The following is a 72089-nucleotide window of genomic DNA, read 5'->3' as shown; positions in this document are numbered from 1 at the left end:
TTAAATTTCTTGCTCTCTATTTTTTGAAGGTAACAAAACAAAGCACAGACTATACATTTCTATTGAATATGTTTGTTTTTGTATTGTTACTGCTCAGTCCAAATGCTGCTTCTTTCTACAGCTGTTTTTGAAAAGGAAAAAAAAAGCAAAGATTTAATTCCTCAAAAGGCAATGGCTTTAATTTCATCTTCCTTACCAGAGAAGAATGTTTGAAGTGAAAGACTGCTGGTAGTCCTCAGGTTTATAGTCTCTTTCAGAAGCCCTAGGAGACATGGCTTTATTTTGCTTTGCTTACTCAGGTGAGTAAACTCTGTCATATGCTCTTGGCAGGACCCACCAGTGGTCAGCAAATGGTTAAGATATTGTGAGAAATGGTATGGCTGAAGTCCCAGCACACTGAAATCCACCCCCCCAATGGCAGGCTTTTGCTTTAATGTTAGCTTTACCTTAAAATCATTATCTAAAGGGTGAGAAAAAACCTCTTCAACTTGTAAAGCAAAAGGATTGGTTGGAAATGAAATCCAAGCCCCTTCGGTAGGCCTGATTCAGTTGCTCTGGTTCATCAAGTGAAAACAAGCCATTTGCCATCTGGTAATTACCTTGGGGACAGAGGTGTAAATCCCTGTTCCTTAATCTTCCCCTCTTTAAGAAAACATTTTCTCCTAGGTGGTCCAGATGGCGAGGGGCCTTCAGACAATGCATAGAGGTGACCAGTGATGGGTTGCTCCAGCGTAGCAGGAGGTCCTTGGGGTGAGAAGGCAGAAGGAGAGGGAGAGAGAGGGAGGGAGGGATGGAGGGAGAGCTCTCCTTTGCAAACAGATTGTCAGATGGCTGACAAGTGCCACGGAAGTCAGCGTGAGAAAGCTCTTTGTGCGATCCCACAGCAGCCCTGCATGAAGCACCCCTATCCCTAGGCTGGTGGAGACAGTTGTCAAAGATGAGACTAGGTACAGGCAGAAGCAAACAACATGGTTGTTCTTCCTCTCTTTCTCTCTATTATTTATTTATGCATCCAAAGTATGGGTTGGAATGCCTCTTTCCACTCATACTGATTAAATGACAGCCATGTCGATCCTTACCCTCCTAGTTCAAAGAGAGTTGCCTTGTTTTCTTTAGAAATCTAAGCTGAAGGGAAGAGAACTCAACCAGGCATCTGAGCTGGCCCTCACAAGAAAGAAGAAACAACATTATTTTAGAGGCTGTTTAGTAATGATACCTTCAGTGCTTCCCTTCAAGACAGAGACTCCTCCTCTTGTGACTTTTAAAGTAGCCAGAAGCTAAATTAGGCCACTTGAAGAGGAAGGCTTCTGCTTCTCAGATTCTGACCTGGTTGCTCACTTAGTCCTTGGCAGATGTCAAAGAGCTTAGTATAGGTTTTAAGCCTCCTTTTAATGGCAGCTTACCCTGGGGTGAAGGGCTGTACCAAGGGGCTGCTGCCTGCTCCACTACTGCCCTGGCTAGTGGAGTACTTCATTAGCTCTGATAAAGAACTGAGGAAGCAAGTGGAGCAGGAAACACTTTTTTTTCTTATGCTCATATCCCTTGTACAGTCATGGCTTTAATTCCCAAATCCCGTGTTTTCCAACCTGGTGACAGTCACTATGCATGCATCAAAGATGGAGCATTGGCATGAACTAACAGCTGAACTAACAGGGAGGCAGATAAAAGTATTCTGGAGAGCTGCAGCTGTCAGATAGGAAATCAAAGGTCCTTGACTTCACCAGAGTATGGATCAGTCATTGCAAATGACCTAGCTTTCAGATAATTCCCCTCTTCTAAAGGGCCTGCAATTGAAAAGAAGTGATCATATAACCTGCACCCACAGACAACCTTTGGATAACCTCCACGCCTTCAGAGCTGCTGCACCAAATCACAGATGGAAGCGACAAGGCACCTCAGGGCCATGAGAGTTCAATGGGAGCTACAAACAGGAACTGGGAAAAAGAGCGAGAAAAGAGAGGGAAGACAGGGCTGAGGAGTAAATTGCTCCTCCCATTTACCCCAGATGGACATAACGCACATGATGCAGAAGAACAGGTTTTCTTACAGACATTAGACTAGTTAAAAAAGTTGGCCTGAAAGGAGAATTTAGACCCAGGGATATTTATGCAGCTTTGATGTCCCAAAAGGAAGAAGACAGAGGGGTAATACTTGTGCCTCACACTCATTGCTCTTTCTCCACAAGTTCAGGTGCCTAGAAAGACAACCAAGGAAAGTAAAATGCATTTCATCCTCTTGTAGGGATCTTGGCAAAGGCCTCTTCTACCTTGATTGGTTCATGCCTTTCTAGCAGTTTTGCAATGGGAGTACACACCAAAGGTTGGCCAAATGGTATGTTTTTGGAGCATTTGAATGAACTTCTTCAACCGGTTGTGAAATGTCCCTTTCATGTGCTGATAAGAATTTTCTTGCGTGTTCCCCACAAAAATGTCAGAGCCATTCACAAAACCTGGTCATGAAAGTGCCACACAGGAGACTGTGCCTATGGTGGAAAAGTCCATTGGTTTCAACAGAACAATCCACAACATCCTGGAAAAATTATTAATTGACATGATTGAAAAGAAGAATTAAAAATTGGCTAGTCTAGCCATTCAAGCTGAATTAGAAGTTGTTGTTGTTATTTGCTAGTGTTTTTAAAATTAAATTAACAGTATGCAAAGTTTTTAAAGCAATTCTATCCAGCCTGAGTTGACATTGACCCTAGAATCATCTAAAAACAAAAGCTGTTTTATGAGATGTAGACACTGGAAGGCATATTTAAAATTGTGCTTTCAACTTCCTGATTTTGCAATGTTTCCCCTTTTCCTTTAAATTTGAGCAATTTTATGTAATACCTAAGGCCTTTTGTTGTGTTTTGGGTTAGTTTTGTTTTGTTTGCCTGTTTTCTTGGTTTTGGTTTTTTGTTTTTTTTCCCTTTGCTGTGATGTACCTGGAAGGAGTGGAATATTCCCAACCTGTATTAATTAAGATGGATTGTACCTTTGTTAAAATCAGTACTTAAAAGTACCAAAGGAACTAAATTTTCTAAACCTAATTATATTTTCTAAATATTTTTTCTTTTAAAGAAAATTTCTTCACTGTTTGTGTAATGCTAAAGATTGAGTAATCTCCATTAAAATTACTTAGAAGCACTGCTATACTTCTGGTTAGGCACTGAACATCTGAGTTTGGATGAACTAAGCCCTTAAGTGATACTCTTGCTATTGACTAAGATGTGTAAATGACTGAATTTTGACTGCATTTTTTAAATCTCCTTGCTGTTCCCATATCTTTTTAGATTTGGGTTTTTAAAAATAAATATATGGAGTATGGCAAGTATGGAGTATGTACGAAAAACTCCTGTTTTTTCCCTTCTTCAAAAACCTGTAAAAAAATTTAGGCTATTGCTGGAATTAATATTAAACAATAAAGGGTTAAAAAAGGCTAATCAGAAAATGCTGAAAGAAACTGTTAGAATTACTGAGACATTTTTCCAATTGTTTTTGCCAAAAAAATTTTAGCTGAGTTTAGCTGCAAACCCCTGTGCTTCAATACTTGGCAAGTATGTTAGATGTCTTTAAAATTTGCCATAAATTCTCTGTTGACATGACTGCCTATTACAATAGCATGCCAAAATGGATTTTCTCCACAGAAAATCAGCCACTAATTTGGTCTCAAACACTAAGTCTCATTCTTCTCTCACAGTGTCTTTGGTTTTGACCTCTTCCGGCATGGTTATTGGTGTAACACTGGACACACAGTGGGTTTACAGAAGGTGAATTTTAAACCATGGTGTCAGGAGAACTCCAGTTTCTCCAATGGGAAGATTTTATTTCCCCACTCAAGGCTGTAAAGCTCTGATATATTGTATTGTTATTATTCTACTCAATTCGACCTACTTTCCATGTGCTGTTTGAGGGCACAACTTTCTCTTCTGCAGTTTCTTACAGAACTCATACATAAGAATTTTAGGTCAGATATATTCTCCCTAACCTCAACATCCAGAATGTGATGATTATTAGCGAAGCTGATGCAATTTCATGAAGACTTTCAAACTTCAAGTACAAAAAACTTTCTGTTGATATTTTATAAACCCTCCAACCTGATTTCCAGCAGTCACCTCTGAACTCAGTGTTCATGGATCGAGACTTCTTCCCATTCAGTTTAGTCACTTTATGAAGCCCATACCTTTGGAAGTATGGCATACATGCATTTGAGAAGGCATACATGCATTTAGGAAACACTGAAGATGCGTTACAGACAGTTAGTAATGCCATGCTTATCACGTGGTTTGTGAACAATCCTAATTTTGCTACATGATTTTGGAAATTATTTATCCCTCTTAAAGGATCACACAGACTGAACTGAAAGGAGGGAACATGATCTTAACCTGAAGGCTTGTTAAACTGCACTGCGGTTATAAATTTTGTGGAATTCCTTTGTATTTACAGTAACTGTCAAAACAGATTTAATCCTTTAAGGCTTCAAGATGTACATTTCTTGGCTTGTGTGCTGGGATATTTTCATACTGGAAAATGATGTATATTTTCCATATACACTGTGGGCTTCTTAAAAGAATGGGTAAAATCTGCTTTTTTGGGGGATACTGTAAAGACTGAGAAGCAAGGAAAAAGAATGGGAATTCAGTGGTATGATAGATTCTTGCCCCAGACATTGGGATATGGATTGAAACAAATGTGGGCACTGAGAGTTAACAACTAAGTGCATGTGAGGCTTTCCCTGAGCTCAGAAGATTTTCTACTTTCCCTACACATAGCTACAGCAGACTGACAAAATCAGTGTGGGGATGACTGCATGGCTTTAAGAATGCTCATACCCATACAGCTTGTTATGGGACTTGTTTGTGGTAGCAAATGCCCAGGCATCTTCTAGAGCTCAGAAGAAGTGGAACAAGCCTCATACAAAAATTGAAATGTAGAAGGAAAATGTTATTGTGGTAAAAGGAAGCGGCAGGTTTTTAGCATTGCTACTAGTTATGGATTAAGAACTACAGGACTGATTATATGTTAAATATCTTTTACATTGCAAGGAAACATAGAAAGGATTTGCAAGGAGAGCAGGTTTTCACTGAAATGAAAATAAGCACAAATGTGCAACTATTTCTGTTGATTTCATTGTGAAGATGATGCCAGATCTTGTGGGAGTCAGTGGGACTTTTGCCATTGACTCTATACAGTGTAGATTCAGGATATACAGTACATTTGCATTATAAATCCAGGCTGTTTTAATTAGAAATGAGTTTAAATGCTGGTGCTTAAGTCTGCATTGCAAATTTCCAAAAGTCTCATATTGTCTGAAGCTGAGATTTTGGTTTAGGCCCACCTCCAGAGCAGGGAGAATCTGATTAGCTGTAGAGTCTGTCTGAGATCTTGGTCAGCGATATTTTCATATTTTTGTGGTTCAAATTATGTGTGCTATAATATGAAAGCAATACTTTTCACTCATTAATCTTATTTCAGAAAATGGGAATCACATGACAAGTAGAAAACCAAAGTATGAAAATGAAGACAGGAATTATGGTAAGCTAGCCAGTGTGAAAAGTTTTATTGGACCAAGAAATACAATCAGAAAAAGAAGGTTCTTGATGAAAATTTTCACAGGCGTTTTGTTCTTGTTGAATCTGTTTTTTTAATCAGAGATCTCTGTAAGTTAGCAGTCTAAGAAACTTAGTAAAATATTAGCTATTATGCAAATAGCTAATACTAAGAAACAGAACATTTTGGTTCTAAAATCTTTTTTAAAAAAAGCACATGCATACATAAACAAACTTCTTAAACTGTTGTTGATAAATTGTTCTATTGAAGATTACTATTACGTGGAGTTTTTTTAGGGTTTTCACAACTGAAGTAGAATACTTTCTATTAAAGGACTTAAAAGCTGTGTAACTGAAACTGTACCTCTACTTAGCAGCCATAACTTGATTTTAAAGGATTTTGCTGGCAATGAAAGGATTAAAAATAACATGGAACATGTTCTGCCACCACCATTGGTGATGGAAGCAGCTGCTGCAGTAGAGAAAGTAAGTTCCTGACTATTCTTTTATGTAATTATTTTCATAGTTTATCCTCCCCACTTCTCATGACCAGCAGTTTGGAGTTTCCCCCATTCAAAGGATGCATTTTAGCAGTCATGGATAGATCCAGGAAGTTTGAAGCGGTTTTTTTTGAGGATCTACTTAGTACTTTTAGGCTCCACAGTGCTCTTTGAAAGGAATCCCACACTGTGCTTGTGCTCAAGGTACAAGTTGCTTTCTTTGGGTTTGTTTTAAACCTGGTGCTTGCGGGATTCCTTAGGCACCCTGAAGTGATTGCACTGTGAGAAATAAGCAGTATTTTCTTCCTCTTAGATACTATAGACCCTTATTCATAGTCTATATTCTAGTCTGCTGTCAGACAAGTGTTAGCTCAGAATCCAGCACTTCTGTGATGCTTGAGAAGACAGAAGCTCCACATATCTGCTGGGGAATGGGGCTGTGATGGAAGTCTGATGCCCAAGTTGCACAGCCCGTGTGGAATGAAACTAGTAGGTGTGCACAGGGATTTGCTTTGGGAAATTTGGGAGTTTATTGCCATTTTTCTAGGTATAATATGCAGCTATGAAAAAGCCAAGCTTAGGAAAATGGGCCTAAACTAACACATTGAGAATGAGCATACTGATAGGTTTTGTGTTGTTTTGTAATGACAGTAAAAGCTGTGTTTTTGAATGGTGGATGTTGCCTTTCTTTGATATCCATTTCATTACTGTATGCTCTTGTCTTTGGTTGTGAACAGTAAAAAAATCACTAAATCTACTAAGAAAATAAAGGAAGGAGCCACTGTTTTTGAGGTTCCCGAAGGTTGAGAGAAAACAACTTTTTGTGATGTAGTAGGTGGAAAGCCTGGGTAGGAACTGATATACTGCACTCCTTGAGAAATGATGGAGAACAAAGAAAGCCTTAGATGGAAGGAGGACCTGTGAGCACGTGTATGTGCACTCGTGTGTCTGTAAAGCAAACCTCCGAGCTCCAGGGTGATTTATTTATTTGCAGACACTGCTCATTAGGAGAGCCTCCTGAGATGCCCATCTCATCTTCTTGGGGGTCTCCACCCTGCTTGTAAAATGAAGAATGATGCATAAGGCTGTAAAATGAGGAAATAAATTTCTTTGCAAAACAAAGCCTAGCCAGGGTGCCTCATTGCAAGACATGCTTCTGGCACAATCACAAGGACTGTAGTCACCAGGAACATGGACAATTCATCAGGAAATAGAAGGAATCTTGAAGTGCTAGGATGCAGTAGTATGTAACATTTGCTCAACAAGCAGTTGAAGTATAACAATGATGACTTTCCTATGGAAAAAGAAATCTTAAATTCTGTGTGTTCTGTCACTTGATGAATCAATGGTCAAAGTGAATTTAAGTTTCAGGGATGCACATATTAACACACATGTACAGCTGTATTCAAGCTAAAAACTTGTATGTTAATCTTTGCTGTATTGTAGCAATGGGGTATTGTTGTTGTGAGTTCCATGAGAAAAATCTATGAATTTTAGAATTTGATTTTACTGATCCAAACATCTGGGTAGAGTGATCAATCATCAGATTTAATAATCACATTTCTGTTTTTAAAGTATAATTGCCAAACTCACTTTTACGATGCTGGGCAGCTTTGCCTTGCAAAATTAAGGCTATCCTCATCCCTTAGGATAAACAAGCACTTACAACACTTTATAAAGCCTGTGCCATGAAATACTGCCAAACATCAAAATTGGGCCCCAAATTTTTGTCTTGCAAGGGAAACTGCATTCAAGTAAAATTTGCAAAATTCAAGTATAACATGCAAAAAGATTGCAGCAAATATCTTTTGGATTTTATGAGTCTGAAATCCCATTACTCCACAAGGTAGACTATTGCAGTGATGTGTTTATATAAAAATATGCAGTTTTTCTTTCACAAGGATGCTTACTACATTTTTTTTCAGTGATTTCTTTCAAAAAAGTTCAGCAGTTATGAATATCTGGCCTGAAGTATTCTCCATGTAACAGCTGTATTTTGCAGTACTACAGACTGGCTCCAGGGAAACCACTGTGGTCTCTTCGTTCCCAAGGCTTTAAGGCTCTATTGATATGATAGACCATAATGATTTGGAATGAGGATAATGGTCTGTCACTAAATAGCCTGGTATTATGCATACACCATAATACAGTTACTATGATTTTTAAGACATATTCCTGGAAGCCTCATTCATTTGTATAATAATAATAACTCACCCCATCATAATTTCTGTGTAAAAAGAGTAGGATTATGCTTTGGGAATGCAAACAGGAATTGCATTGGTGCAGATTGGAGATGCAGAACATCAGGAAGCAGAAGCTGCATGAATCTTAATGGTGGCCTATGCATTTTATTCTGAGCATACCTCTGTGTTCTTAACAGCCCGCTTCTGTAGCCCCCCAGAAATTCAGATTATGCATAAATAAGGGCAGGGTGCAAGCCAAAAAGAGTTGCCAGAGCTTCTTTTCCTCTCAACTTCCCTTCACCCTGGAGAAAAAGGTCTCTAAAGCAATTTTAATCTTATCTTACTCATAGTTCTATTGCTTTTCTTTGGCTTTTATACTTTCACTGAACATAAGAAGGAACTTACTTAATTCCAGGCGACTTTTCCCAAGCTTTTTCTTAGAGAAGTCAGAAACAAAAGTGTATGTGGCAGATAGTAGGATTTAACCACCGTAGAAGGAAGGTTAATATTCTTAGAACAAGCAGAAGCTCTAGGGCATTATGTTTCCTTTGTAACATCCATGTGTATTTCTGATATATTTTTGAGAGTGATCTCATGGCTCATTGACACTAGTAGTTTTCTGATTTTAGTTTTTAAGGATGCTTTCCTCCATAAGATGAGAAATGTCTGTTGATGTACTACAAGGGTGCTTTACAGAGAGGGTATAAAGCTATAGTAGAGATGTTAGGAAAAAGGAAGCTTCAGCCATTCTTTTCTCTGTTCAAAGAAAGAATGAACAGGAGGTCTGACTTGTTTAGGGAAAAAAGAAAGGAAAGAGAATTCAAAATAGAAAATAATTGTAGTTGTGAACGAAATAAGGATTTTGGCAGGAGCTATAATCAGAAGGCAAGTTTACTATCAAGCACTAGCAAGGGAACCTTTCTTACTTTCCTAATCCCACTAGCTCTTACTTCCTTCTAAGGTCAGAAAGAAGCAGTGTTTGTAGAATCTTGATGCTGAGTTTCCATAAACAGAAAGAATAAATAATTATTTTCAACCTACATAAATTATCGTATAGGAAGAAACAAATCTAGATAATAGGGCATGATGTGCAAATGAGAGCTCAGCATTTAAGTGTGCCTTGTCTGCAACCCTCTGCCCAGCACTGGGTGAAAATATGGCTGTTTCTGCCCCCAGTAGAGATCTGTATAGAAAAGAGGTCAACCTCACATCTCAGCTCTTAACAGGCTCTTAGACGTGCAAACACTCTTAAGGACTAGAAAGCTAAACTCACCACACTCAGCTACAGTTCAGCCAGAGAGAATGGTACTCCATGTGATTTATGTGACATTGTGTGTGGTGAGTGTGTTAATGTATTTTTTCACTCCGTATTTATTGCCTGGCTAGACTTCCCTTGTTCTTACCATGTGCTCTTCTCTGACAGATCAGGAAAGTCATAATAAGCAACTGCTCCTTTTCTACAAACACTCTTTCATTTGGAGCCTTGCAAGGTCAATCTTCCCTCTATTTCTCTTCCCATGAAACAATGACATGGAAGAGGTGAGACTGAGACAGTCAGAAATTGTGGCCCATTTTAAAGATGATGGAACATAGTGTGCAATGTTCATCCTCTTTGAAAGAAAACTCTCATTTGTTTTCCACAGACAATATTTCTTCAGCGGAAAATGGATGTAAAACAAAAGCTCTTGCTGTGTTAGGCTAAGTTGTTTCTCTGTGGAGAAGCAGCTAATGGAAGCAGAGAAGTGCAAAAAAAATCAGGACAGCTGAGCCTTCAGCTACACAGCCACAGTCAATGGAATCAACAGAAAAGGATAAGGCTAAAGAATGACAAACTTTGCTAAACTGATCATCCTGATACTTCATATGGTAAAGGCTGGGCCTTGGATTGTGTATTATGGATTTAAGCTTGATCTCCTATGATAGAATTTGACACTAAATTTTCTTCTGAAACTATCTTGAAATATTTGTCTGTGACTAAATTGTGCTTAAGCTGAAACAGGAACTGCTGTGCAGTGGCAGCTTACTGCCGTAGTGGCAGTGCAGGCCAAAAACAAAGATGCAGTACACCCACTCAGTGCAATCAGTCAGACTGAATAGACACTATGGATAAATACAAATCCATTCTTCTATATGCATGGAAATCTGCTCCCATGTACGTGTTATTTCCTCCCCAAAGCCCCAGTGCCCCATCTTACCTATCATTTGATCCTGCCAATGTAAGGTGCCTTTGTGAGGTGGAGGCAGTACTTTATTGCCTGTAATCACCACATTTGAAATACATTGTGAGGACACATGTTACATTTAGGAACAGCAGCAGAGAACGCATCAAGGCCTGTGGGTCACAGTTGCTGTTTCTTTGGGTGTACATTCATCACCAAGAAAGAACCCCGTGGGCAGGTTTTTTCTTAGTATGAAAGTATGTAGACTTTGGTGTGTATTCGTAAGTGAAGTGTCCAAGTGTCCAAGTGTCACCAACTGTAGTGGTTTGGTCCAAAATACTCATTACTGTTTACCTTCTGTGAGATGAGAATTAGGAGAAACGCAAAGCAGGCACCAAACTTGAAAGAATATAAAGAAGTTTATTAACAGACCTAAAAGAAGGAAAAAAAAGTCATACCACACCTTCAGAACACTTCTCCTCCCCCCACCTTTCTCCCTTCTCCCAGTGACAATGTAAAAAGACAACCCTTGAGATGTTCAGTCTGTTTATCACTTCCATAATAACCTTGTTCAGTCCATTTAGGAAGAGGAGTCTCTCTTACCCATGCTATGAACACGTTATCACAACGAGCCAGCCGCCCAGGTTGGTTCTCTGCTTGCATGTGAGTCCCATCCCACGACTTGCAGCTTTTCCCACGACTGCTTTTGAGGGTCCACTCTTGAAGTTTTTTGGGGTACAACTTTAAGGTTGAGCCATTCAGAAACAAAAGTTCTCTTCACCCATCTCTGGGAGCATTTCATCTCTAAGAACAGAGGCCCTTCTCCTTCCCTGGGAGCAAAGGGTCTTCCTCATCTTCATCTTTAGGATTATCTCTGGGAGCATCTCTAGGAACTGAGGTTTTCTCCTTTTCCATTTGGAGCAAAAGTCCTCATCACTTCCATCTCTCCCTGTTCAAACTTCTCATGAAATTACAGCTGTGTCAGCATCTGCCTAGCTCAGCACAGGTGCTTTTGCTCACAAGTTGAACGCTCCACCCCCCATGCTTTCATGAAATTACAATGGGTACTCTGATATATCATAGCTTTACAACAGAATTTCAGCTTTAAGCATCTCCTCTTTCTTTTCCCTCAGGTTTTCAGCTCTTCCTAGCACTAAAAGGGTTAATCTCACCTCGGCCTTGCAGCTGGAATGTGGCTTATCGCTGTTGGTCACACGATCTGTGCCGGACAGCAGGGCAGCTTCAGCTGAATCTTGGCTGCACTGGAGAGGGGGAGCCGCCCGTCTGCCCACAGCAGGGATGTGGGGGGGGTTCCGCAGGTGGAACAGGGCCCATCAGCTCCAGGATGGCCATGGCCTGGCCTGGCCTGGCCCGAGCAGGGCCTGGGCCGGGCCTGCTGGCTCCCGCACGGGGCCCGCAGCCACCTGTCCCAGCACCAGAAATGAGACAGAGAGCTCTGCCTAGGGTTTCCTATTCTTAAGTGTGGATCACAGAGGCAGTCATAACTTTAAGTGGCTTAAAGAATTGTCCACATTCAAATTGGCCAGCTGATAGGTTCTGTCAGGTCGGGTCACAGAGGAAGCTGTAAGCACCCCTTTGCAAGAACATCACTTCTGGGACTATGCTTGCTAACCCGTGACATTCTGGTATAGGAGACTGAAAGCAGGAGTCAGTTGCTTCTTCTAGGGGTTCTAAGCATACCTGAGATGTCCAGGGTAGTTTTGGTGTATGGCTGGTACTCTGGATAGACACCTATCTGTTCATCAGCCCTCTGTGGATGCCTCAGGCCCTCTGGGACAACTCCAGTGGCACCAAATACTTTGGCCTGGACAACTGAGTCATCAACTGACTCAACTCTGTCATTAAACTTCCAAGTACCATTCAGCTGTCTAGCCAGCTGCTAAGGTAAACGGTTCTCTAAATCCATGCAGTTGTTTTAGGCATTCGGTATCATGTAATGTGATCTAAGGCATCCTGATTTTTCTGGCTCTATCTGTTGCTCCAAGCAAGCATGGGTCTCCTATAAACTTTGTGCTGACTATGCAAGCCCATATGAGCCCAGATTTGATGGCAGAAACCCCCAATGTTTAGGCAACCAAACTGATAACTATTTCTCTCTATAATGGAATTGCTGGCTCACAAGTAGGTATTGGTATTCAGCTATCTGGTGTCTTACTCTGCAACTTGCCCAGAGGATCAGTTTTTGAGTCTCATTCTCCCAAGAGATGCTGTTTTTCAATCTGAGGCACATGGTAATCTGTAGATTGGTCCTGGGAGGTCTGCAAAAAATGTCTGTAGTAAAACAGGTATATGTATGCCAGAAAGCTGAGCAGGTATGTGAAATTTTGAAATGCTCTGCATCAACACTGGAGATTCAGCAGGGCTCCACATGTTGAAGTGCTTACAAAACTTGTATGAAATTTCAGATGTCAGAGTGTGTGGGTGTGTGTGCTGTTGCCTTTCCCTAGACAAACTTTTGAAGACAGAGGTTTTGGCAGCATGGAACTGTTTTGCTAGGCTTTACTAACCACAGATAGTTGTAAATGATAACGTAAGAAACACCATACTGTTTAGACCAATGGTCATTCTAGTCTAGTATTTCATCTCCAGCAGGGGCAAAGAAGATGGTTTATTGGGAGAGCATATAAGTTTAGTCCTTTTAATGTCCTGGTTAGACTTTTTATTTTCACTTTATGGACTTGTTTTCTATAAATTTGCCTACTGCCTTTGTGAACTTGAGTTTTTGTATTACAGCCTATACCAAATTGGCTGAAAGTCATTTAACACACTGTAGTCAGCTGACACCTTAACAATCATGTGTGTGGATATTATTTATACTAGTATTTAAAATTCAATTTTCAAGTGTGTCTTCTGACCTCTAGATGGTCACAGACTCAGGGTGCCAGGCACCGTAAGAAGTTGGACTGCCCATAATCTATCTGTTGTGCAAGGATTTGCTGTTTGTCATGTTCCAGGAAAAGAATAACATTTAAGGGGAATGTTATCTTTGTGATAGGGATTACTTTTTTTCCCCATTGATAAAAGGAAGAAAACATGAATGCTTTTATTTTAAAAATATTTGAGTGGAACCTTTGTTAATGTTGTGACACAGTGGTAACTCTGAGTCACAAAGTACTTAGTTGAGATACTATACACTCGCAATTTCTATCAAGTCACTCCTTCTGTTTCAATTTTTGTCTGCACCCATTTTTCATGTTGACTTGACAGGGTCAGGATGTAGTTTTAGAAATGGAGCATTTATCTTGCAGTGATAAAGTTTATGCCTGTAGTGTTACCTTTCAAATATAAGAGAAGTTGGACAAATTGTCTGGGTTGTTTCATGGTTGGTTTGCTGTAGTGCTTACTGGTTGTGAGCACTCCCCATTTATTTCACACAGCTACTGAATTCCAATTCATTAAAGTTATTTAGTCAGCTGTTTATTTCAACAGGACCAGACACCTGCTAAGAGTTATGCATGTGCTCAGATGTTCTTCTGAATCAGTCTTTGCTTGTAGAGCTGTCAGGGACAACCTTTGGGAACTACTGAAAATGACTTATGATTATATCTAAGCCAGATCCTTATGTGTTTATGTACTACACTATGAAAGGCAATTTGTCCTTCCTCTGGCTGTCTGCATCCTTGGTATTCGGTCAAAAAAGTATGTTCAAAGCAGAGTCCTCTCTACCCTCATGTTTTTAAAGTTACCCCTACCTGCTGCATTTTTTGAGTTTTCTTTTCTTTTTCTGTGAGGTCAAGGCTAGCAGAATCTCCCAACATCCAGCCAAAATCCATTGTAAGTTTTGGGAACAAATTGATGTGTTCTTCCTTTTCCTCATTTCAGCTTAATAAAATCTTCCCTTGTGCAAATTCTCAGTGAACGACAATTTGACATTTTCCAGATGATGCAGGGATAAAAACTGGGGATCTGTTCCTTCTTTTTAAGTCAAAATACTCAAGTAAAGCCAGCTGGAAATTTTGCCAGCAGGAGCGGGACTCACACAGATTTCTCTGAGTGAAATGGGCAGTGGGAGGAGGAATGGAACCATGCTCCCAGAGAGGCACCTGAAGGGGCAAATTTGAAAGAGGAGCCTGCTCTTTTAGTCAAAACTCAGAGGTGGTGAGTGTGGTTTCAAAAAGTCTGCAAGCAGCAGAGCGTCTGAAGGGCCTCAGGTATCTTGCTGAACTGGTACCTACGCTGATGTCTTTGAAGGAAGAGCTCGTGATCAACAAAATTCTATGGTATTGAAACATGACTTTTCCAGTGGATTGGCCTCCTGCCTCCACATGTCCATATGGATCTGTGCACAAGGCTCATGGGTGATAACTCAGAGATGAAGCTGATGTATCCATCTTAACTTGAATGGGGCCTTTTCTGTCCTTTTTTTGCAGAGGGTAAAGGATGTGGCCTTATCTTGGGCACTCCCTGACTCCTGTCAGTTGGTGTCACAGCTGAAATGTTATTTCAATCCAATTTCTTTTATCTGAAAGTATTTATGTGAGCAGATAAAGCATTAAGCCTTTATCCTAAAGTGCCCTGCTCCACTTTAGTGCTCCAGATAACATTGACTTGTGCTGGAGCTGCCACTCCGTGGACAGGAAATCAATTCTCTCCCCCATTCCCTGCTTGATCTTTCACGGTGGATAATGGGGATGTGTGTGTGATGCTACTGACAGACCTCAGGATGCAGTCCATTAAGAGGCTAAAGGGAATCTCATCTTCAAACTGTAGGAATCTGCTTTTTCCCCCCTGCTGTAGTTGTATTTATTTGAGGTGGGAGAAGAGTGGGACAGTTCAAACCTATAATTACTGCTTTTCTCTGACTTGAAGTCTCAGTTTAAAAGCCAGCAGGTCTCCTCTCACTCTTCTCACCTCTCATAAAGAGCTTACTCATACAGGCCTGTTAATGTAGCTAAGAGAAAGTACTGTTCAGCATGAGTGAAACTATCAAGAACTGTCTTGAAGTAGAATACATGAGATTTATGCATTTGAAATGCAAAAACCATGAACTGAAATGCAGTCAAGTGCTTTCTAAGACTGACAGGGCCTTTTTTAGGAGGAAGCTGGGAATGAAGGAGTGAAGCTGAGCCTGGAAGAAAGGAAGCAAGGAGAGAGATGCTTTTAGTTTTGCTTTTGTTTCTCATTATCCTACCCTATTTTTAAATTGGCAATGTATCAAACAATTTTTCCCTAAATTGAGTCAAGGGTTTTTTTGATTTTTTTTTAAATTTCTGTTTGTTTTTTTTTTTTTTTTTAATGTGATAATTGGTAAATGATCTCCCTGTCCTTATCTCAAGCCATGAGATTTTTAATCTTTAAATCTCCTCCCTGCCCTGCTGAGGAGGAGGAGTGAGAGAGCAGCTGGGTGGCCCCTGGAAGTCAGCCCTAGCTGAACCACCACAGTCATCCAGGCACTCCTTGAGGTTAGTGCTAGCAATCTCCGTAAGAGTTTCTGGGAAGTTAATTGAGATTTGTGGACTGGGAGATGGGAGGTTAGAGTTAATTGTCATATGCAAAAAAACTTCTGGACACAGAGGTTCTTATGGCTGCACTTAGTTTTTATGAATGTCCCTGATACAGGAAGAAGGACATGACTTGTATAAGCTCTGGTAGAAAAACAGAGAGGAAAACATGCCTCCCTACACACATCTATACATACAGAAGTAGGAACTTTTGGCTTTTAGTTATAACTAGTAATCAAAGAGAAACAATTAAAAATATTATTGTATGCAATCACAAGCTTAAGAATTTTCTTTAAGAACATTGACTCATCTTCCTTAATCACCTGAACGATGCATGTAAGTCCGCCCTTTCAAGTCAGCGGAGAGAAAGGAATACTTCTAGCATTTGATAAATCTGATCAACCTCTTGGAGCAAAAATGAGGCAAATTTTACAGGCTGTATAATGAACGTCTGGAACATGCTGCCATTGGAGGGCACACAGTGTCTGCAAGCAGGGTAAAGGCTTAGATGAGTTAATGAATAAAATGGATGTTACAGGGATTGGTCAGGGTTGTATCTTCCATTGTCCCTAATCCAGTGACCTCGGGCACTGGTAGTGAACAAGAGCAGTGGCCTGCAGAAAATGTCCAGAGCTTTTCCTAGCAGCATACTGTATTACTGCTGCTAAAAGCAAAGCACTGCTCTCTAAAGGACATTTCTTGTACTCCAATACTGCCTGTGGCCCCAGGCATTACTCCATTTCCACCTGGCTCTGGATACTGCTCCCTCTCCTGCTCACCTTCCCAGGTCCAACAGTCCTGTACATGTCACATGGAAAATATAGAGACTGGGACACGAGGACATGTGAGAATTGATGGACAGACCTTATTAAAGAACAGATACTACGTATTTTTTTGTCTTTTACTCCTAGGATACTCTCTGAGGTTGCTCTGCTTGGAGAAACATCAAGATGTTGTTTAAATCAGTTATACAAGAATGATATTTTGTTGTACTGATAACTGGAAAAGTGTTTCCTACCTAACAGCCTTGAATATTGTACTCAGCCTTGAATATCTCAGCCTTGAATTTTTCTTCCAAAGAGTTAATAAGCAGAGCTCTTATTACTAATGCTGTGTAAAGAACAAAGAGCCACTTAAGGGACACTCCTATTTTATGGCCAAAACTGGAATAACTAGAGCTGAACTAAAGAGGTCTATTTGATTCGAGTGGAAATAAACCTGGAATAACCCAGACCACGAAGGCCATACCTGTCAGCCACTGCTCAAAGGTGCTGCAGTGCAGCTGGGCAACTCCTCTTGGTGCTGAAACACAAATTCTGTAGTAAGGACAGGCTACAGGGGTGGTATTTAGCTCACCTATCGTGAAACACCGGCATGTTGGAAGGAGCCATCTGAGCTGGTTGCTTAGATGCCTTTTATAGTCAGTGGGAGAAAGAGGTGCTTCTGAGGTGTGATTTGTCCAAGGTACTTCCCACCTTTCTGCTGGGTTGAGCCTTATGGAGATGGAGAAGTCTCCCTGAGAGGTGCCTGTGGTTTGGCCAGAGAAATCCCTGCTCTGAAGACTGAGTCAACAGTGTGCATTGGATATGACAAAAGTAGGGAGAGGCAAGAGAAAATGGTCATGGAAAATGGCACCAATATTCCTTTCCATATGTTGAAAATTTAATTTTTGAGCCTGCCATTTTTAGGCAGTATTTCCGTTTCAAAATAAACATATATAGAAACAGGTTTATAGAAGGAGTGAAACAGCCTGAAAGGAAAACAATGCTCTAATTTAGGCTGAGCCATTCTTTTCATTTGCCCAAAGCTCACTTTTCTAATTTCATTTCTCCTAATACCAATAAAAGTATTTGGGCTGAGCCACACTGAGGTTTTCGCTTGGGCTTAATCACCACACCAAATGGAAAAAATGCCCAACCTATTACTTGCCTTTAGACATTCATTTTCCTACTCCTGTGGGAAATAGCTGTGATTACAATGGTAATATCTTTTCTGCTATTGCTTCTCCTGTTAAATAGATTGCCTTATTGGGGACCCAATCTGCATGCGATGTCCTTGATGCCTCCTTTTTGCCCTACTTCATGTTTTAATTGTCACACAGGAGCCCCTGCAAGTGCACAACTGAGGGAAAAGGGTGAAGCTCTGCAGGTATTTTTAGGAGTTGAGATCAGCTGATGAGAGCAACTTCTTCCTGGGTTTTCTGTTTCTGCCTGTGGCATGGAAATAGAGATGTAGAGTAACAGCTGTCCATGACTTATTTTGAATCCTGCTGACTTTCAACACAAAAAGCAATATTTTGGTGGTATAAGTAAAATAAAATTTGCCAAAAACTGGTTTTGCTGATGTCATATGAAATTAAACAGAAGAATCCTTCATCTAAAATTTTTAGAGTAAACAAATGTAGCGGGTTCGGTTTGAACTGGGCAGAAACACCAATTTAGTATAGTGGTTCGGTCCAAAATACTCATTACTGTTTTACCTTCTGTGAGATAAGAACCAGGAGAAATGCAAAACAGGCACCAAACTTGAAAGAATATAAAGAAGTTTATTAACAGATCTAAGAGAAGGAAAAAAAAAAAAATCATACCACACCTTCAGAACACTTCTCCTCCCCCCACCTTTCTCCCTTCTCCCAGTGACAATGTAAAAAGACAACCCTTGAGATGTTCAGTCTGTTTATCACTTCCATAATAACCTTGTTCAGTCCATTTAGGAAGAGGAGTCTCTCTTACCCATGCTATGAAAGCATTATCACAATGAGCCAGCCACCCAGGTTGGTTCTCTGCTTGCATGTGAGTCCCATCCCACGACTTGCAGCTTTTCCCACGACTGCTTTTGAGGGTCCACTCTTGAAGTTTTTTGGGGTACAACTTTAAGGTTGAGCCATTCAGAAACAAAAGTTCTCTTCACCCATCTCTGGGAGCATTTCATCTCTAAGAACAGAGGCCCTTCTCCTTCCCTGGGAGCAAAGGGTCTTCCTCATCTTCATCATTAGGACTATCTCTGGGAGCATCTCTAGGAACTGAGGTTTTCTCCTTTTCCATTTGGAGCAAAAGTCCTCATCACTTCCATCTCTCCCTGTTCAAACTTCTCATGAAATTACAGCTGCATCAGCATCTGCCTAGCTCAGCGCAGGTGCTTTAGCTCACAAGTACAAGTTGAATGCTCCACCCCCCATGCCTTCATGAAATTACAATGGGTACTCGGATATATCATAGCTTTACAACAGAATTTCAGTTTTAAGCATCTCCTCTTTCTTTTCCCTCAGGTTTTCAGCTCTTCCTAGCACTAAAAGGGTTAATCTCACCCAGGCCTTGCAGCTGGAATGTGGCTTATCGCTGTTGGTCACACGATCTGTGCCGGACAGCAGGGCAGCTTCAGCTGAATCTTGGCCGCACTGGAGAGGGGGAGCTGAGCCGCTCCGTCTGCCCACAGCAGGGATGTGGGGGGGTTCCGCAGGTGGAACAGGGCCCATCAGCTCCAGGATGGCCGTGGCCTGGCCTGGCCTGGCCTGAGCAGGGCCTGAGCCAGGCCTGCTGGCCCCTGCACGGGGCCCGTAGCCACCTGTCCCAGCACCGGAAACAAGACAGAGCTGTGGGGGGGGTGGGGGGGTTTGTCTATTCTTGAGTGTGGCTTAAAGAATTGTCCATATTCAAACTGGCCAGCCGATAGGTTCTGTCAGGTCAGGTCACAGAGGAAGCTGTAAGCACCCCTTTGCAAGAACATCACTTCTGGGACTATGCTTGCTAACCCATGACAACAAATTAAACCCTGTAACAAACACGGGGTTTATCTTAGGGATGGAAATTTTTTTTACACAGTTTTTTAAAGTAGTGTTTTCTGGAAAACAATTTTTTCATAAATTCCACTTTCTGGAGAAAAAAAAGAAAGTATTTTGGGTTATTTCAAAACCCAGAAATACATTGATTTAGGAATGCTGCTTTGTTGTCTTGTCAGATTTTGTAGCTGAAGTGCGTAGTTTTTCCTTTCTTTTTGAGCTGAGCTCCCCTGCTAGGCTCTCTCTTTCCTCACCACTCCCTGCAAGGTCTGTGGCATTGCCTCCCTGAATCTGAAGAGGGGAGGGGAGAAAGAAGGTCACTGTGAGTGACAAAGGCCATTGTGTATGTAGGAAAATGTGGTATTAAAAAAAATTCATAGGATGAGAATTGAGCTGCATCAAGACTGCTTTTGTAAGTAAAATATTCATTCTTCACCGAAGTATTTAATTTTTTAATCACTATTTCAAAAGTATACATTTTCCCCTTTTTTTCCTATCTCCATTTTTAGGTCATCAGTCACTGACACCACTCAGAAACATATTTTGTAGGAAAAAGGCCATGGCCAACCCACTGCAGTTTATGATGGTCAGCCAGGATTCATCTTAACCCAGAAAAGCCCAAAGAGCATCCTAGTGCTGGATCTTAATTTCTTAGAAACATCAGATGCTTTGCATCAACATGAAATAAGTTCTATGATTCAGATAACTCATTTTTAAAATCCAAGTCTCATTGGGAATTAGTTAAAAATGTGAATTTATCTGCTCTTCATTTATGCTCTATGCTGCAAAATTTTGGTAGTTTTAGGAAGTCTTTGGGAGAGAGGGATAGTTGCGTTCAAGTTAATCTGACTCCTAACTCTAGGTAGAGGGATTGAGGATCAGCTCCTTCATACAGTCCCAGTTGTTCTAAAATTAATAGATGTCAATAGATGTCCGTAGCAAACACTATCATTTCTTCATTGGAAAACTAGTTATATTTGTGGATAACCCAAAGAGGTTTGCCAAGAACTTCTAGGTTTTATATTTTTCTAATTAAGAAAATTAGGGTGTGCTGTTTCTACATGACTGAAATCAAGACCATTCAATACATTATGTACCTACTTTCCTGTTTCTCACTAGTTTGATGATTCTTATAGATGCTTTTGACCGTATTATTCATTATCTACCAGATGCATTTTCAGTATTTTATTACAGTTTGACAGACTAAACAGCAGTTTAAGTACAAGTATATATTTTTCTTGGTCTTTGTTCAGAGTTGCTTTAGCTCTTGTGAAGCACTGATTTCCAGCTGGGAGCCAGAGCAGTTTGAAATGTGTGCAGCAGACAGCTGAGGATACAGTTTAATTAGCCTACTTTGATCTTTTCTGTGGTGGCTGATGATTTACTACAGCTTGCAGCATGGTGAGGCAATTATGTTCATGGTCATTATGACAGCATCCTTTGAGCCAGAGTTATCGTAGAAGTAAGATTAATTATAACGGGATTTTGTGGGGCCCAGAAGCCAAGATAAAGTAATGTCATATTCAGAACACTGCAATAAAGGAGGACTTCATAATCAATGTATTGGGCAAAACTCTGGCCTGGATGAGGTTAATAACAAATCTCTTTGTAACTTTAGAGAGGAATTCACTTGCAGGCTGTGCCAGACATAGAGTAACTTGGGCAATTTTTTGGAAGATCTTAACTATGTCCTCTTGCTTGGGCTGATGCCACTGTCAGCCCAGGATATGGTAGCAGTGCTGTTCTTCAAAGCCTTCAGAATTATATTCTTTCTTATAGAAACACAGAGGAAAATTTTGCAGAATATAGTTAGGTACATGATAACTTGAGCATTTTTCTTTCTTTGACCCTTGTTTTTTACTGACAACACTTCTAGATTATTGTCACTGCTCAGATCCACTGCTGAACCAGGCTTTAGGGGAGGACCTTCCCTGACAGCTGATGTCCTACCCCACCTGCCAGGGACCACCTCTCCATGATCTGGTGCAGCCTCACTGTTTCACAGACATTTCGGGTCCATGAATTCCAGCAGCATTCAGTTTATAGATGGCAGCAAATACAGGGGACACTAATGTCAAACTGCAAGATATCATACAAATTTCAGATGTTGAAGTGCTGAAAAAGTGGAGACTTATCCTCTAAAGTCCAGCTTCAGGGAAGTTACTGAACTGAATGGGCTAGATAAGCAAATAAATAGGACCATTACAGTGGTTTTTCTCTGGATGCTAATATATTTTTTTACATATTCATTAAAAAAACTACTTTTTGAAAGTAATCAAGTACTATAGCTGCTATGGGGAAGGAGAAATGAGCAAGGGACGCTGGAAGTAGGAGCTGGCCAGCAGGCTACTCTGCAGCTCACAGGAAGGTGAGCACTCACCTTTGCCACCCAAGGGAAACAAGAATATGTGATTTAGTGCAATTCCTGGCTTATTTTTTTGTTTTGTTTCATACGGCCTTTCTATAGGTTTCTCCACTAAAACAGGTTGCTGGTGAGTTCCAGACCTTGCCTTGGTGGCTGTGATTTGACCTGCTGTGCTGGTGTCCTCGCTGCGTCAGCATTGATGTGCTAACACAAATCTCAGTGTCCTGCAGCTTTTGCTGCAGTTATACAGTTGGACACAGGTATTTCTGTCCCTGTCCCCACAAGCTCTGCCAGCACCTCTCAGCAGAAGTGTTGGGCATGGCAGGGGGTTGCTCTCCTCCCTCTCACCTGCTGCTTATCAGCTGACAGCTGCCCAAGATGAACCATTGCCTCTTACACTTCGGAAGGGAGCTGCCCTCACTGAACACACTTTTCCCAGGAGCTGTTGTGTTTTGTGGTTTCTCATCAGCATGCTACTCTCTCCTCTTAGTCGCTGATATAAGGTGGCTTAGGGGGGTTTAAGGCCAAAGATGAAAGGGCCGTAAGGAGTGAAATGCAGAAGTCCCACTGCCTCACTGCTTGGGCAGTGGTGTAGCAAGCTTTCCTCTCCCACTGTCTATGCTGGAACAGCTATATTGCAAATTTTTTGGCTTCACCCATTCATACTACTTCATTCAGAACAAGTGAAAATCTCAAAGCATCTGCCTTTGACTGCTTTCAATTAAATGCCTGAGAGGAACCCTTTGTCTTCAACATTTCAGACCACATGAGCAGTCATGGGTTAAAACCTCCCCAGGCAGACAGGAGCTGTGAGAGCCGCCCCAGTCAGTGACCCTTGGATAATGAGGTCACTGGGAGATTTCAGACCCATATGTTTGTCTCTGCCCAGGTGCTTTGAGGATGTGTAGACATGTGTCAAGGATATGTCAAAGCTCATGGACACTTCAGCAAAGCTCAAGCCTTTCCAAAATGACCCACTTGCCAGACACTACCCTCTGTGTGGCAGCTCAGACCAGGCTCCTGAAATGATTTTATTTAAAGCTTGTATCTTTCCTGATCAGTGTGAAAGAGGAATGTTACTGTATTCCTTCTGTGGATCTTGTCCTTTAAAGGATATAACTGAAAACATTTTTATTGCCATTGGAGTTTTCTTACTTTTTTTTCTTGTGGCTTCTGGTAGCTCCTGGTGTCTGTGGCCAACATACATCTTTTCTCATATCAGCTGTTGATACAAATGAGTTGCTGTCGCAGTACAGGGTTATACTGCATTGCTTTGTGGGATTGCCCTCGTGTTTTCTTTGGGTTTTAGTTTTGCCAGACTTTAAAATGAGAGGAGCCCTCTGTGCACAAGGGCAGGCATTCCGATTTTAAGGGTATTAAATACAATTTAAATGAATCCTGTGATGTGGACAAAGGGGCTTAGTGCACTCTGCAAAATTTGCAGGCTGCAAGTGTCAGACTCACCTAAATGTCTCCATCACTTAGGGCTGAGTGCCTAAGTTGACTGGATTTCCAAATGTACCCAAAACCTGACTCCTACTGCTTGTAACACATCTTGTGAAACCAGGCCTACAGTGTTTCAGTTCTTTGAAAGGATTCAAGTCCTGCGCTTCACACAGGAGTGGGAGGGGGGATTAATGCATTGCCCTAAAATTAATGCTTCCTATCAGCTTTTGACTGATATCCAGCCTTAGAGGGGCTGTCTGAGTGCTCAGCATTGATTTTGGGTGTCACTCCGGGGATTGTCCTCTGGCAGTGTGGCGTTGGCCAGGATGGCGAATGGTAACACAAGACAGCTTGCCCAGCCTGGACTCAGGATCTCTCGCAGAAGTGGTGGTTAACTGCGTTTAAAATCCCTCCTCTTTACAAACAGGAAAATCTGAGGGAGCTTTAGCAGGATGTAACTGCAGTTCTACAATGTTAGCTAGTATTTTGCCAGACTTGCCTGGAGGTGGAATATGGACTTCATAAAATCTGTAAACACCCTCTGCTCCTGCTCTGCTCCAGCAACAGCTCTCATTTTTCATGCTCCTTGGAGACAGGGTGGCCCTCAGTGTCCTCCACACACTATTTGAAAGCCAGACATCTCCCTCCTTCTGCTCTCTTTTGCAACTGGTAACTTTTGCAAGAGCCTGGCAGATCCCTACCTTCTGAACCTGCTGCCAAACATTAGTTGGAGGCTGAAACTTCTCATGCAGGTCCCAGTGAGGGAACATGGTCTCACAATATAATGATAATAATTATTCTTCAAATTAGACATTGCACTCTGCAGATTTGCTCATTGCTTTGCCTCTCTGTTGGCTGAGTGCCTAAAATAACAGAGATTGTCTGCAAGGCACTACTACATCTTATTTTAATAACTCACTGCTTTTTTTTTTTTTTCTCCAAAGAAAAATTCTGATGGACCCCCTGGTTTTGACCACATTTTGTAGATCTATTGGATTGTAGAAGAACAAATGAAAAACATTCACAGGAAGGTGTTGTGAGAATGGGTAACTATTACATGCCTGCAAGGTGACAAATTCTGGCTACTGTGTACACATGAAAGGAGCAGGAAAAGAGAGTCTGGAGACCTGTCCAAGAGCAAAAACTGGAACGGAGCCAGGTGGTTTTGCTTGCTGCTTGGGTAGCTCTGCAATGGGAAGAAAATTGTTCCTTCTGGCCCCTGCTTGATGATTTGAATTAGTTTGATTTTTTCAGGTGCCAAATGCTGCTGGAGAGGGGTACAGTTATAAACTGTAGGAGGGATGGGAAGAGAGATACTCCATAAGATGCTTCCAGTCAAGTAGATCTGGTTGAATTTACCATCCATTAGGACAGTGCTTCCAATGTTTTTAAAATTTTTTTATTTAATGGATACTTTTATTTCATGGGGTTCAGTGCTGAAGCAGAGCTAACTCTAACCAGTACCTTGTAGGCACCTGAAAGCTGTAGGCTCCACATTTCTCTTCACAGAAGATTAATGCTATGTCTGAAATGTAAGCAGCCTTTTGGGTACAACATCCCAAAATCTCCCACAGCAGGCACAGCTTACAGAAAATTTGCTAAATCACCTAAATCTTTGTAGATCTTGCATGCAATCACCTTTATGGCAGATCCTCACATCTTCTTTGTCCACACACAATTTGAGAGTTAGCTACAGGCTGTCTGATTATCCCAGAGGATTTTCTGAGATCTTAGGTTATTTTTGTTTTTTGAAAGTGTTCTGTGCAAGTTGTTATTATAGTTTCCAAAGAGGAAAATGCTGTGTAATTACACTGTTTGTCTGTTATTCCTGAAGTCATGAGCTGATTTGATCCAGATAAAATATGAAGAGCTCAGTCATGTTTTTTTCTGCTTGGCAGAAAAGGCTACCTGGGTAGCAAAGTGGCAGGTATGGACTGGGGGGTGTCAGAGCACTGGCAGCAGATGCTGCTTCTGCCTGAAGAGTTGTTGCAGAAGAAAAGGATACGGAGCTGAGATTTAGGGTGGAAATGCAGTCAGTAAGCTCTTGAGCCCATCAGTGAATATGAGCAGGTGAAATTAAGTACCTTAATGCCACCTTTACTCAAAGTAAGTGTAGAAATACCAGAAAGGATGTGATGAGGAAAAGATAAGATAGGGAGAACAACTAACTCTTCTCCTTCTATTTTTATCTCTGCCTTGTGTTATATGATAGCTTCTCTTCTGTAACAGGGCAAATATTTTCCTGCATCTGGTACAGAGATTCTGATTTTTCCAAGAAGATATTATAAAACCAACATAATCTAATGAGTTGTGCAGCCTGGGCCATTTCAGACAATGAACACTTGTCAGTTTAGTTGAGGTGCCAGGGCTGTAACAATCAGTGAATGAATTCCAGCAATGTTTTGGACAGGTTCCTGCTTCCAGTTGGCATTCACTCTCCTTTCTAGTTCTCTGCTTGAACTCTTGCATAGGAGTAAGGCATCAAGCCGTTACTGATTTTTAAAGCTGGTTCCCTTTGGCACCAGTTGCACTTCAGCTGACTTCTACAAACAAACAGAAGGTTTTTCAAAGTTTTGTGGAAATTTGGAAGGAGTCTCCCATTCCTCACTGCCTGTACTTTGAAAATAAATACACCGCTGTATTTTCCTCTACCTAACAATCCATAGTCTTTGCCTCTTCTGGAGCTGACAGTGGTTTTCTACACACGATCCTGGGTGTGGATTTCCTTTCAAACTGTTTTTCCCTTCTACCTGAAGGTATCCCAATTCTGAAACAATCAGAAAGACTTGAGTTGTCAGACTGATTTATTTCTTTGTTGAGATACTAATGAAATGAAACAGGCACAAGCCAAAAGTTTCCATAATCAAGAGATTAATATTAGGCTCTAACATTTTTATTTAGGCTAATAAATAAATAGATATGAAAAAATGCTGCATGGCTCCCAGCAGCTGTGTTTAGGGTTGATGGTTTTGAGTCCTCAGTTCCTAAGAAAAAAGAGTTTTACCTACATACATAGGTCCAGAGGTGTGTGTGCTAAGTGTCTATATTTAAAATCCTGGCCATTGTTTTAGTTCACACCATCTAATAGGTAGGCATATTCCAGCTGCCAGCGTCATGAGTCTGATGCTAAGATCATGCTAAAATCATGGCCTAGAATTGATTAATCCCAGTTCTTTTCCAGTAAGGAAATCAGAAGGTCACTGTCACTTTCAGAGCTTCAGCTTTCTACACAGTTTTCCATAGCACCTTCTTTCAGCTGCCCAAGTGCTGTACAACTTCCTGTAACTATCGTCATAACAACTTTTCATCAGGGTGAAAAAAGCACAGTCTGTCTGCAGTATGAACTAGAAACCTGTTTTACCCCACTCAACAAACAATCCAAATCTACTCAAAACTTTATGGGCTGCCACAATTGCTTCATGGACAGAGCTAATGGGGGGGTTGATATAGCTATAAAGGATTGTGCCGTAGTGCAAACGGGAATCACGTGGCAAAGTTTTTGAAATCATAGAAAAAAAATTAATAAGATTTCTCTGGAAAATATTTGATAGAAGAAAGCTAGAGCATTAATTCAGAAAGGCTGAGATTGTAAGATGCCAGAACAATCTGCTCTGCTGTGAGATTTCCATGGAAGACTTCCAAAACCTATGATCCAATCAGTAACATGTGATTGCCTCCTGCTGAAGACAGAAACTACTGATTCTGGGTCCAGCTTTTCTTTCTGATTTCCAGTAAGTCAGGAAGTGATGTGGGCCAAATGGTCAAGGGCTGAGGAGCTATTTTAATGAGGATCACAAGCTGATGCCAAGCCAACATAGGGATTCCCAAAAAGTGGTGTGCCAGATGGAAATATGCACATCCTGAAGGAGAAGTTACTGCAAATATGTGGTGTCTTTGGAAGATGTAGACTCTTAAGGGAGACTGTGGGTTTTCCATCCTCTGGAGATATTCAGAACTGGACTGGAGAGTTCTCTGAATCCAAATTTGAATTTAGTCCTGCTTTTCAGCCAGGTGCTGGACTAAATGATCTGCAGATATCCCTTCCAAACCCAGCATTTATTATGTTAATCTTCTTTTATTTTGTGTGCATGTATGTGTAATTTCCTGGGTTGTCTAAGTTCTAGCCTTGTCATCTTGGTCAGTAGTAAACTAGGCCACAAAGCCACCTATCAGAAAGTGTCAACAAGTATTCCTCCTTAGTGGGTTTCAGATAAAAGTATGTTAAAATGGGAAGGGGAAGATTGATGGTGTGCTGCGTGTTAGTCCAAAAGAGAGCCTGGAGGTCTAGCCACGGACCCGTCTGCACTACGGCAGGCACACACTCACAAATACAAGCAGGCAGACAGGGTATGCTCCTCACCCAAAAGAGCTTCCCCGTGAGCTGATGTGAGCGCATGCAATGGCAGAAGCAAAGAAGTAAAAGAGAGGGGACTCTGTGTGTGTTCCATGCAGAGGTTTATTCTGGTGAAATGACAGGGACAAAGAGCCGGAGAGCCAAGGAGCTGACAAGGGTGCAGGGATTTTATAGCGGGGATAGGAAAGGTGGGGAAAGGGATCACATTAAATGGGATAGACACAAGTAGGCGGGGTTGATGGTAAGTAAACCAATGGGAACAACACATGGGAGGGACTTAGGGAAGGATCCAATGGGGCATAGAGGAACAAAGAACTTTCTAGAACGTATGCATATTAAACAAGGAAAGTGAATATACATAACCTTATATATAAAACTGGGAGGGGAAACCATTAACCTATTGGGGAAAACATGCAAATATCAGAACAAAGGAATCATGAGTTCTCACTGTAACTGAAAGTGATATACTAAACTTAGGTTTAATATATCATTCAAACAGTTGGCTGTCTGAATTCTCATCAGGAGACAGAGTGGCTGGAGCCACTTGCACCACCACGGAAGATTACAGAGGATTTTGTAAGTAGTCAGTTTGACGGCTGGGAGAAGGAGAAAAGGTAACTGAAAGGGACAGACTTTGGGAGTTATGTCACCAGGTTCAATCTCTCAATTATCCCTATCACATTTCTACTGTAGTCACCATTATACACAGAACACATGATGTAATCAAACTAGGGCCTTGGGAGAATGGATGAGCTCAGTTCTTTTCCAATTGTATTTTCTCTAGCATTGGTCAAGAGTAGGGCATTTCTGCAGCTGATGTCTTCACTGGACCTCCATGCAGCAAAACCAAACAGCTGAGTGCTCAAGGTCACTAGGCTTCTTTGTTGCACAAACAAATAACAGCTTAATGAACTTTTCCAGGGCAGAAAAGAACAGCTGGCTCTATTTTTTTGGAAATGTTGATAACTATGTTTGTCAGAAAATAAGAGTGACTGTTGAAACTGTCTTTTCTTCTTTACTTTTTTCCTCGAGATTCATAGGTTACAAGTTTGGAAGGCACAATAGTGCTGATCTAGACCAATGTCCTATGTAACTCACATTTCAGGACTTCCCTGAATTCATTCTCATTTTCCCTCCTTTCTTTAGGGAAAGACAAATCATGATGGAAATCTTCCTGGTGAGGAAACCTAGTAAACTATGCTTACTTTTTCAGTAGTTACTTGCTTTTCTAGTGAAAAATCTGTGTATTTATTTTCTAGATTGTCTAGTAAGCTTTAAGCTAACAGAACTTTGTTAAACATCTGAGGAAGTTTCCATCATCTGCTCTTGTTCCTCATGGAGGTTGTTACTAATGCAACTAAATTATCACTTTAATGAACTGAACGGCCGAAGTTCTATCCTGCATGATCCCAAGACTCCTTCAAAGTTGCTGGTAGGGGTAGATGTCTACATTTTCTGTCTTTGGGTATATTGTATAGTGCAAGTCTCCTGCATTACTCAGACAATATTCACTCTGTACCAAAGGATTGTCCTACCCATCTCCTTTTTTTTTTTTTTTTTTCAAACTTGCATGCTCAGTACATGTTTTTTAAGGTGTTTTCTTTGATTTCTTAAGATGCCTGTAACCACCAGATCTTAGAGAAATGGGAACATGCTGTGGCTGCTCTTATTCCTGCTGGATTTTGCAGTTTGAGCAGCTGTGGCCTATAAAGAAGGGTGAGGGAGTTGACAGGAGTGAACCTCTGTGCTAATTTCAGAGCTGCCTTTAAAGGTGAAAATAAGCCCTGCCAAATTTCTTAAACATTTAAGCCTTGATGAAGCTCTACTCAGACCTCATGACCATCCTAAAAAATGGGCATTGGTCTGGGGTACCTGGAAGTCCAAAATCTTTGGGGATCACCATTGGAGGTCCTGTTGCTCATATAAAGGTGTCTGGGAATGGGAAGCTGTGTGAGCTTTCTCTCTGAGTCAGGTCTGTGTCTGAAGATTAATTTTTTCCATGCCTCTGCCAGTTTTCCAGATCTATTCTTGAAGCTGTTACCCCGATAGTAAGAGTAATACATTTACAACTATTTACATTTTTTTTCCAGAAGAATTAAAGTAGCTGTACTTTATTCCTTCCATACAACTCCTTTAAATTTGCCTTCTGGTCTTGCTTCAATTTGCTTCTAGGCTTGTAGGAGATGAAAGGCACTTACCTTTGCTGTAGAGAGAAACACAAGGAAGGAGGAAAAATCAGGCAGGGTGAGGAGCTGTTACTTCATGGCCAGAGGAACATCTCCTTTGGGATGCAAAGGGCAGGGCTTGTGGATAGCTGTTGTTGGGATTCACTCCTGCCTGAGCAAATCTGGGTGAGAGGTAGGAGGGTGCCCAGCAGCAGAAAGATCAGTGCCTGGAAATAGGCACCCTTCAAAGTGGTGCTTATAACTTCTGGGTTACCTGTACGAGTATGGAAATAATAAAGTTTAAATAAGAAACCTTTCCTACAGGGAAAACTATAGGAGCCAATAGAATAATAAAATGTAGCTGCTTGAGAAATCTCTTAGAGTTCTTTATACTGGTATCTCCCACTCCCTGTTCATTTTTGAGTTTTAACATAAGACTTGATTAAAAAACCACAGCCAGATGGTGAAATAACATTGTGAAGAGGTGTCAAGTGAAGAAAAATGAAAGAAGGAGGGGAGATGCTATGTTAATTTATCCAGGGAATATGACTGAGATTATTACTGTCTCTTTAAAAATGTGATGTAATTCTCATAAGTTTCCTTTTTTTTTTTTTTTTCCTTTTAGTTCCTCATTTTCTCAGCTGCAGCTATAGAGGAATTGAAAAATGAAACCATTGTTCTGATCAAAATTGCTCAGGCAACTTTGGAATCAGGCTGCTTTGTTGACAGTTTAGTAAAAATACAGTGGCAGTTCATGTATGGGAAAAGGGTTTCTTATTTTGAGAAGAATAGTTGGCATATTATGGTAATTACATTTCTCATATGAGTTTTGGCTTGTGTTCCATACCGACAATTTTGGTTGTCTCAGTGAAATAACCACGTTTTATATTTGCTTTGTTGGAGAATTAAAATACTGTCTTATTATTTCTTTAGGTGATTGAATAGAATGGAAAAGTTATGAGAGAGCCTGGCATATGGTCATTTAAAATCAAATCTGTGTTTCCTGACAGGATTCTCTTCATGTACCTGTGAATGCTGGGCCTGAGTGTGTTGAGTATTATAGAAATGTCAAATTTTACTAAGTTTCATAGACTAGAGTAGCACAGGAAAGGAAGTGAAACAACCACAGAGACAATTCAGAAGATATATAGACAACGTGGGAAAAAAAGAAGTGTCAGAGGAGGGATGTACCAGACCAAGTACTAAATTGGAGCAAAAGCAAATTAAGACCAAGTCCTGCCTTTGAAAGGAGCTTGAGACTTTAGGGCTCCTAAATATCAATTATGATTGACCGGGATCTTTAATTAGCCTTACACCTGGATTTTAGGGGTGAGAGAAGGCTATCAGGGAGAGCAAGAGGTATGTGTAGATATTGTAACAGTGTTAAGGAGATGCAGATTACTGGGGATTGTGTTAAGCATTATGAAATACCCTAATTTGTCTGGAGTAGGCTGAAGGACAAGTGGTGCTGATGACAGCAGCACTCAGGTTTTCCAGGGTGTGAGTGGCTACAAATTTCTTTGTTGAAGTAACAGAATTCTCTATACCTGACACGAGGAAAATCTTACAGAGAAACTCTCCAGGTTCAGTAAGATAAATAAATGCCTTAAATAGAGGAGAGAGAGGTTTCAAAGTGTGGAAAAAGGGGCATCAGCAGTCATGGAGGTCAAAATGGGGTGGAATGAAGTGCAAATTGCCAAATGCACCTGAGACACACCAGAAAAGGATATTAAAACAAATAACAGAAAATTATTTAGTGGTATAGGACGAGTAATGACTCTGCTATGCAGTGAGAATTTTACAGGGGTTAAGGATACAAAATGTGACACCGAAATGAAATGAGTACTTGGATTCAGTTTTCAATAACAACTATGGCACTGGTGATTAGGTAAAGTGTAACAGCCAATGGGAAAGAAAACAAGAGAAGTTCTACTACTAAAAAACTACACCTCTGATAATATTGAGGATGGGAGAAAATGCAGTATGACTTTGGCCAAGGGGTGTAGCAGCTGTGTAAATGGATAAGCTCCTATTTAAAAAAGAAGAAATGCAGTATGTCCCAGATTTCAGGTTTCTTAGTGATCTATATGGGAAACACAGACATGCTGCAGGATGGAGGGATGAACAGAGGGTTTCCAGGGTGGGTGAGCACCCAGGCAGGCAAGAGAGGAGAGAGGACTCATGGAAAGGGCAGTATCTAGGGACACTTTGAAAGGAAGTGACACTGCAATGTATTTATATTAATGACAAGAGGATATAAAATAAGGATGTGCTGGTGACATTTTGTAGTTTCTTGAAGCTGAGAGGTATGTCCAGTGTTGCAGGGCATGTTGTTACCTTGAGAAGAGCTGGGTGCCCTGGCAGACTAGAGTTACAGAGGATGTGACACTCAACTACTCAAATAAACGAGATTCAAACCTCTGTCCCTGCAAACTAAGAGAAACTTCTGCTAATAAACTGGGGATTTGTTACATGTGTAGGTTCACAGATTAGCTATGGGATGCTCACATAGCTAAACTTAAAAAAAAAAAAAGAAACTTGTTCTGATGTAAGAAATACAAATCCTCACAATTTTAGGTGAAAACCAAAATTAATGCAGGCAATATCACGTCTCCAGAAGCAGAATTCTTCAGGCAGCTGAAATGTTGCTCTGCAGATTTGCTATCTACTTAAAGATTTCCCATAATTTGTATTTTCCAAAAAGGGCTAATCAGTCCATAAAGTATTACATCTTCTAAACTGTTTGTATAGCATTAACAAGTGGGGCATTCCCTACTTACAGTTTTTCCCTTTATAACTATGCTTAGTGCACATTTTGTGTTCAAAATGTCTAGGTTCCTTTAAAGCCAGAAAAAAAAGAAAGCTTTTCCCTTTGACTCCCGTGATAGGATTTTCTCATAGCTTTTCCTTCTCCACAAGGTTTAACATGGATTCCTCCCTTTTGAACTGATAAAACACAGCTGGTTATGCTGTCAAACTGCAAATATCAAGGCATGCTGGCTAATGGGTGAACTTTAACCTGAAAAAGGAAGATATTCAGAGAAATGTGCATTTCAAAATGTAGATGATATCTGGACATTCTCTTTATATTCTTTGTTCAGAAATTCAGCTTTTACATTTTTGTTCATTTCTATATCCAGGATCATAAACACACACAGATTCTGTCTGCATGCAGCAGGTAGAGATACATGTGCTTATATTTTCACTAATACCTCATCTCCTTTTGGGACTGTTCTCTTGTGTATGCTGTTCCTTCCCCCTTGTCATGTGCTTTCTACTATGCACTTTCCCCCTCATCTAAAGACTTGTGTAACCTTCCCTACTGCTGCTCTCAAACTCTCCCATTTCCATTTAGGCCAGCCATCCTGGCTCTGATCTTTCTTCAAAGCAAAATTTCTTTTCCCTCAATCAAAATCACACTTTACCTGGCTCTTCTTTTGTAAATTTGTGTTTTTGCATCATGTACTGTTCAACAGTGTTGTCTCCAGGACATTGGCTGTCTTCTGCTCCTTCTTCACACATGCTACCTCACAAGCAGTTGGGATTTAGAAGCTGCTGTTCTTTCTGTCCTGAGTTTCTATAATTTCTTCCCTTTTCTTCTATTTTTTCTTCCTAATTCTTCCCTGAGATGTTCCCTGCATTCTCTTCTGTGGTTTCACTCGGACAAAAAATACTCACACAAGATGCATATTACTGATTACAAAGATGGCATTATTGACAAAATTAATTGCACTTTTAATGTCTCACCCAACTTCAGAGGCCTAAAAGGTAGCTGTTCCATCTATAGTGAGATGAATACACCCTGGCTGTGAAAAAGCTATACTAGTAAGAGAAAAATTGTTCACAGCATTATGTTTCTTTCTATCTTGCACAGGATTACTGTAACTCAGGTCATAAGGATTATGTTATTTAAAAGTATATTAATCAATTTATCCCAAAAACTCTAGAAAAAAACCTCTATGATCTCCAGCAGCTCTTGGTAAAACTCAGGAGACATAATTGTTTAATGGGCTGTCAAATAGTAAAATAAGCTCTGTGAACACAGATGACCATCACATCCCTCACTAGGTTATGTTACAAGCACAAAGCTCCCTGACTTTGCCTTTCTTGTATATAAAAGGGAAAACATACATTTAGAAAATGAACAAAACATTTTAAACTATTCAATTAATTATAAAATTAATTCTAAAATTAAGTCAGTCCCTTTTGCATTCTTCTTTGCTTTAGCTCAGTGATATAAGCTTCCTTCCTAATCTTTTTGTCCATAATCTGCCTGCTACTCTTCAAAACTTCTTTTTGAAAGTGGAGTTTCCACATAAAATTATTTTAAAGTCAGACACTTCATTCTTTTCCCTTTTGCTGCAAACTAGGCTCTGCTGCATAGCTCGGGTAAATTTCTACTTACCGCTTTCTGCCAGATAATTTTGCAGTAATTTTTCTATGTCAAGAAAGATTATTTTACCTCTGCCTGTTTTTTTTTTCAGAGTTGCAATAGAAAGGCTAAGATTGGTGTGGATGCAGAATGCCTGGGTGTGCTGCCCCTCAGCTGAGAGGGCCTCCCAGAAGGGCCGGTGTTAATGGCATCCAGATTAGTAGTTCATCAAGACCCCATCACATCCACCTGCAGTTTCATGATGTGCTTGGAAAATCCAGCTTGTAGAAAGGAGAGCAGTGCTATGCAGTTCTGGGATGTTATGTTTAACAATTGTTTCCTTTGCTTTCTAGACCTGATGAGATAGTTCTGGGAGCAGTTCCAAAATGAAGGCTTTGTTGGGGTTCAGTAAGAAAGGCTCTGTGTTTCACAATGTAGTTTTGTTCCCTTATAAAAACTTAAGAAACTCACAGTAACAACCTCAAATCGTGCTGCACACAGTATGATTTTCAGAGCTCCCTCTGGGAAGACTTCTGCATCATTTTGCTGTGGCAACCAGATATTAGTGAAGAACCCATGCAGTGAGTGTTTCTGCAAACTGTTGACACAGCTCACAACAATAGATCTGTCTGCTCACTCATGAAAGTTACACAAAGCCAGGAAAACCTTCAAGCAACAGTGTGATTAGTCTTTGCTGTAAAATACCCTGGTGAGGAAGTTATTATTAGTGAATACAGTAAAAAACTGCCTTTTTATAAAAAGTGTAGCTTTTGCAAAATCTTGTTTCAACAGAGGCCTCTCAGGATAGTTAATAAGCCTTACAAATAGTTGGAAGGCAAGTTGAAGTGAGACTCAAGTTGGTGCTTTTTTCATGCTTACAAGGTAAAATGAGACCTGGCTGACATTCAGCTATCCAGGAATACGAGTGGTCCTGCTGGCTCTCCTTCACCAGAACAGGTGAGCTCACTTGGACCTGGCAAGAGCCAGCTGTCCACCAGAGGAAAACACAGGGCAGTTGTATAAAGAACTTAGCCAGCGCTACTTAGAGGAAAAGGGTGAACAAGCAATCCTGAAGCCTCTCCTGTACTCCTTGGAGAACATTTAATTCATGCCACCAATTACAGCATTTCCAGGCAGCAGCAAGTCTAAAATCAGTATAACCTTTACTTTATCTCACCACCAGTGGTGGTCTCAATTCTTCTTGTGTGAGATAACCAAAGGCTCTGGGAAGTGAGCTGAGGGAGGTCATGCAGTAAAATATGAGTAATACAGGTTGAAAACTGTCTGTAAATAGCCCAGAGACAGCAGCAACTGGACATAGTATTCTGAATCTAATGCATTTCTAATTGTCACTTAGAGGAAATCATGCTGCTTCTCTTTTTGGTGGATCTCATAATGTGTTCTGTGCCAATGTATTAAGTTTGCATGGCTTGGTTTTTGGTAGTGGGGGGAGGAGGGGCACAGAGGTGGTTTCTGTGAGAAGTTGCTGGAAGCCATCACATCCAGCAGAGCCAATCCCTGATGGCTCCAAAGATGGACATGCCACTGGCCAAGCCTGGGCCAATTGTAAATGATGGTAATGCCTCTGTGATTGGCATCTAGGCCAATTACCTATCTTCAATCCTGGCAAAACCAAAAAAAGAAGAAATGATTGCTATTGGACTCCTTTTGGAGATCTGGTTTGGCTGTGACACTGTGATATTCAAACTTTTTTTTTGATCTTGCATATTTTCTTGCAGAGTCCTACAGACATTTGCCCTGACTGACACTTTCCCATGGAAAACAACCAAGGCCACCACTTGAGCAGAGCTGGGGAACACTGGCAGCATCTGGGGAAGGATATTTCCTGCACTGTGTTACCAGCCTGGCACTGGATGACTGATGCCAAAATATTTTAATTGAAAAAGAAAAAGGTCATTTTTCATACCAATATCAACCATCAAGAGGGTAAACTCTTTGCTTGTCATTTTGTGCTGAGTGAGCCAATAAAAACATCATCAGCTTTCTGTTGCTCTCATGGTGCCCTCCTCTTCAGCAAACAGCAGAGTAACGTTCAAACAGAAGTCAGTGTTGTGAGGAAAAAGAAAAGCTGACTTGAGTGTAATGGTCTGTGATTTTTTTTCTGCAGGGTTTCAATCCCTGGAAAGATTAAAAATGATTGTATCTCTACTACAGGACTGCAGAAGGGTTTAAGGGAATTACGAAACAATTTTTTTAAAGTAGGCCTTTTTACAAAAGGTTTAACAAGCCTGTGATATTTCTATTATTTTATTCTTATCACATGGTGAAATACTTTTCTGTTAGAGTGGAAATAAGATCTTTTTGTTACCAGTTTAGTACTAACTCTCAGTTGGGCTGTCAGTTCAAACAGCAGGGGAAACAAAAGCACAGTGCTGCCTCTAGGAGGTCCCTCATCTGAGAGACATCTGAGGGATTATGAATCAAGTGAACAGATTTACAGAAGAAATCAAATTATTTCTCTCAGGAAAATTTCTGTCATAATCATTAAAGTCCCTTTCACACAGTGGAAGATCAGGTAGGATTGTAAGAATTGTACATTCTCTCAGTTTTGGCATCTCTTTTTAACACTAATTTCATTTCTTGTTAGAAGAACTTTTCTTTGCACAGCTGATCTCAAATGTCAACAAACTCTCCCCTGCTAGCAGCTCTGTGCTGCTGTAAATCACGTGGTTATTGCACTTTGGGGATGTTTGAAACTCAGTGCCCATGAAGACCCATTTATATATGAAAACCATCCACCACTTTCACAGGCAATCTGACAGATGGATTCTGTCTCCATAGGTATCAAGTAACCACTCCATCACTTAATCATTTATTATAGTGATAATCACCATGAAAATTTCCCAAAGGGAGGCTTCAATTTTTCACTTCTGAAGCCACACCAGAGGAATTGAGTCTGATTTTAGTATTCGTGTCTTCTCATGAACTGTTCTCTGTATCCTTGTGCTCACAGATAGGCATGAATGAAAATTAGATGAATGAGTACTTATAGAAAAACAGACTGTAATAATGTACTGGAGGAGGAAAGGAAATTAAACGAGAGAAAACTCTCAGTGACTTCTGGTGACCTGAGAAGGCATTGTGGGATCCATCACTGAATGCGTTTCCATTGTACCTAGGTTATTTATCTGAAGACAGATCATGCAGAAAGAGTTTTCTTAGTTTTAATATTTCATATCTGTGAGTTTCTACTGCTGTCCAGACACATACATTGCAATGTTGACCAACAAAAACAACCTGGACTGAGCTGCAACCTGCAGGTCACAAGTTAATGCGGTGCCATTGTCTGGTCCAGGTATTATTTTACAAAGAGGTGAAGACTGTGCATGTTGTGAGTGCCCAGCAGGGGATGGTGGTCCCTGGGGACCCACAGTATTGGGCTCAGAATTGTGACACCTCATGATGGTCCTGTGCTCCTCCACAGCTGTTCCTTTTGTGAGTTCTGGTCCATGTGAGCTTAGGGGATGCTCAGCCACTGACTGCAGAAGGGTGAGGGTTCCTCCCTCCCTGATTCCGTAGGTCAATGATGTCACTTGCAGGGTCCACAAGTCCTGTGGGAAGTGGTCTTGCCCCTGGGAGCTTTCTCTTTCTCATGTGGAAGGTTAGCTGCCAGACCGTTAAATTAATTGTTTGGGGGTTTTTTGCAATTCTTTTATAATATCTGGATATTAATTTAATTTTTTTAGTATCCATGCTGTGTCAAGGCCGCCTTACTATCACGGCATAGGTTCGATGTCCCTTGTCACTACAGAGAAAGACAAGCGTTCTGAATTTGATCTTTTTGCTTTGGCAACTGATGTCTTCTACCACTACCTGCCTTTTTGGAATTTGATTTTTGGAAGCTTGTTTGTGTGAGCAGAAGACGATACAGAGTCTCATCCTCTTGACTCATTTGTTCTCACCTGGGTGGTGGCTGTGAGAGAGATCCAGTGCTGGTTCCTGGTACTGTCCACTGCGTTTCAGCCCTCAGGAGTTCACATGCTGTCAGTTCTCACTGGAACCAGATTTGTGCCCAGTCATTTAAATTGTAAGATACTTGGCTTCAGCAGGAGCACATTTCAACAATTTGTTTGTAAAAAGATTACAGTAATGTTTTTCTCCCTTTCCCTCGCTTCCCTCATGTGTCATCTGATCCGTAAGACATCATCAAACCCCCTACCTTACCTGCACATGGAGAGCTCGTTTCCTGAGCATTTAAAAGCCACTAAAGAACAGTCACACACTGTTATTTTATTTTATGTTTTGTGCAGTAGGGATTGAAATGCTTGGCTTTTCCCCCAGAAGTTTATTATTCCATTGTAAAAGTAAAGTTGAGTGAACAGAGCTATTAGTTCAAAATGAGGGGCAAAGATTTCAACAATGAAATCAGAAAATTGCTTAACTGAAGGGAGATAGAGCCAGCTCTGCCTGGAAGCCAGCTGGAAGCCAGTTCTGCTCTGTAATAGAGTGGTGGGTCTCTGACAGGATCCTGGTGCCTCCTGCCTGTGACCTCCTCCAAGAGGTTTGACTTCTGCAAGGCTGTGTATGGTGCTTTGTGCCTGATGGCTTTGAGCCATAGGAAGCTGTTGCTGTGTAGCTTGTGGGAGCAGGAGGACTGGCTCTTCTCAGTCTCTGTGTTGCCAACTCCCTCCTCTCTGTGCAATGCAAAAGATGTTTCCTAGCTGTAGTCAAACTGCGATAATCTCAGTGGATCCAACTTAATGTAGTGAAAAAAGCCTCAATTTTCACCATGCTCTTATCTTTAAAATTTTTCAATTCTGGGCTTTGGAGAACTAGTAATTTTGACTAAAATACATAGCATCACATTACTGAAAACTACTTTTTGCTCTGCCTGAAAGAATAACCACAGAGAGAATGGAACAGAGGGAAAACAGGGTCTACCTATTTCCAGCTGGAAAAATGGACTGTTGGATGGGTGAAAACATGATGGACCACCAGGCTCACTGGGTGTTAATCCATGTCTCAAAGTCCATTTGGTTAATAAGACATGAAGCACTTCACACAGGCAGCTTGGTGATTCACACTGACCCTGACACTGGTCATATTTTCTGAGCGCTGCATGAGGAAATGGAGTGCAGTTTTAGAAAGTATGGAGATAGCACTAAATTAGAAGGAGGGATTGAATTGCTGAATGGAAAAGATTGAAGAAGAATGCAAATGATTGTGAGGTTGGAAAAATTTCAGCAGAGAGGTGGAAGTTCTGCACATGGAGCAGGATGATCCCCGGCACCAGTTGACCCGACTGTCTGAAAAGCCACTCTGCGAGAAAGGACCCAGGGCTGTGATGGACACCACATGGTGTCAAAATTACCAGTCAAAATTACACTTACACAGGAAACAAGGCAGGCTGTCCGCTGGGCTCCACCAGAGGTAGTGTGGCCAGGAGGTCAAGGGGAATCTATGTTCCCATTTGTTTAGCACTGGACATGGAGCTGTGGGCATCCCAGCTCAAGAGGGATTTGGATGAACTGGAGAGGATCCAGAGCAGAGCTCCCATGGTGGTCAGAGGCTTTGAGGACCTATGAACTGAGCTTGTTTGATGCAGTCGTGGCTTCAGGGTGATGAGCCAGCAGCCCACAGCTGCTCCAGGAGGAGTTACAGGGATGACAGAGTCAAACTGCTCTCTTATACAGCATTAGGAACAGTGGGCAATGCCCAACACAGCCTTGGGGGGAGTTCACATTGGTTATGAGCAAAAAACTGATTCAGCATGAAAGCAGTGTGGCAGTGGAGCAGGGACCCAGAGAGCACCATCCTTGGAGGTTTTGAAGTTGTAGCACACCTGACATAGCATCAGCTGTGCTTTGACAGGACTGATGGGTGAGGGACCTGCTTAGGAGCTGGCTTTTGATCTTGTACTTACTGAAGCCAGTAGTAAGGCCCTGCCAGCTGAAGGACTGGAGGCTTTTCCAGCTTCACCTTTAGCCAAACCAAATGGTTTGCTGTTCCTTTTGCTCATGTGTAAAATGACTCTAAAATTATTTTATTGTGGTTGAACAGAGTAATATAGAGTGACCTGTTTCAAACTTTGCAAACCATGGCAACAGACTGTCAGGTTGGGAGACTAAGGTATACTGAAGTGTTAATGGCTTCTGAAGCAGGCAGGAGAGTCAGGGTAAGGTGGGAGAGACAATGAGGTGAAGGGGGTGAGACCTGGCCAGGGGAAGGGATTAAGAAGTATATAGATGAGGCCTAACTATAAAGAGGTGGGGTTTGCATGAGGCATAAATAGGAAAACAGTTACTCTGAAACAATCATGTGAGAAAATGGAAGGGTTTAAGGTGTGTAAAAGGCTTTCCAACCTCAAGCTAGTATTTATGGCAATTGGGAAGAAGGACTTTTGTTCTTTTGCATATCAGTTTTTAGTAATTATAGACATTCCTCTAAATTTGCTAGAACTATTCAAACATAATGGCATGTTGCAGAGTTTCACAGGGATCTTGTGAAATATGCTATGTTATCGGATTATGCATATTGCAAGTCAGTGTTTAATGCTGGCTTGAGGAACTTAAACTAGAAATTTGCTCGTGGTCATTGAACACAAGACTTGTTGAGGTTTCTGGATGCTGTGGCTCTCCTCTGGAAGAGCAGACATACTCTGGGAGCTTTGCAAGGGTGTCAGATGGGAAGAGACAGAAGAGCTGAGGCTGCCTGGGAAAGGCACCAGCCCAGCACTGTGTCCATCACTGGAGCTGTGCTGAGAACTGGCACAGGCTGCGGCTGTGGCTATTGTGTGCTGTGAATGGCTGCTTCATGCTAACCAGTCTGCAATGGCTATTTTTAATCCCAAATTCTAACATGTGGGTTTTGGAACAGTGCTTGTCTTAAAAGTGAAAGAAACCACAGAGCAAGGGACTAAAGGGCTGTTTTGAAAAAAGTCTGGAAGGGAAGCCATGCAGACTGGAAAGCTGCCCTGATAAAACCCAGCTTTAAAGCAAAAAAAAAAAAAAAGAGGGACATCTCCCGAAGAAAAGGGAATAATCCTTTTTAAGGCTGCCTGCCAGAGTAATGGATTCAAGGCTGGGTCAGATGCTGGGGTTGACTCTAGCTGTGTATAATGATGTTACGTTTTAATTATAAACTTGTTAACCCAACATTGCCTTGACCGATATGAATAAGGAATATAGCTCAAAGAGTAGTTAATATGAAGTTAGAGATAGCTAACCAGCACTATGTTCTTACAGAGCTGAGGGAGAGAGCTGTAACCCGTGTGCAACTTGTGAATAAGAGGCATTCTGGAGTAGGTGTGTAAGTGAATGTGGTCCTGTCAAAGTCGCATTTTGGAAGGGGATTCCTTACTCCATCCTGCTGGCTGAGAAGCTCTTCTGAAGCAGGCTGCAGGCACCTCCTCTTCATTACAGTTTGTTAAAAATTAATGATTTCTTCACAGCCTTGCAGAAGTCTTTGTGAAATTCCAACCCTGACTGAAAGTACCTGGATTGCAGCAAGATGAAACTTGAACAGAGAAGTGTGTTAGTAGTATCCAGTACTGTTCAATTACGAGTTTAGTAGTCCTCCAAATTGAAGGACATATGTCTTAATGTTGTGGGGTTTTTTTGTCAGACATTTATGTACCTCATTCCTTTTAGAAATGTTCACAAAAAGAGATTTTTTAAAATGTATAGGTTGTCTGAAAAGTTATATTTGTCTATGCAAGAAGCTTAGCTGAGGCATATCTGGAACATATGTGTTAGTCAGGGACATCTTGGAATACTGCACTGATTTCCTATTTACAATAAGGCAAGCTTTGGCCCCAAGTGCTTACTAACAGCTTTAGCAATGGGTATAAATAACAATTACTTGGATAACTCAGTGAGACCTGACTGTACTCATGAGCCTTTAATGTTTCTTTTTTTCTAATTCTGTGGGATTTTTTGTAATGTGACATCCCAAAAGAAGGTAAAAGTATCCTATGCTTAATAATGTGTAAACATTACTGATTGGAAGAGAATTTTGTCATTAAGAAAAAGACTCTTCCTCTTCCTTCCATGCCTGGGGTAATCTTTACCTCCCACAGGTTTGGATCTGATTTTTTTCCGCAAGACTCCTCGATGATGTTTGTACAGTATTTTGAAGCCCAGAGTTAAAATATTATTGCATTTTACATTAAGAGGAAAAGAAGGAATCAATCTTTTTTCTTTTTTTTCTTCTTGCTCTAAAGAGCACTGTGGCAAATGAGACTGCTTCAAGGAGAGGTAAAGATTAGTGCTACAAAAGAAAGATCTTTCGTCCTTGCTAAATGGAAAGGTCTCTTGAAGAAAAACTGAAGGCAGCATGATTGAAAGTGTGTGGAAACCACAGAGCTTCTTCCATTGCCTTCACTGGGTTTTGATTTAGGCTCACAGAGTGTCCATTACATTTTATTACCCTTTCTGGACACATAAAATGTTACTTTTGTTGTTTAAGAAAAAGAAATCATGAATGACTTTAGCATTTACTGGAGCGAGTCATTGACTTGAGCCAAGTGTAGCGTGACTCAGAGGTTCAAAGCAAATCCCCACGGCCCTGTGCTCCACTCCACTTTATGAAGCCCCCTGAGCAATTGCTGTGCCAGTCCTGGTTCTCAAGCAGGGACCTGCAGCACAGGCAGAATTGCTCCTTGCTGTATGTTCACACTGGGGTATGATGTGGATGAGACAACACTTTCCTGAAAATAATTTCTGTTGGTGGCACACAAAGTCATTTCTCTGGTGACTTCTGCAGTCATGAATGCATCTCACAGCAAACATGTAGAGCCCAGGAGTGAAATGCTATCCCAGCTAAGTGGCTGCTGCTGCATGGAGTTGTGAACATAGGATTTTCCCTTGAAATGGATTTTCTGGAGTTGTTCAATTGAACCCAGAACCAGAGCAGGTATATATGGGCCTTGCCACGTGCACTACCAGTAGGCGCTCTTGGTCCTCACCACATCATCTGCTGACTGTTACTTGGCCGTGCTCCTTGGTAGAGGCTTGCTGGGCACAGGAAAACTGATGTGGCTGACCTGAAAAAGTCATTCCAAGTTGTCCCTTCCCCCAGAAGGTGAGGAGAGGAGCAGAGGTCAATTCTCCCAAATGCCTACTTTCCCATGGCAGTGCACATATTTGATGTGCTGTGCCTCAGGATAGAGCAACAGTATGGGGAGATCTGAGAGCTGTGGGATCTCTGCCCACCACAAAAAGCTGTTGATTGCACTTTACCTTCCATGGAAGGCACAAGCCAGATCTATAAGTTACCACAGTGCTCCAGGGTTTAGCACATTTTCCCCTTGCCCCAGTAAAGGAATGCCACAGTCAGAGTTCGACAGAAAACCAACACACACCTTGTAAAAAGCCCCATTCTGCTCTGTTCATGAAACACCTTAAAACTACCTCTGGTGACAACTGGGACAGAAATGACCTCAAACTAAACACTCCAACAAAAAACCTTCCAGCTCACTGCAGGTGGGTTGTGTCTCTGGGTGTGACCATTACCAAAAGCAGAAGTGCTGAATATCTTGACAAAGAAAAGCTCAACGAGAAACTGAATTTAGTGGACAAATCTGCCCCTGGATGCACAGGCCCTAATGAGTAGAAACTGTCATAGGGACTTGTGGGGCAAAGTAGAATCATTGCTGTTACTGAGTACCTCTTTCTTCAAATGGTAGAATTTTCTTTAAGTTGTCAGTGCTTTCTCATAAAGCATTGAGTCTACACAACTTGGTATTCTGGGGATATTTAGTGTTTTAGTGGTGCTCAACCATCTTTTCACTTGGCACCTATTCTCATTCATTTAATTTTTGGTCAATAATTCTTGATAGTCTCAGGAAATTGTTAGTGTCTAATTCTGGCCTGTGGAGAAATCCTGAAGTTACTTGTTGGAAATAAGCATTCTCTTGAAAGGTATTAATTTCCTTTGAAAAGGAGAGAGACGTGAAGGAAAGTCACTGTGCTGTGTGCATAGCTGATTCTGGGTGTGTCACCATTGTAGTTACTGTCCCTATCACTGCTGCCTGGGTTTTTCACACCCCATCCTGTGCCATGTTTAACTACAAATTCCTCATGGCAGTTTTTCACTTTTTTCACCTTGTGCTCTGTCTAACAAAGCCACTCAAAGTCTCAGACTCCTGCTCTTATGTAAAGAAATAGTAACTAGAGACAAGAAGTTGTTCACAAGATGATCATGGCTGGTAGCCAATACACAAAAATGCACCCTAAAAACACACAATTGACTTTTGTCATGGTAGAAGTACATCACAACATGGTATGCACCAGAGTAAATATTGCTGTTGTGGCTCTTGTCCCCACTTCTGATCAGCAGCCCCTGTTGTGGTTTCTGTGATGTATGATGGCATATTGGATCTGTCCCCTTCGTGATTACACCCACTCCTGCATGTGCCCAAGAGACTTTTGGTTGGGGTACAGTAAACCAGGGTCTTGTGGCAGTCTCAGGCTTTGAGCCATCCTGCAGAGTCTCCCTCTTAGCCGCACTTTGCTTTATTGGGCAGGTTGGCTAAGCTGTTGCAGAGTGATTTATGATCAAAGGAGAGACCTGCAGTGTCACAAGATGATATCAACTCCTGATGGATACTCATGCATAAGGTCCCCAAAATAAGTGCCTCTTATCTATCACCCTTACACAAATATGTGTTTACATTGACATTTATGATTGCAGTCTTGAAGTGCTGCCAGACCACTGTGTTTATGTTTGGAAAATTGCCATATGATTCCAAAACTTCATTGTTGCAACAGTGGAAGTAAATCAAACATTGTCATCTTGTTTTGTTTGTCTGGTGGACAGTGTCTGGGAGCATTAAGATGGTGTCTCTAACAACTACATTTTTGAATTGAGAAATCCTTTTCCTTTTACTCCCTCACTCTATTTTTTACAGTTATTCAAGTGTTTTTTGAGCTTTTCTAAAGAGTTAGCTGAGTTGTACCTTTGTTTTGAGTAGTTTTCTTGTTTCCTCCCTATTTTAGAATTTTAGATACTTATCATATTTACAAGTGTCTCAGTGAGCCTGGTGCATGTTGTTCAGTTGACTGTGCATGGGGCTACGCTGACCCATTGATGTGCTTTTCGAACATACAAGTCCAGGCTTTGTTGTGCTTCTTTTGAAAACTTTTGGCGTTTTCATCCCAAGCCTGTTCACCATCTGGGGCCAGTGCTTCTAGTGTGGAGGAGACAGAGCATGGTGGAAGGCGGCATGGCTTTACATGTGGATAGAGTTGTGAAATAATGAGCACACGGATTATGCAAACACAGACAAAGGCCCTTTAATAGTCCCGTCATACTTCATTTGGACAAATTGAACTGGAGCTAGTACTGATTCTGGCTCTGAATGAGGGGCTTGCAGGTAGCTTTGCCTCAAGTCCTCTGCAAGGGGCAGTCTGTAATTGCCCAGCTCTGAGAGCAGGATTTTGCATGGTGTGATCAAAGCATTCTCCTAATCATGCAGTTCCCCAACACTTTGACTGAAAATAACAAACCTATTCAACCTGTGAGGAGTGAATGCGTGAGAGATTTTCACCTGCTTATGCAGGCTTGGAAAAAAGCACTTGGGTGTATGCATTATGGTTAAAAGCTGGCTTAAAGTTTTGTCCTTTGTTCAGTTGGTGGAGGTGCCTCATCCTGCCTTTTGATGGCTTTTGTGTTCAGCTCTTCCCATTATTTCACTAAGATATATGAGCCTGGTTGCCCTGCTTTTATCTGTGCTAAATATAAATGGAAAAACAAACTGAACACAGCAAGGTAAATAAAGAACAGGAAGTGTAAGACAGACCTCTTGAGACCTTCAGTATTCCCACATGTTTTATGTTATAAACCAGCAGGCAAGCACTGGTCTGCCACACAGGTGGAAATGTGTGTGTGGAGGCCACTGAACACGGAATATTTACCCTGTATCAAATGACAGGAAAGGGTGAGTGAAATAGCATTGTGCTGAACTGCTGTGAAAGGTTGTGAGGTTTCCAATACTCCCCAAATTTCTCTAGGGTGGGCTGGTGTTTGCATAGTTGCTTGCAGTATAAAAACATAGAGGCAGTGACTCAATCTACTAAGAAAAAGATGTTCTTTACATTGCTGGTAATTAGAGGTGCTGCTGAAATCTTGTGAGCTTTTATTGCTAGGTAAGAAATTTGGGTAAAACTCTGGAGCCAGTTATTAAAATTAATACTGTTTTATGATGACTTAACTCTCTTTCAACTGCAAGAACAGGCAATATCTGGTATTAGACCAACTGATGCAACTGGACAAGGCAAACAGAGCACTCTTCGTTTTGTGAACAGGACAATCCAAATCATGTCAGTAGCTGACTGTTAAATTTTAAGGGCTGTCTGCTAAACCAGACACAGCCCATAGAAAATTGGTTACTCTGCTGGGAGCAGAGGAAGGTTGTCAAGGGCTGAATAAAGATGCAGGTGTTGAAAAGATGCAAGGGAAGAGGCAGTGGGGGGGTGTTTCATGGTATCGCTGGAAGTTTTAGCCATTTCTCAGAGTGTCACTTGCTGTCAGTGAGATGTGAAGATCTTCAGCATTTGGCAGGTTTGGGCCTTTAGTGGAGATCTGTCTTTTCACAATGGCAAGACATGATGATGACTTGATGCTGGAGTATTGTATGCCTTTTCTAGAGAAGGTTTGGAAGGAGGACAGTGTGCCAGGGTAGAGGTAGCAGTACTCCTGTTTTCTTAAAAGGAGATCTAAGATGTAAAATATTTCACAGACTTTATCAGATGTCTCTGACTGTTCTTATCAGTTCCTGTGATTAATGGAGGATATTTAGTTTCCACAAGTTAACATCCACAAATACAAAACCCAGGCTTTGTCAAACCCAGAATCTTAACATGACACTTGCCAGTTTACTTATGCCAACTAGCTGCACTGAAGGGCTGTGACTAAGGTCTGCAAGTTAAGAGCAAGTCTATGGTTATTCATTTTCTGACTGGGGCACATGTCCACCCCATTTCTGTGGTTGCCTCTCTATCTGTGTATGTGTTTGGAGACCCTTCTGGCTTCCAGTAAGTTTACAATCAACTAGAAAAGATAAAAGAAGGGATGATTCTTCACCCAGGATAGATGCAGAATGGATACATAAGGTGATATTCACCTCACCGTTTTTAGATAGCCACAAGTGGGGTGCCCTGCCATATAATAGAGTCACGAAGTAGTTTGGTTTAGAAGGGACCTTTAAAGATCATCTAGTCCAACCTCCCTCCAATAAGCAGGGACATCTTTAGCCATATAAGGTTGCTCAGAGTCCTGTCCAGACTGACTCTGGATATTTCCAGGGATGAGGCATTCACCACCTTCTTGGACAACCTGTTTCAATGTTTTATGATCTTCATTTTAAAAAAAACTCTCTTCCTTATTATCAATCTAAATTGGACCTTTTTTAGTTTAAAATTATTACCACTTGTCCTATTGCAACAGTCCCTGCTAAAAAGTCTGTTGCTGTCTTACTTATAAACCCTGCAGTAAGGTCTTTTGGGAGCCTCTTCTTCTCCAGGCTGAACAGCCCCAACTCAGCCTTTCCTTGAGGGAGAGATGCTCCATCTCTTCAATCCTCTTCATCAATGACCTGGCTGTGTGGGTTGTCCCAGCAGCCCGTGGTGAGAAGAGGCAGGTTCACTTTGTACACCACCATGCGAATCACCATTTCAGCTTTGAGCCTGCCAGGAAGATACGTGACTCTCCTACACAAGAGCAGAACAATGCCACCCTCAGTGACTTGTCCAGCTTAACACAGCTGTGGGAGAGCTGACAACTGAGCTGAGTCCCTTCAGGAACAAAGCCAGAATCTCCAGCAGCTGTCCTCTGTCGTGTTAGCCATCCTTTCTGTCCATCAGTTGCAGTAGAAAGTGCCAGTAACAGGTGCCTGTGAACCTTAGCAAGTTCTGCTATAGATCTGAACTCCCCAAATGTGGCGGGAAGCAAAGTCTGTGTCTTCAGAGTTCAGTCTGCACACACAGCTTGGGAGAAGAGGGACACATCACTACACAGACAACCAGTTTTTAGGCTAGTAGGTAAAGGTTTATAATGTTAGATATCTCAGTGTTGGCATAAAATTTCTTCACATCAGACAGCTGAAAATGTACATGCCACTTTGCATCTGGCTTGTTCCCCAGATCAGCGGTGGGAACATGAAGGGGGTGTTCGAGGAAATGTCCATAAGGATTTGCTCTTTTGTTTGTCACTGCTCATCTTTCTCTGTGGTTCACTTCCCCCTGTTCTCTCAGGAACTGTGTGTAGTACAGACCATTCACATTACGTTAACTATAGGTTGCTGGGATCACAGCTGGATGAAATATTATTAGGGAGATGACTACATATTGTGAGTAGCTGTCAATGCTCCTGTTATATGTTGCTGAGGAGTTCACACAGAGCACTAAGCTGTGCATCACATATTATTTTCCACAAATGGATTGTGTCCACAGACCATCTATTGCCTTGCACTTGCAGTGACTGCAAAAGGATGGAATTATGCCAGCTTTCTGTGAAATTCAGGGAAAGGCCTGAATATTTTGAATGGTTGTTCTCTCCTTTTCATAGCTTTGAGGTTTGGGTCCTGTTTGGCTTTCTTTTCTGGGAAAATACCTGTAGTTTACTGCAAAGTTACTTCCTTTGACACTTATGTCAAGGATGTGAACCTGAGCAGACAAGGCAAGCTCGTTTTTTGTATTCTGGAGTGTCTGAGAGCTGTTCTCCATTCCATTCTGCATGCAGGCAGATGGGGGTCCTTGGGTTAAAGAGTGGCTTTGCACCCAGACAGGGCCGGCACAGAGGCAGGAGCCTGGTGGGGATGTTGCTCTGTATGTGTGTGTGCGTGTGTGTTCCCCAGCTGCTCCACGTATCTGGATGCATTCACGCTCATGCCGGGAATGTGCAGGGACACGGTGCCAGAAGGTGGCACTCCAGGTCCTCTAACACATGCCCAGGGCTGTGTTGATCCCCTCAACACACCCCAAAGGTTCCAGCGCTGCTGGATGTCTTGGTGCAGACACACCTGGGCGGGCTGAGAGCTGCTTATCTGCACAGGCTTAGAGCGCTGTCCTGGTTTGTTCCCCGCGCTGGGAAGCAAAGGTACATCCCAGAGCCCGGGGGTGCGTCTGTATGCCTCTCCTAAGCTGGGGTCTGAGCTCTCAGGGGGACCATCCTTTCTGCCTGCTCACATGCTCCCCAGCAGAGCTTTGGCCGGTGCCTTTAGCATTGTCCAAGCAATGCCTGGGCAGGGTTGGAGGCGGTGCCTTGTCCAGGTACTTTCCTTACCCAGGCCTTAGGGATGAGGCTGGCTTGGTTTTGGAAGGGAGAGAGGTTTCCTCTGCAGGATGAAGTCATGCTGTGATGCTTGTCCTCTGAGCCAATGAATCAGCCTTGCTCTTTTTAAATTCAGTGTTACAGAGGGAACTGATAAAACTGCTGATCTTGCTTCTGTGCTGGGGAGAGTGGCCCTGGCAGGTTGGTCATGCTCTAACAGGCAGAGAAGCATAGAGATTTTAAAAGTAATTACAAAGCAGGCTGCAGACTTGAAAGAATTAGTGGGCTAGTAAATATTTGAACTTAATAACAAGCTTGACTACTTCCCTACCAAAACACTGTTCCCATCCTCATGGCCAATTAGTGCTGCCACCTTTACACTCAAGTGCAATAGCCCCTGTCTTTCCCTCCCATGCTCTTCCTGACAGTGCATTCTCAGCTAACATAGACATCTCAGTATTTGATCATCCTGCAGCCTTCCAGCAGCACATGGACTGACTGGCCAGTTGGTATAAACTGTCCCTCAGCTGTTGGTCTAGCATGTCAGTGCAAGGATCTCCTCCACCGTGCAGAGAGCTTTGCTGCTTGAGGTTACAGAGGGTCCCTGACTTTCTTAATCTGTATGGTTATTTGCTGGGTCATTGGACTGACTGTGTAACAGAAAAGAATATTTTTACAGCTGAAGTTCAGCAGTTCCCAGTTATGCATGTTCCTTGAGAACTAGAATGAGTTGTACCTATTCAGCACTTTGTTGTCACTGAATTTTTCAATTGCTCTGATGCTTACAGAGAGCTCACATAAATATTCGCATTATTTCCTGTTAGGGGTATGATGCAGATACTTCATTGTCAAAAAGTCTTTAACAACAGCCCTGATAATGGCTTAAATGATAATTTAACCCACACCCTTCCACTTGCCAAAGATGAGTGACTGAGTCTGGCTTACTGGAATGTGATTAAATGAGGCATCTCTGATAAATCTCTACATGTTTCCCTGGAAAGCAATTTTCACTTTGTTATATTACAGTAGCCAGTGCCTTATGAAGAAAAGGAAAATATTTGTCCAGTAGGACATCATAAATTTCACGACAGACTTTAAATTTTCTTGGATGAAATGTTTAAAGTGGAGCAGGCTGATCTAAAAACACACTGGCCTTTCCTGAACTCAGGAGAAGCTGCTTTGTCTCCTCCTTTCAAAAGTGCATGAATTTCCCTCTGCAGAGGAAGCCTGGTGGTAGACGGAAGCAATATAGGTGTTGGCTGTGTTTCAAACCCGAGGAAAACCAACACCATCTGAAAGCCAGTATTATAAATAATTAGTTAGGATCATTTTTGATAAGTTGATTGTGCCCCATAAAAGAGTGATTGTGGAACCCACTGTAGCCCCAGCAACTTGGACATAATCCAATTTTTACAGTGGAGCAAGATTAAGTTAAATCACTTTTCCAAATAACCATCATTTGTTTGATTTGCTTTCATGAGGGCTTTTGGTTATGTCAGTAATTGTCAGATGCAGACTGACGCTTGTGACGTGTTGTGCCTTTCAACTTGAGAAAGTCATATAAACTTTGTTGCCCTCCAGTTAGACGGAGCAATGGTCTTTTGAAAATGAATGAAATCCTTTAGCCCTCAGCCCTGAAATGTGATGCTTGGGTCAACCTTCAGTGTTGCAGGAAGTCTGTATGGTGATGTTTTATGCTGTAAACCTACCTTCCATATATTAAAGGCACACTGAGAGTGGTGCTTAAATAAAGAATGACTGAGAGCCTTTATGTGCAGCTGCTTTCTGGCTTGCTGAGGAAAATTTTTATAAAAGACACTTAGGCTTATATACAGACATCATCTAGTGGTACTCAGAAACACAAAAGTTGGCTCGTGGTGCTAAAACGTGAGAGGGGTTTGGTTTTGAGAACTACGAGCTAAATCTACTCATCAAATTTTAGTCTGGCCATACATTTCAGTGGATGAGCATTTTCTGTGCATGATTGTCATGGTCCAAAGATTGTTCTTATTAATGATGAACACTGTGGCATTCCAGGAGGCACATGCTGCTGGGAAGGATGTGACTAATATAAAAATAAAAGAGAAAGCAAAAGAAAAACTCATATGAAATGAAAAGTTGGTATCTCAACAGCATCAACAAAATACAGCCACCACTTCATATTAAATAGAACCTAGAATAAAACACAGTCTTCCAAATAAAAAACCTTTTCCTTCAGGAGAATATATTTTTGTAATAAATTAATGGAAGCTGGGAGATTTTGTAAAGAATAATTTTCAGTGAAGGAGCAAGGGTTTTTATTTCTTTTTCAGCAGCTGACAGCTAATTCAGGCCCCTGATGCCACCCGGGTCCTTTTGTCACTACTGAAATACAACTAATCCCTCGTGACGATAACAATGATAACAGTTTATATGCTGTAAAACTTCATATTAATCAAAGTGTCTAAAATTTTTCCAGTTTTGCTTGAGCTTAAGCAAAACCAATATGTTTTTCCTCATAGCCCCTCCATCAGAATTTCCTCTTTATAAAAGAAAAAGAAAAAGAAAAAGAAAAAGAAAAAGAAAAAGAAAAAGAAAAAGAAAAAGAAAAAGAAAAAGAAAAAAAAGAAAAAAAGAAAAATGAAAAACAAAGACCCAAGAAATTTTTTCTGCAGAGAAGCATTGAGATTTCCAAATCAGCAAGTTTGTGTCTTGAGGCTCTTGAAATTTGGGAGTTCCAAGTAAAGTTTTACTCCAAATGTTGTCTGTAGACTGTACATGGATGACTGCAACACATTCGTTTTGCCTTTATTATTCTTGCACTGTAACCTGACTTTGGTTCAGGAAGAGGAAATCCATGGCCTTAATTGAAGCCAATCAGTGAAAGGTCATGGGGTAATACTTAACAGACTGGGATGGGGGAAAGGAAAAACAAGGAAAAGGTAAGGTCTCCACTTGCTTCAAAGACTTGGTTGGATCCCGGAGACAGAGCACACCTGGAAGGAGAATGAGCTTGAACCTCAAATATACACATCAACTGAGAATCATAAAATTAAATGGAGTTTGTTTATATTATTTGCTTCCTGTTTCTCCAGTGACCTCTGCAGCAGTAACCCCTGTGTGGGAGGCATGGGTGCCTACTGCAAACCTTCAGGTGTTTATTACTGTGGTGTGACCACACCAGAGGAGCCTTGGTGTTACTGCTAAGGACCAGATGTGGGGTTCTGTGGTTTCAGGTAGCCCAAAGGTTGGATTTAAATGAAATATTGAGAGACACTATTTCAGAGTGTGTTTAGTTGCTTCTGGAGTTGTTTTGTTATTGTTGTTGTTGTTTTTATTTTCACCGAGGTCTGCTAATATGACAACTTTCCCTGCATTGTATAGTTAACTCTCTAGTTTATTCCAGGGTTTAAGTGGCCCTAAAGTCAGAAGGTACTTTGTGACATCTAGACTATATTTCCTTGTATTTTTGAAGTCTGCTTTTCCTTAGCTACAGTGGACACAGAAAAGAAAGAGTTTTATTTTTTATATTTTAGAGCTGGTCTAAGTCTATGCAAGTCATGGTCCCAAGTTTTTCTCATCCAAGATGTACATGGTCATGATCCTTTTTGGTTTAAAATGGACATGGTCATGGTCTCTAAGGTATTCATGGTCTAAGGTTGCTGTCTTAGTAGTCCAGCATTAATTTTTCAAGCTCTAGGTTTATTTGAAAACATCCAAGTCAATTAGGTGCTTGCTTAGGTTAAAAAGTAGTATATGCTTGGTTTAGCACAAATTCACAGGCTAAAGCAGTTAAGCCAGATTAATTCTTCATGATCTACTGGGCTGTTTGTTTATTATTTGTTTATTGTGTGTTAAGTATTTCACACTACCTTTTTATGATCTGAAGTGGGTTCCAGATCATCTGCTGATCTATGTGTGCCTAATTGAGACGTTGCATCTGCCCAGGCCAAGAGAACAATGAAAGGTCCTGTCCAGAGCCAAACTTTGCTTCAGGACTTGCCTTACCCAGGCCTGCAGAGAGCAATGTAGGCATGCTTTATGACAGATAAAAGCTGAAAGCCATTTTTTGGGGAACATGTTTTTTTTGGTACAAATATCTGTGATTCAAATCCTTAGACATGACCAGGTTGTTGTGTTCATGGTGTGAAAGAAAAAGTTTTTACAAACTAATCTGGAGGACTAGTCTTCATCCTGTCTTAACCATGAACACCCAGTCATAAACAGCACTGGGGGCAGAATTTCTGCCTTTGTGCAGACAAATATTTTAGAAAGTCAAAGACAATGACGTATTCTCAAAAATAGGTCTTGATTCAGTCTGTGTAAAGAAGCATCTGTTTTAAAATAGCAAATATTGAGAGATTCTGTGAGTCTTAGAAATCTATTTTTAAATGGTTGTGAGGGATAAATAAAAGGAGATTTGCCACAGCTAGAATAAAACTAACTTCATTTTAAGTCCAAGCCCACATCACCAACATGGCAAAGTTCATGTCTTTCCCCACATATTCTGGAGTTCACCCCATGTAATGCAATCTCTGTGGCCTCCTTAGCTAAACTGCACAGCAGGATTAAGAGTACAATGTGTGGGTAGAACTAGGACATCATCCAAAAGAAAAAAAGGCTGAGGAACATTTTTCTGGTTCAGACACCTACGGAAAATAATTTTGCTTTTCTAAACTATTTGGCATTTGTGATACCAAGGAGAACCCTGCTTTCAGAGCTGGGCTGCTGAGACTACCCTTGATTTTTGCAAATTTGAGTATTTTGGCAAAGTTACAAGGTTTTTTTTCCAGGCATACAAAGTTATGTCTATAATTGCTATATCTCTTATTACTGCAGTTCTTCATACAAGTTTTGTGCCCTATTTTCTCTGTGCTAACTGTAAGTTTTGTCATATTACAGAATTTATCCTATATGTGGTAGGATTCTTTGTGCATGGGATCTCATTCTGTATCTAGTGTGTGTATCAGATATTTTAAGCACAAATATGTATTTGAGAATGCGTCTTTACTTCCTGATTTGTGAAAATAAGAGAATAGCTATTCTCTCTCTTCTAGAAGACAGTCTGTGAAAAAACCTTGGTACAAGTTTGCATCTGCATTTGCTCCATATCATGGTAAACTCAAACCATGCCTATTTAGGATAAAAAGCAGTGCTTTGATCTACTCTTGTTCCTGCTGCTGCCACACCACTGCACTCACAGACACTTAGCAGAGAAGTCTTGAATCACACTTGTGTAAGTAGATAGAAAGTTTCATGCATACTATCTTCCTTTTTGAGGACTCTTTTTTTGTGACTTCCAGTGCAGTTCTCAATTTCCATATGAAACAGTGTAAAAAGTTAGGGGACAAGTCCACCTGAGATAGTTTTTGGTTCTTTGATTACAGATGAATTGGATTTTTTGTTCTTAGACATGTTATTTGCAGATATTCCTTCAGATCTCCCAAGTTTCACAATAATGTTTAAACTTCTAGACTATCTTTCCTTGTGCTCAATTCATATTAATGGATGTACCTTTGAAAAACAACTTGAGATTCTCAATATTTAAATAACTGACAACCCTTTTATTTCTCTGTGTGACTGCATTACATGCTGCTGTTCCCAAGCGTGAAGGAGAGCTGAGATGTTATCCCTATGGCTTTTTGCTGCAAATTTTCCACAAATCTTAATGTTGCTGCTACAGATGGCAAAAAATTAAGATGGTCAATAAGTTCCATTTCAAATCCAGAAGAACTCATTAGCCAGCTATCACTGGAACAAAACAGAGTGGAAGATGCTCATACAAATCCTACATAACTAGAAACACTCTTTGCAAAATACCTGTGCTCTAATAGGAGCGAACCCATAATGCTGCTCCCATATTATACTATGCAGTGTATCTATGCCTTAGGCATCTCCTTAAGTTGTGCAGTGGATAGATGGGTTCACAGGGCTTTTGTGAATCACAGGGATTTAGTGAAGAAGTGTCTAGAAGTGGAAAAACTCAAAATAACTGAAACATGAAGTAATGACAACAGTAGCCTCTAGGGATCTATTAAGTGCAGAGAGTGCTTACCACAGAAAATTTGTATCGACATTTGCTTTCCTGGCATTGGCTGGGCCTTATGGTTGTCATTTTGAATATTTATTAGAACAATACCACATGTTGATTGCTTACAGTCTTTGAATTAATTCTCACCCAATGTAGTGAGATGGAGCTCTGAGTCTTTTCAACAGTTATGTATCATAGTTTCACTTACTGCTGGCATGATTATGGGATACTACATTTTAATGAGAAATTGTCTGGCCGTGAGACCCTCATATACCCACGGAGTGATTCTCAGGAGGGAAAGCAGAATAAGCTGGTTGTTTAGAGTAGAGTCTGCTAATGCAACACAGAGCACGAGCTGGAGATCACAGAGCAATGTTTGAGCAAACCTGCTGAAACCAGAGCAAATAGGGCTCTGCATGAGCTGCACATGGGGAATGGGAGGAATTGGCAAAGCATGTTTGCAGCTCAGAAAGGCAATTGCACCCTGGGCTGCACTGAAAGATTCATAGCCAACAATCATGGTCAAAAGAGGTGACACTCCCCCTCTGCTCTGCTCTTGTGATATCCCACCTGCAGTACTGTGTCCCGCTCTGGGACCCCCTACACAAGAAAGACATGGCGAGTCCATGTTGATGACCAATTTGTAGGTGAGATGTGGAAGACCAAACTGTCTTCCTTGCTCTGAAGGCTGTGGAAGCTGTGATCTCCATCAGCATATGGAGATCTCCATATATCCTCTTGATGGGCCCAAAGTCAGTTTCACAGTCTGTCGTTGTGGTTTCTCTATTATATCCACCATAACTGGTCAGTTTTGGAGAGTTGTAGTGGGTTGACACTGGCTTAACCATGATGGCAGGTTCCTAATGAAAAGGTCATGAATGTTTATTTGCTATGACAGATATCTAGCACCTTTCAGTAGTCTAATGACAATTCTTTCTTTTGAATTGATCATCTTGAATGTCTACAGTAGCCTACCTGGCCCTCCTGGTCTGCCTTTGGCCGCCTAACTTGAAATGTCTGCTGTAATGCCCCAGTTACTATGCTAAATCAGCATATAAGTCAAGGGAGAGTGACAACAGTCTTCAATGATTGCTATTGCATGACTTTCCTTCTGAAGGTGCCTCTTTTCCTGTAACTACAGAGGGAAAGTACCACAGAATCAAAAAAATATCTTGGGTTGGAAGGGACCACAAAGATCATCTAATTCTAGGCCCTCTGCCATTGTCAGAGACACCTTCCACTATATGAGTTTGCTCAGAGCCCCATCCAATCTGGCTTTGAAAACGTCCAGGGATGGGCCATCCACAACTACTCCAGGCAATGTGTTCCAGTGCCCCACGAGTCTAAGGGTGAAGGTACTTCTTCCTAATATCTAATGTAAACCTACTCTCTGCTAGTTTAAAGCCATTCCCTCTTGTCCTGCCACTGCATGCCCTTATAAATAGTCCCTCTCCATGTTTCTTGTGGGCACTGGAAGGCTGCAATTAGGTCACCCCAAAGCCTTCTCTTTTTCAGGCTGACATAATCACTACAGTTATGTGCCTAATGTTCATTGCAGTAACTATGGGCTCCGTGATACATGGATAAGCATGGAAGTGGCCCCAAAAGGCTCTTGCTGCATTACTATGTTGTGTTGTCTCTTTTGTAATCTGCTGCATCTGTGTGAAGTTTCTACCCATGGTATTGATGGTCATTACCAAGATTTCCTGTTCTCACAAAGCTTGTCACATGTGTTCGAAGTTTATAATCTGCTTTTTATTTTAAAATTTGTTTTCTCACAGAAAACAGATTCCCCCATATTCTTTCATTTCCTGCAATATTCATTAGGGACACTGATGGGGACTCTGCTCTTTGGGTGGAATGGCACCCTTTCTGGGTCAGGCCAGAGTAACCAGTTACTGAGTTTTAGTGCTGGTAGACAACTCAGCCCCATACATCTGCTTGCTCACTCTTCCCTCAGTGAGTTGGGGTAGAGAACTGAAAGGGTAAAAGTAAGAAAATTAATGGGTTAAGATAAAGAGATTTAATAAATAAAGCAAAATCTGTGCATACAAGCAAGTAATACAAAGTAAAACCAGGAATTCTTTCACCACTTCCTACCTGAAGAATGATGTTTAGCCATTTCCAGGAAAGCAGGGCTTCATCATGTGCAATGGTTACTTGGAAAGACAAAACACCATACCTTTAAACATTGCCTTTCTCCTCCCTCTTTCCCCAGGGTTATATGCTGAGCATGGTACTGTGTGATATGGAATATCCTTTTGGTCAGTGGGGTCAGCTGTCCCAGCTGTGTCCCCTCCCAACTCCTGTGCACCCTCAGCCTCCTCACTGTCAGGGCAGCATGAGAAGCAGAAAAGGCCTTGATGCTGTGTAAGCACTGCTCATCAATAACAGAAGCATCAGGGTGTCATCAACACGATTTTCAGTGCAAATCTAAAACATAGCACCATATGAGCTACTTTGAAGAAAAATAACTATTCCATCCTCTACCAGTGCACCAGCAAAGAGGAGTGTGCTGCTTGGGTGCCAAAGTTGGCTTGAGATGTGCTAGTGGTTCTGGAAAGGTTGTGAGGCTTTAGTGTCCCAGCACAGAACCTTAGCTAATGAGCCAATGATGTGTGCACACAGTAATATGTTGCAGTGGGGATACTGCAACACGCCTATATCCAACCAGGAGTCCCGTGGAAAAGAAATCTATACGGACGGATTCTTGCTAGATGTTTCAGAGATGTTTATTTCCCCAGCCGCATGGCCGGGCTCTGCCGAGAGAACTCTTACAGTCGGGGCCCGAGCTGCTTTGCCCGCGCAGGGGAACACAAACCAACCAATGGGGAACGAGGCTGACCAGGGGCAGGGAAACCCCGTGCCTCCCTCAGGGCTACATGGCGCGGGGGAGGGACCCCAACATCTCACCCGTTTTATTTTAATAAAAGGAGAATGAAGACAATTGGATAAACATAACAAGAACAGTTTCAAAACAAAACAAGCCACCCTCCTGAGTCTTTAAATGTCCAAACAAATTCTGTGGAACATCTCAGGGCTGACAGAAGGGAGACAGAACTCTCTGGACATGCCTGTGGGGAAACTGAGGCAGGAGAGGGTTCAATCTCTTCCCTCCCCCTTTTCATCCCCCCATCGGCATCAGAGAGGAATTGTAGGGGAAACAATTGGCAAAGGCAGGGTTTTGTGAGGGAAACCATGGATGAAAAAACGGATTGGGAATAAACTGGGGATAGGGTAAACTTAGGAAAGGGTTCATATTGGGTATAGGGTAAAAAGGGAAATTAGGCTGTGGGTAGGGAAATTGCTGGAATGGATATTGTTTATAATTTTGTGCATAACGGCTGCCTTTGACGGGAATACCTCCAGGCCCAGTAACGTTCGCTGCTTATAAACCCTTCTTTCCTTGCACTATATCAAATTGTACAACTTCCCCATCTCCTACACTTTGCAGGTAATTTTTAGGGTTATTCCTTTTAATGGCAGTTCTATGGATGAATAAATCTTCCCCTGTATCATCTCGTGTTATAAATCCATAGTTGTTTTTTACATTGTACCATTTCACAGTTCCTGTGACTTTCGTTGCTAGAACGTCTCCTATCACGTGCTTGCGTGTCTGTCATGGGTGCCGGTCCCGCGTGGCCGCCGCCTCGCCGACTCCGACGTCTCGGTCAGGCCCCCGCGCCGCGGCCGCTCTGCGCTCTCTGCACGACGCTGCTCCGGTGCGTGTCTGGGCTCTGCACGGCCCCACGCTGCCATCGCCGCTGGCTCCGTGCCCTGTGAGCGGTTCCGCTCTGCAAACTCCACGCTGCTTTGAGAGCGGCCCCATTTCGGCTCGGCGCTGCGCTGCGCGGCTTCTCGTGTCGCTGTGGAAACCGCCGCTTCTCCCTCCACAAGGCTCTCCAAGCCGTATGCTCAGAGCGGGCTTCCACGCTGACCTCCGCTTCCTGGCTGCTCGTGGCCCACGGCACCCATGGCGCCTGCGGCGTCGCTCCCTCACTCGCGGCCGCGTAGCCGGGGACCCCGAGACAGGGATGGGGTCCGCGGTAAGGCGCGCGCTCCCGAGGGGGCCGGGCGCATCCAGCGCAGGCACCTCCATCGGCACAGCTGCAGTCATGCGCTCCCAGGATGGCGGCTGCGCGGTCTCGGCCATGGGAGAGGTATGATCTTCTGCTTTAGGGGTAATGGGACCATACAAATGCTCCTCAAGAGCGTCAGTGATTATAAAGGATCCACGGACAGCTTCTATCGCTCGTCCATCCCTTAGCTTATCGCAGATCTCGTTCCAGAAACACTCCTGATGATATCCAGAAGGTTTGATATCAAAAAGTAAGTCTCGGGAAATATAGGGGAACTCTTTGAAAAGCCACATAAAGAAGTGTTCAAGATCTCCCGGTTCAAATACTTTTTTGTTTTGTTGTTCAAGGATTCCTTTTACTTCTAGATACATTTTTTTCTGTGGCTCAGAGAGCCCCATTTCCCACGATTCTTCCATAGTCCAGATATGCAATAGCAAAACAAAACCAAGAAGAGGAATCCAAAGTTTCCAGGGTTTACTCACACAAATCAGTCGCAGGGATCGTTCTGCCCGCAATCTTCTACCATATGTTACAGCGGGGATACTGCAACACGCCTATATCCAACCAGGAGTCCCGTGGAAAAGAAATCTATACGGACGGATTCTTGCTAGATGTTTCAGAGATGTTTATTTCCCCAGCCGCATGGCCGGGCTCTGCTGAGGGACCCTCACAGTCGGGGCCCGAGCTGCTTTGCCCGCGCAGGGGAACACAAACCAACCAATGGGGAACGAGGCTGACCAGGGGCAGGGAAACCCCGTGCCTCCCTCAGGGCTACATGGCGCGGGGGAGGGACCCCAACAGTAATAAGGGAAGTGCAGTGTTTCTCAGAGCTCACCACTCTAAGCAGCACCAAAGGGACAGCAGCAGATTGTCATCTCTGTGCTGTAAGCTGGTGTGCAGGGAAGGCAAGTTCTTGAAACTGGACTCCAAAATTAGAGGCGACAACAGTCCTTGAAGAAGATGTGTGTTTCTCTCAAGGGACCACCTGGGAGATGGGTTATATATACCTGCATCACCAAAGTTTGATGTAAAGCACCCCTTCAGACCACTTACTCCATTGAGAAGAATTATTGTCTGCAGCATACTGGCAAGTTTCTCATCTAACCTGGTTCTTAATACTTAGGAAAATTTTTCTCTCTGGTGTGGAGAGGATATTTAACAGTCTGACAGTTATTATTGCATGAATTTGTTTTTTCAAAGATTTAGTCAAAATTTTTTTGGCTTAGGTTTTACCCTGTTGTGTCTTGCTATATCAATGGAACAGCTATAAGTAACATTTTTTTCTTCCTCAAAGCTTCAGCCTTGGTAATGTTTCACATCATTATTAGTAAGAAAACTGTGCAGATGTAATTTATGGGGCACACACAGAGCAGAGCTCACTACACAAAGGCTCACCAGTTCAGAGTGGAGCCACAGGCCTTTGTTTCCAGATGATGACTTTGTCAGCTTTGGATCAGACCCATGGGGAGCCACAGTTAAAATAATCACATAAATAGCAGAGTTAATGTATAATTCTTTCAAATCCCAACAGGTTTTAGAAGCTAGCTTACTACTGTCTTGGCTGTTTTATTCATTGCTGGTCGTTTTCTCTCCATTTGGAGATGATCTGATTTTCTGAAGATCTCATTTTAAAAAGGCTGAGTGCAATTAGTCAGTGCTGTTGGGCTGGTTTTCTGGAGTGCTCATTACATTTCAGCTGTGCTTAGTTCCTTTCTGCAATGTCTAAATGCATTCCAGATTTAACTTTCTGTCTCCATTGTGGGCTCTGTTACACTTCACAGACTAGGCCAGACAAGGTAATTTCATGTAGCACCACTGGGCTAAGTGCTGCCATGGAGGATTGGAGGATGTCACCAGATGAGTATTGGGATTCTATTTTTCTTTACTAGATAGATCATCTGCATGGTGTGTGTGGAGAGGAGATTTCCTCTCCTCTTGGTTCTCCACTGGTGCTGAGGAATAGAAATACTGTAATAATTTGAACGTAGGAGCACGTAGACAGTCTCTACTCCCACGTGCAAGGCACCATACAGAAAGAGAAGGAAATTGACAATATATTAAATAACTTAAAATCTCTCGCAATGTTCAGTTTCAGATAAACAAAAGCAGGTGCAAATGGAAATTCAGAGGCAGGACCGGTCAGTCTGACTTGCAATAACTTTGCCACATCACCTGACCTGGCTGTTGTCAAGATACTTTGTGGGAAGTCACCATTCTTTTAGTGTGGAAAACCCCAGAGATTCTTCTCCACTTACAACTGTAGTCCTTCTGGATGAAGAGAAAATTCAAACTTGTGATGCAAGATGTGTTGCATGGCTACATATTCATCACTGTTGAATAAGCAAGTCAGGAGTTTCATGACCCGAAGTTTTCTCAAAGGGAAGGAGCCATGGTTAGCATAACATCTGTCAGTGTTGATGTAACCTGCTGTTTAATTCACATCATCTGTTGCCAGTCAGAGACACTCAGAGATGCAGCATTGTAAAATGCAATTATTCTAAACTCTGGGCATAAAATTTCACACTGAAGATTTGGGGAAGGTTTCTTTTTCTGCTGTGCACATGTGACACGTCATCCTTCTGGCTCAAACTGAATGTCACTGTACGATTTGGCTGAACATCATATCATGCTCCCTGATGGACATCTGTGACTTTTTCACCCAGGGAGATAAATGGAAAAAGGTGAAAATATCTTGATTGATTTTAGCTGGTCACTAAAGCAGTCATGGGACGCAGAAGCCTTTCCATGAGTTGTTTTCCTGCATCCACTGGCCTGCTGATTTGCATACATATTATGCTATGAACCTGTTTTTCTACCATATTTAGGGAGTAGGAAAGGATCACTGTCTTGGGGAGGAACTGACATAGCATATTATGGTGTGTTTCTGAAACGTTTTGTGTTCCCTTCATTACAAAACCCAGGATTTTAAGATCGTATGCACTTAAGGAAGATTTGAAAGCTGCGATCTCGCAGGTGGTAGGATAGTACTGAGAGGAGGCTCAGTGAGACAAACTATATACAAGGAAACATGATGCTTGTGTGAAGGAATGGCCTGTGAATAGAGGCAGTAGGGAGGTGCTGAATCCTAACCTTTCAATCAACCTCATGTCCCAAACTGAACACTGCTTAATTTAATGAGAATTATTTAATCTTTAGTGAAGGTTAGCTCACAAGTACCAAATATTTTTGAGGACACAGCATTACACTGTCTCTTCTTGAAACTTTGAAAGCCTTGAATCTTTGTCAGTGCTCCATTTTCCTTTGTGCTCAGTTTGGAGTCATGAATCTTGTTTTTCCAGGAAAGAGTAGATAAAGGGTATCTAGACTGAGAGTGTCTAGCTTATTTTTTCTTGAAAATCTCCAATGCTTAGTGTAATAAAAAGCTGTGGGGGTTGTGTAGTTTCAGCCTCAGAAATAACAGCTTTTGCATGGGAGCCTGCTTTTAAAATACTGCCATGGCAGACCTTTTAAATAACTGATGGTCTTGCAATTGTCACTTCTAAAGAGAGCAGATAGAGTACATCTGAAGAGAGGAAGAGAAATATTACCTAGACTGGAGATCAAAGTACACTTCCACTGGGACCAAATCCAGTTAATGCTATATTTACTTTAATAACCTCCAAGGAAGGGTACCTATCCATTTCGGTCTCACTATCATTTATGAAAGCTACCAAGGAGGAAATTAGAGATTCAAAAAGTCAGCTGCAGGAAATCATCTCATGCCTATTCAAATAATGGCTTGCTGATTACTGAAGCTTTTGCTTCTGAAGCAGAAAAGAAAATCTTCACTTTGAATGCCACATGGAGGCGTATGAGATATAGAAGAGCACTCATGGGTTCAACACTGATTTAGCAGGCTCTTTAAATGGGAAATATCTACTTCCCTCGCCTTGTCAGCTTCTCAGTGGACCTCTGACTGCAACATCCAAGTGTCCCAGCTGTGGCTGCTAGTGAGGCACAGTGAGGTGCACATGTGGTGTTGGTGTACATGCAGTGTGCTGGGAAGTGCATGGGCTCTTAAAGGCACAAACGATGCCAATATAGAAACTGAATCTGACTGTCTGGTGCTCCTGTAAATAAGATTTTAATACCAAATACACTTCCAGAACAGATTTGCAGACAATTTAATTTAGTGTGTTTTTATGGTGTGCTCTGGGAAGAGCAAGAGATGCAATTATTCAAATCCATTTTAGACACAGGCTGCAAGAAAAATGTAGATAGGAATGCATTGTTCTCACCCTTTGGCTATAACTATGCTACTAAAGACATTAAGTCAGGACTGCTCTCTGACCTGGGCATGTCCTCACAGCATGACTCATGAGCATATGTCTAAGCTCTTCCCTTTAAATGAGATGGGTCAAAGATGCATACTGGGATGAATCCTCCATTGTGGCCAGCATTGTTATTTGGAGTTAATGGTAAGGGTGGCCACGAGATATCACTCAAACCTGTGCCGTGCCTGGTTTAAGTTTACTAGTGCATATGTAGTCAAGAAGGCCGGGATAGGTTTCACCCACTAGTGTTGAAGGAATTTGACTGTGCTGAGTCCATCCTCCCCTCTCCTTGCTTATTTTTGGTTTTTCTTGGCTCTCTGCACTGTTGCAGCTGTTGACAATTAGGGCAGTGACTTCTGTCCACCTTTAGGAGACTCCCATGTACTGTCCCACAAGGAGAGAGAGCTGCCAGCACAATAACATGGAGCAGACACTTTCCATTTGAAGACACGAAGGAGAGGCTTCATGGGCCACAGGAGGCCAGTGGGATGTAGTCAGAGGGTTGCACAACCTGTTGTCCGGTGGTGTGGAGGACTGTGGATCTGGAAGAAACTGCAATCCTGTTTGGGGTACCAGCTCCTCACTTCTGATGATGGGAGTAGTAGCTGGCTGCTATGTATCCTTTGGACTTCTAGCATAACTGACCAGATATTTCACTGAAATTGTGTCTGTTTGTTATAGATTCCTCCTTTCCTTGGAGCTGTCAAGGCACAGAAGAAGGGAGAATTCTGAAACAGAGCAGATTTTAAATATATTTGTCAGGAAGTGCACCAAGTTCATACTGAGGGTTGAACTCAGGTCTCAAGTTGTCCATCAGAGCCAAGGGAACCTTATTAAGGACTCAATGACCAGGACAGTTGAAATCAAACATTTGATTAAATGAGGACTCTTGATATTTTATCTTTTCCTTTCCTAGTAATCAAAAGGTAAGTATATAAAAATACTTCTGTCAGTAATCTTCTCCAATTAGTGGTGTGAGTTAAAATCATACAGCTGTGTGCAAAAGAGAAATAGGGTAGAAGGTATTATATATACCTAGAGAGAAACAATGAGTGAAGTTACACACAAAGCATATGTGAAAATAGACAAAAATGTGAGTTCTTACATGTTTTAACTTTATTGTGTAGCCACAGCTGGAACATGTGCACAAGAACTGCCACTCTTCTATCAACAGCTGGTACTGCACTGCTTTCTCACACACTAACAATACATTGTCATTCAGGAGATTTGGTGAGGAAGACTTGCTGTTCTTGCCACTGCAATTAATCATGCTAATTATGGGTGGAGATTAGAGAAAATCCAGCAATACTTTAGGATACATGGGTTATGGGAAGTGAAATATTTGCTGTTTTTACTCCTCCCTGTCAAGAAGGAATTGCCAAGTATCCCACTTAAAAATCTTTGAGTGGATTAATTTTCTTATGCCAAGCTGAGGGGTCTCAGGTTTCGTTCTCAGGTCAGGAAGTGATAATAGGACATACTTCAAGTGGTATTGCCTACTGCTCTGGGTGCTAGTAATAGAAAAGAAAAATCAGTCCTTTTTCAGAAATTTATGCTAAGGCTGGGCTTTAAAATTTAAAAAGCAGCAAACAGCAAGATCCTAGTGGAAAGTGGAAAAGGCTTTAGGATGGAACTTGGAAGATCTATATTTTATTCTTGCCTCTTGGGAAAATTACTACAACTCCTGACTTGTTTTTCACTTCTCACTCCTTATTCTGCCTGTCTTGTTTATAGGAGATTTGCTGTGTGTTTACATGTCTGGAACTTTGCTGGGGTTTGCTGTGATAGTTCTTGCAGTAACTCTTTCCATAGCTACACCTGTAGCCACCCATGTGACATGTCTGGGAATGGAGGCTTCCCAAGTGCTGATTAGCTGCTGTCTGATAGTTTATTGTTCCACTGCTTTTTATTCAGAGAGTCTGGTAACTCTATTTTGAACAGCATTTTTTTTCCTGTGGCACTGCCTTCAAATTTTGGCACTTGGAGTGTGTATCCAGTCATAAGTAAAAATTTACCCTGGTTATTTTATCCTGGGAAAAGGTTTTTGCTTTCTTTCAGCATCTGGAATATAAGTTACAGTCATCAGGGTGGAACCAAGAGTACATTACCTGAGAAACATTTTTACTTTTCTTGCAAATAAATTCTGATTTTTCAAACACCGCTGAGCTTTTAGCCAATTGTGTGATTGTGGGGGGCTTCAAGGCAGTCACTCAGATCATTGATAGAGCTTAATATGAAGCCCATGCTATTCAGGATATGCTTTAGATCTAGTCTGTGGGAAAAGGAGACTCCCCTTGCATTTGTCTTTTGTCATCACTGGCATCAGATATGCACATGCGGCTTCCAGTTTCCCTCCATGACTGGACAACAAAAGACAATGAACATGCTGAAGATGAGAAAAACAGAATTTCCTAGGAACTAGCAAAGAGAATAAGGAACGATACAAGTAAAAATATTGCTTAGTCCATTGAAAATGGGGGTCTTTGGCCGTTATTCTTGTAAAACTAAGTCCTAGATTACCATTTTGTCCCTGCTTTATGTGTTTCTGTTGATCCCCTTCATTAGCAGGTCCCACCAGCTTCTGCATGAAGAACTTGAGGAGCTGTTTAGTTTGAATGTTAATTCCATGTCTTCTAATTTGCCCCCAGCTTGCTCACACAATCCTATGCTCTCCCAACCACTGGCTTCTAGTCTTACTTTTTTCTTGTACTCCTTCCAAGTCCCAGAGAATTTCTTACCTTTCCCCATCCTCCTCAGACTCCTGCCACTCCATTGCCATGGTCCCACACCCTTTCTTTGTATAGAAGCACTATCCATGGCAGGAGGAAATAGCAGAGCATGTTGATGTCTAAAACAATGACTTGCTTTGAAAGGAGAGGCTTTTTCTGATATTGCTGTTGCTTTGCTGCTACAACAGGCAACTTGGACAAAAGTGGCAGAGTTAAACTGATGGCACCGAGCTACTGCTGCCTGCTCAGAACCTGGGAAAGGAAGTTTGTAGGGCAGGAAACCTCTTGTTGAAAATGGTATGGATGTGGGTGAACAGAAAAGTGGATAGCAAAGCTAGGATGCATTTAAATACAATCCCAGGAATGAAGTTGGTGTGCATAATATTTGAAGTATTTCCCCTTATTCATATGACAAACCAGGAACAGTGGTTTTTTTATTTAAGTCATACTTAAAAAATCTACTTAGGAAAGAGTGTAGACTAGGAGTTCATCTGCTGGCAGGGATTCTTCTGGTACTACCACTAATGACAGTGCTGCTTGTGGTGAGCAGAATCTTCTGTTTCCCACGGAATATTATCTGTCTCTGCTCGGTAGTGCTCTGTGGTGTGTGGCGGGAGGTTTATGTGTGTGGGATGGTGGCACTGCTGGCTGCTCATTAGCTCGCCTCACTTTCTTTGATCATAAAGGGTGATGCAATGTGCTGAACTCCTCTAAGGCTGATTCAGCACCACTTACATTGATTCAGCACCAGTTCTTCACTTTCTCAGCATGTTCACAGATAGTGCAGTTTTGTGTCGTGGGGTCAAATATCTCAGCCATACTAGATTAATGAGTTAATACACTGGGACGTGTTTATCCATCTAACTTTGTATTCTGTAGTGCTTACTGATCTGTCACAATCATGATTTCAAGAAAAATTACTTGAATCTTACGCTTGGAGAATGGTGTATCTGAGTGACTTGCATGGGAGCTATGCAACATTGCTTGAAAGCTGCTTTCAAGCCTCTTACCTGCAGCCTAAACCTGTCATTAGGAAATCAGAAAAGGTTCAGAAAAAATCTCATAAGCCTCTGAGACTGGGAAAAACTACTAATAGAGCACTTTGAAGCAGTATGTCCTGTTGTCACTGGGATAGATGACCTCTTGGTCTGCCTTCATAGGAAATATCTTAAATTCTCAATTAAAAGAAGCTTGCTAAAGAAGCTTGGGAAGGGAAATTTGGAAAGATCACTAGAGAGGATGACTGGGAGGGAGCTCACATGGCCCAGCCTTGACAAATGTCCTGGAAAAGAGTGCTTGCTAAGCCTGGAAGTGTACACAGTGTGTGCAAGTACACAAATCTGGGACGGGGTTGCCCAAATATGTTAACACTAAAGATGATGAATATCAGCTAGATTAAACAGCAGCTGGGCAATTACAAAGACTTCTATTACTTTTTGAAGAAAGAAGGAGTCAGCTTGAAAATAAATAAAGAAGAGCAAACATATGTGATGTGGGGAAAGAGCTCAAAGAGGAAACTGCTGTAGCACCAGTCGCACCCTAGTTTGGAACCACGAGTTGGGGCTGACTTGCCAGGCCCAGCACTCTGCTCTGTTCTTTATTTGGTAGGGAGGCAGAAGATGAGCTCCCTAACATCTCCTCGAGCACGAGCAGCTGAAAGTTTAGTCCCTAGTTTACAACAAATCATTCTGTAGGCAAAACCACCAAATGTGTTTCCCTGGGATATGGGGTGAGAAAGAGCCCTTTTCCAGCAGTCTCACTTAGATCAGTGTTAGGGTGGGATGAGCAGTCCTCTGAGAGTGTCAAAATCGTCCTGCTGGGATATGTAACACTTTTTAAAACTAGTGGCAATCTAGTGCGAACCTGAAGTTCCCCTCTCACCTCTCTCCCCACTACAGCCTGCTTTCTCCACGTTTGAAGGTTTACCCAGTGCACCCAGGTAGCCACCGACTTGCCGACATGGCTCTCTAAAGATTTTCACAAACAGCCTCTCTCTGGGTGGTGACTTAAAAAATACATTCCTGTGTTAAACAAAAAAGCATGATTGCAGAGGGACCCTCACAGTCTAAAACTTTTTTCCTTTCTCTGCTTTATCTGTACTATAGCATGTGAGATGGCTTAATTTAGCTAAAGTATAAGGAGGTTATACATGCATCAAAATTTTTACCTTTACTATACTTTAAATGAACTGCAGAAAATGGTTTAATATATCTGACACTGAACATTTATCTATTTCTGATACTTATCTATGTGAGATATGATGGTACTTCGTAGTAAAATATAATTCCACACATGATTTAGGGGATAGAAAAATATGCATGTTATAGTATGTTTTTATATGTATGCAGGGAAGTAAAATGGAAGAGTAAACTCCAGAAACCTTAAATCACTGAGTATATGGAGACCATATGGAACTGATTGTTGGCATATTACACAGTAAAACACAGACACAAAAAATTCAACCCCACTAGTAATATTTTTCAGACAAATTATTTTAGCTATAAAATGATTATTTTAAGAAAACGTGTTTGAGGCAAAACAGCTTATACCAGAGATTCATTTAAAATCTTGCTCCCACCACAGATTTGTAGCTAGGGGATCTTGTTTAGAAATAGATTATTTTTTTTCCACCTGAAGAACCATTTCTATGTTAGTGTAGTGGATTTCCCAACACAGAAGTGGATTAAACTTCCACATTATTGCATCCATAACTTCTTTCCCAACTATAGTGTAACTGTTCTAGAGTGCTTTGATCTTTTAGCATTAATATAAACCATCTTTAGCTTCAGTATGTGTCCTAAACTTAGATGCCCATGTGTGTTGTTTATTTATATTCGTTGTTTTAAAAATATGCTTGATATATTTAATTTAATTGAAAAAAGAAAAATTCAGCCTCTCTAGAATAATTTCTCTGACACAAAATGCAGGATTGGTGCTGTATGATCACCAGAGGGCTGGGTGCAACCTGGAGAAGGTGTGAGAAGCACTGGCAGAGCTCCACTTCAGGGAAGGGAAAGAGGAGGGCTTAGGCCATCGAGTCCCCTCATCACTGGATCACTGGATCACAGTGACACATGGGGACACCATTTAATGAAGTTCTTAGAGATAATTTCTATGATAAAGAGAATGAAATGTTCAACAGAAGCATCCTGGGAAGAATCAGGAAGGGGGGGGTTGGGGAAGGGAGGCAAGCATAGTTTAAATACTCCTAATTTGCTGCATGTTCTTTATTCTTGGATATACCCAATGTATCAGAATTACCACTGCCATATAGCCAGCAGTGTTCACTTTCTGAATTGATTTTGGTGATATGCAGGAAATCTAACAAAGAACATGTCCAATTAAAGGGGAAGAAGTGGTCAGAAAGGCAAAGAACTTATGTTTACTAAACTGCTACATGTGACAGAAACGTGCAGAAAGAAATATCAACTCAAGAGAGCCAGATCTTACTTATATCTTGTTCTCTTTGTTCTGGCAAAGGCTCAAGGGTGATAACAACGAATAACATCACCTGTAAGCTCTGCTTTACACTGGGATAATACAGTTGTGATGGCAAGACATGGGAAACCAGTGAATCCCTACCAATTTTTTGCTTAACTGTGTCAGAGGAACTACATGCTGTGTCACTTAACCTCTGTTTCATATTGGATAAAAGAGGATTAGGCATCTGTGCCAGTTCTTGCTTTAACCCTAATATTATTTTAATAACATTCTTATTATCAGGGGATTTTATTGGATGTAACTTGTTAGGAAACATAGTTCATCTTAGGGTTTTGGTAATAGCGCTGACATGCAATACCTCTGTGGTAGTGGATGTTCGTTGTCTTGTTTAGCATAATCCTAATGGGTGTAAATACCAATCAGGATTTTATGGTCATGTGTTTTAATGTGATGATTAGAAAGAGAATTAGATATTTTCACTAGTCATGCAAGCATATTTGACTCAATGATAGATGTTACTCCAAGTATTCATATTACAACATAACCTTTATTTCAGTGCTAAGTCAAGAGGTGTTGCTATGTTATGCAACCAAGATGGGCCTAAAATACTGGCTCTAAATAGGATTGTTTCTAAAGTTTGGTACCTGGTACTCATTGACAATGAGTCAAAGAGAAGATAATAAATCTTAATTCTGTTGTCAGAGCTTTCAAAAGATGATAGTGCTTCCACCTAAGATTTTGAAGTGTATATATACCTCTATAATTTTCTGGGGCTTAAAAGGAATAGATGCTAAGATGCTGAAAGTTTAGGCTGTTATTGAAACATAGAGCAGACAGCCCTTCTCCTGCATGCCTTGTTTTCTCTAAAGCCAGCTCACAAATGGTGCTCACACATGGCTTTAGATAAAAACTACAGGGAGAAGTGAACTGCTGTTCTGTGAGAACTTGGCCAGATGACAACAATAATATTCTTGCTGCCCTAGAGGTCCTTGTCAGACTGAGCCTTTGCCACCACAGTCTACAGGCACTTTTCTCCACAGGTTATTTGATAGTAAAATCACTGCAATACCTCTTGTAACATATATCAATCTTCTGTCAGAGGGAGCCCAAGACAATGAACAAAAGAGCTCCTGCGAGGACTGGAGCTGACTGGCTAATGTTAGGCTGTATCAGCTTTTACTTATATTTGGCTTGGAAATAATTTACTTGTAAGCCTGGTTCTAGCTTCTTCAATGTCTGTATTGTGTGAGTATTTTTGCTTGCAGATATTCATGCTGCGATTTGGGTTGTCAGCTATTTTGACTGTTCTTCCTGATACGGTATACTATCTGGAAAAATGTTCTATTTTTGATTCACAAGGGGTTTGCAAAATAGTTATTTTTGTGCAGCTAAGAGGAACTGAAGAAACTTTAGGGATTCATTAAAAATATTGTTTGTTTCAATATCCGGACCTTGCAAATTATGGACAAGATTTTCTTTAGTTTGAATTAATAAATCAGAATGATTATAATTCCCTAGCCAGGAAAATGAGTGATGGGGAGGAAGGGTAGAAATCTCTTTAGTTATTTTGAGATCCTATATGTGGAGAGGCTGTGTAACTTATACACAATCTCTGACTCTCTGTGGCCCTACATTGGGCGAAAGCAGAGGAGTCTTGCAGCTCAAAGGGTATGAATGGAAAGGAATAGCTGATATTAGCCTTTAATAACAAAATCAGATCCCATTCAAGGGCAAATTTATGCTTCTTATAAGTATCACAGAGCTTCCAGCACTTTATGGCTGTCGAGTCTATAAAATAATGCTTAAGCCACCTTAAAGAACAGGGCCACCTCCACCTTCTGCTCCCAAGAGGCACCACTGACATGGTCTATTTTATGCTCAGATGTAAGAGTCTCTCCTGAACTAGTCATGTTTTCTAGTGTTGATTGGAAAATCTTTCTATTTGCCCTTTTAACAGCAGGAAATTGTAACTTTTTGCATACCCAAAAGAGGAAGAAACCAAACCAGA

The 72089-nt window shown here is 41.5% G+C and overlaps 2 long non-coding RNA genes across 4 annotated transcripts; one reads left to right on the top strand and one right to left on the bottom strand.

Annotated features, from left to right (window-relative positions):
- Positions 1-27893: 27893 nt before the first annotated feature.
- On the top strand, positions 27894-36702 carry LOC138106006 (uncharacterized). Of its 3 annotated transcripts, none has more exons than XR_011148863.1 (3): positions 27894-28356; positions 35200-35274; positions 36057-36702. It is a non-coding gene; the product is annotated as an uncharacterized lncRNA (long non-coding RNA). The 3 variants fall into 3 exon arrangements; XR_011148864.1 differs by lacking the exon at positions 27894-28356 and adding an exon at positions 29432-29752; XR_011148862.1 differs by lacking the exon at positions 27894-28356 and adding an exon at positions 34601-35026.
- On the bottom strand, positions 29940-34478 carry LOC138106007 (uncharacterized). Its single transcript, XR_011148865.1, has 3 exons — positions 34351-34478; positions 33371-33618; positions 29940-30219 (listed from the first exon to the last, which is right to left on the bottom strand). It is a non-coding gene; the product is annotated as an uncharacterized lncRNA (long non-coding RNA).
- Positions 36703-72089: the final 35387 nt, after the last annotated feature.

The sequence above is a fragment of the Aphelocoma coerulescens genome, chromosome 2, assembly GCF_041296385.1.
Source record: "Aphelocoma coerulescens isolate FSJ_1873_10779 chromosome 2, UR_Acoe_1.0, whole genome shotgun sequence".
NCBI lineage: Eukaryota > Metazoa > Chordata > Aves > Passeriformes > Corvidae > Aphelocoma > Aphelocoma coerulescens.
The sequence above is the reverse complement of the archived record's forward strand: the minus strand, read 5'-3'. Positions and strand labels throughout refer to the sequence as shown.